Raw genomic sequence first — 72,089 nt, 5'->3', positions numbered from 1 at the left:
CAGGAAATACCAGGCTCCCCAAAATTCTTTTAAATAGCAGAGTCTGGTCCATATGAGTGATAGCAGATGACATACTTCAAAGTTTATATGTGAGAATCTCAATGAAGTAATTTTTAAGTGGAGGTAACAGAACAGCCTAGAGAAGGAGACACATATTTAAGAAGGCAAAAGTTGGGTTGCACACTAAATTTTTCATCTGGGCTAATTAACGACCTACAAATACACTTTTTAATTCACACAGATTTAATAAATCCAGAGAAAGCCTTAGCTTACCTCTCAAAGAATCGCTGCAAAACTACATATTAACAGACAAGACATGCATTTGTACTGCCCTATCTCTTCCAGCACAGTCCTGTATGTTCTCTGCTGTTTGTCCATTTTTGGCTGTTAGATGCACCACCCACTGAAAAATACATTAGAAAATAAATAAATAATCAATCAGTCTTTCCTTTGTCAGGAAAAAAAATGCATTGTTTCTGAAAATAGTACCTGAAAACATACAGTGCCAAGTAACCTAACTCAAGTCTTGTAATCTTCACACTAAAGATATTCCAGTCTGGAATTCATTTGTACAGAAATGTTTTCCTTATCTAGCCTGTTTTAAAGAATTCAGTCTTTTGATAGTTTGTTAAGTACCAATCTGCTGTGTATCTTTTATTCATGCAGCTTGAAATATACTTTTCTACACAATATTCAGATTTATTTCACTTACTTTTTTTTTTTTTAATTCTGAGAAATTATTTAATCTTAAAGTACTTTAAAAATGGACTCAGACAGCAATAAAAGCACTTGAGCCAGTACTGCTTGCTTAGTTGGTTTGGGGCATTTTATGATGTTTCCTTTTAGCAAGAAATCTTAGGCTAACTTCTTATCCATAAAGAAAAGTCTCTAAGATCCATTTTTCTTTGATACATGGTCCAAAACATAAATTAAAATTTCTGGGCTTCTTCAGTATTTCAGTTTTCCATTTTTAGCCTTCAATATTTAGTTAAAATACCACATAACGACCAAAAAACATACACCAGCTTTGCTAAATTGACCTCTGTACATTTATGGAAGCAATTATAAATAAAAAATGTGTTGCATATGGTCAGTCCTTGTAGTTTATGTCAAGCTAAACTTCCTGCTGTCATTTTCTGACAGGATACAACTAATTTAATGGTGTTCTACTAATTTACGACAATAAAAAACAGACCACCAAAAAGATCAATTTGAGAATGACATGAGTTTTACATGAAAATAAAGTTCACTTTACCTTTGCAGATGTCTGTACAAGTAAGGTCTACCGGAAATCCTGCAGATTGTATGGAAAATTGAGCTTGTACATTGGGCCATTTAGCTGAGACTTGAACATTTGAAGCCAAACCTCATTTGCACACCTACAGTCAGTGAGTGCCTGTGATGGAGTAGCTCTTTCCCGAGCTCAGCTATGGTTAAGATTAATCAGTGTCACATGATCCCTCTATTGTCAGTGGTTAACAGGCATAACAGGTGAGTATGAATTGGCACTGATCACGTCTTGGACTCTGCAGCCTGCATTACAGCCTTCATTGTAGCAATCTGGGAACTACCAAAACTGTACATTCTGAAAGGTACCAGAAATAAGGAAGATTGGTGGAAATACTAAACTTGCCTTACCTGAACTGTAGCCAGAATGGAAACGTACTAACTATTGTCTTGTGGTCCTATAAATAGTGTTCCTAAGCAAAGAGCCCCTTGCACTCCCCAGGGGTCACAGTGGGCTATGACCTTTCATTGCCCCCTGAGCTGGAACACTTCTCAGGGCACACTCCTTGAGATTCAAAGATCATCCATCCACTGTACACACAACAGAGAAGGGTGAGTAATTCACCATAAAAGGGGCAAGTTTGTATGTGCATGACTGAGTTTAGAATTCCCCCAATACCCTGTAGTAAGTCTCATGTGTACCTTGCCATTCTTGAATGTTTCAATTGTACTAAATTCTATTGCATAATTATGTTAAATTGGTTGATGACTAAGTATTGTTAAGTATCCCAGAATCTACTCTTGTGATTTACCATAAAAGCATAACATAAATTTTAAATTGCTGTTGAATTGAAGTTGTGTAAAAATCTATACACAACAAAGCCATATTCTGCCATCAAAATTTATGCATATTAATAACCACTTAGGCATTCTTTTGTGTATAGACCTGAAATCTTCAGGCTTCCATGGAAATGCATCATGAAACTGTAAAGTACAGAAATCTGCCTGAAGAACTAAAACAATTGAAGAAAGAAACAATTGATTAAAGAAAAACTTTAATGAAATTACTGTAGTATTTGAGATGGTCACAGTGAAGCCATAATTTATGTTAGGGTCAGAAATTCATTCTCTAGATGGGAAATTAAGAGTTTAAATATTTTCTAAAGAAGATTTTATTTGGTTGTTGTCTGTTTGTTTTTAAATAGAAAGGTTGTACAGGTTTTGAAAATATAACTGTGAAACATTTAGTAGTTTAAGACACCATATCTGTGCTTGTAGTCTTATTCTAGACATCAGTTTGAGGACTGTATATATTTAGACTTTCAGTTTTTCTCCAGCCAACATATTCATTTTGAAGATATGTTTGTGTGAATAAAGGTCACAGAATTAAGCTCTGACTTCTCGAATATACTGACATTGATAATAATAAAGTTATTATCCCTAATATACCACAAAAATACTATGTTACATCTTGTGTTACATCTTGCAACATTATATAAGATATTCACCAATGGGAAAGCTGCCCTTACATTCATTTTCACATTATCTGAAAAAGTTCTGAGCGATCGTTCCCAATTCACAGTCCAAAACTCTGACAGATAATTATTTTTAAAAAGTTTTGAAGTCTTGTGTGTAAACTATAGCATTAACTTGAAATATTTCTTATTTCTAATAGTTCATTAGTGCACTAGACATTAAATACCATTTGCCTAAGTTACCATGCTTAAATGCATTAAAAACCTTTTCTAAAATCCTAGGTTACACAGAAATTCTGGCAGAACTCTAAAGAAAACTATATATGTGTATCCTGGTTTTGGCAAGGATAGAGAGAATTTTCCTCCTAGTAGCTGGCATGGTGCTGTGTTTTGGATTTAAGACGAAAATAATGTTGATAACACACTGATGTTTTAATTGTTGCAGAGCAGTGCTTACACCAAGTCAAGGACTTCAGCTTCTCACTTTGTCCTGCCAGTGAGAAGGCTGGGGATGCAGCAGGAGCTTTGAGGGGACAGAACCAGGACAGCTGACCAAAACTATCCAAAGGGATATTCCATACGGCATCATGCTGAACAATTAATATAGGGTGGCTGGCCAGTGTGGGGGTACCAGCTGCTCGGGGATAGGTTGGACTTCAGTCAGAAGGTGGTGAGCAACTGCATTGTACATCACTGGTTTTGTACACATTATTATTATTATTACTATTATCATTATTATTGTTATTGTTATTTCTCTTTCTTTTCTGTCCTATTAAACTATCTTTATCTCAACCCACAAGCTTTTCTTTTTTTCCCCCAATTCTCTCTCCCATCCCACTGCAAGGGAAAGGTGGGGTGCAAATGGCTATGTGGTGCTTAGCCACAGGTTAAACCAGAGCACTTTTCCATTTTTTTTCTTAATGTAGCCAATCTCTTTAAGAAACAGGAGTACTTGTAAGGCAAATCATGGGTTCCTAGACTCTTACAACTAAGATATATTTAGATTTTTCATTAGGGTATGTGAAACTACAAGTGACATAAATTCAGAAGCAACTAATAGAATTAGTTAGAAAATCCTTGAAAATAAAGCAAACTTCCATCAAAAATAAAATAAAAATAAAAATCAACTGAACCTCTTTCAACACAAATCTATGGTTGGCAATTGGCCAGCAATAATGACTCTTATAAACTTGCTTGGATGTCTGGATTCCCTTGTGCTTTCTCATCACTGGCACAGAATTTTATCATCAACGCACAGCTAGACAATATCTGCTAGACAAGCTACAGGTAAATAAGATAGTTCTAGGCAATAACCAGAAATTCCAGATTTATTGCCCTGGAGCTAGTAGCCTGAAAAATCCTAAGAACTTGGCTATCAGCTCCTCAGAAAAAGACTGGAGTTAAGCCATAAAAAATATCATGGGTGTGCAAAGACCTGGGGCTATAGGGATTTTTAGTCCTAAAAGCAGTGGGAATCACTGACTACAGGGCAGCAACATATGCTGAAACTCAGTGCATGCTTTAGGCACCTGAAAAAACATGTTGCTCAGTAACAATAGAATTTCCATTTCTGTAGAGCTACATGGCATGGTAGCTTAGCCAATGTTTTCCTGACGTTTTGGAAAAGTCATCAGAATAGCATTTTGGTGGTTTTTTGTTGTTGTTGTTTGTTTGTTTGTTTGTTTGTTTTCTTTTGTTTTTTTCTTGTAGTTTTAGCTACTAGTCTTCACAGGTCTCAGCTTCACAGATCATGATATCAGCACCAATGAGAACATTGTCAGGCATCTGAAGGGGTGAAAACAACATAAGAATTGTAAGTAAAATATGGTCCACTGTTTAACTTGGCACCTATTCTGGGCAGTCTGCACACAAGTACAGGTCTTCATCTGCTTGGAAAGAGGTTTCTATTTCTTGTGAAGAAACACCTAATCTATTCAGATTTAAGTTTTTATTTTCTGGGGAACAAAAGGAGCCATACAAGTGATCAAATTCCTGATCATGCAAGTTCTAAATATCTATTTCAGTATGAATTCTTGCCAGTGTATGCATTTCAAAATGTTTCTATCAACTAACATCTTTAAAATTTCTAGTTCATATATCCAATGGTGTAAAAAAGTTAGCCAGAAGATTTAATACAACATTGGTTCCACAAATGGTTAAGATAGTGGCAGTTTTTTTGTAATTTACAGAAGCCTAAAAGAAATTTTATGTGACACCCATCTATTAGAAGGGTTTGAGGAAGACCCAGTGAACTACAGGCCTGTCAGTCTGACTTCGATGCCAGGAAAGGTGATGGAACAGGTCATCTTGAGTGCAATCACACAACGTATGCAAGACAACCAGGGGATCAGGCCCAGTGTGCATGGGTTCATGAAAACCAGGTACTGCCTGACCAACCTCATCTCCTTCTATGACCAGGTAACCTACCTGGTAGATGAGGGAAAGGCTATTGATGTAGTCTACCTAGACTTCAGCAAGGCCTTTGACACAGTTTCCCACAGTATTCTCCTGGAGAAGCTGGCAGCCCATGACTCATACAGGTACATTCTTCAGTGTAGTGAATAGAGTGAAATCCAGTTGGTGACCGGTCGTGAGTGGTGTAAACCAGAGGTCATTGTTAGGGCCCATCCTCTTTAATATTTTTAATTTGATTCGGTGATTTGGATGAGGGAAATGGGTGCACTCTCAGTAAGTTTGCAGACGACACCAATTTGAGGGGGAATTGTTGATCTGCTGGAAGGTAAAAAGGCCTTCTAGGGGGACCTGGACAGGTTGGATCAATGGGCAGAGGCCAATGGGATGAGGTTCAATATATCTAAGTGCCAGGTCCTGAACTTTGGTTAAAAAAAAAAAAAAAAAAAAAAACTACAACAATACAGGCTTGGGGAAGAGTGGCTGGAAAGATGTGCAGAGAAAAGGATCTGGGACTATTAGTCTATGTTCACCTGAAAATGAGACAAAAGAGTGCCCAGGTGACTAAGAAGGCCAACAGCATCCTGGCTAGTATCAGGAATAGTGTAGATAGAAGGACCAGGGAGGTGATCATCCCTCTGTGCTCTGCTCTGGTGTAAATCAAGCTTCACATACTGTGTTCAGTTTTGGGCTCCTCACCACAAGAAAGATATCAAAGCCCTCGAGCATGTCCAGAGAAGAGCTACAAAGCTGGTGAAGGGTCTAGAACACAAGTCCTATGAGGAGTGGCTGAGGGAACTAGGATTGTTTAGTCTGGAGAGGAGGAGGCTCGTGGGAGACCTAATTGCTCTCTACAGCTACCTGAAAGGGAGTTGTGAGGAGGTGGGGGTCAGTCTCTAGGGACAGGACAAGAGGGAATGGCCTCAAGTCATGCCAGGGGAGGTTTAGGGTGGAAATTAGGAGAAATTTCTTCTCAGAAAGAGTAGTCAGGCATTGGAATGTGTTACCCAGAGAGGTGGTTGAATCACCGTCCTTGGGGGTGTTTAGGGAAATGTTGAACATGGTGGTTAGGGACATGGTTTAGTGGGTAATATTGGTTGTAGGGGGATGGTTGGACCAGATGATCTTTGAGGTCTTTTCCAACCTTAATGATTCTGTGATGCTATGGAACTTTTTAAGCCAGGATTGTGTATTCAGACACACAAAAGTAAACAGCAAAACAGACCTATGAGGGTAAAGAAAAGAATTCCCCAAGACTGTAGATACTCGTGTCCTGTTATTTCTACTCAGACAAACAAGCAGCTTCGAACCTGAAACACCTGAACTGAGTGCTTAAAGGAATGCAGAGAATAGAAAGATGCTGCAGTGAGCATCCATGCAAAAAGAACAGTATGAAAACAATTTAAAATAAATAATGTGCAATTCAACTTGGCTCTATTTCAGCAGGATGTTATCAAAGCAGACTCTCAAGTAGCCTAAGAACTGAAAGCAGGCTCTTTTCCAGCAAAGAGCCTTTAGTTGTATTGGTTACACAGGTATCTTTGTCATTAGGTGATATATAAGATTTAGCACACTTTCAAAACTAAATAGTGTCAGCAGTGGAAAATCAATTCTCAAATTTCAGTAAGATATCTAATGATAAGGAACAAGATAATTTTGGCAAATATGCTTAAGTACTACATCACCACTTTAAAATTTGAAAAAAAAAAAAAAAAAAAAGCTGGTGTTAAGATTCTTACCTTTTGTGTGGAAAACTGTCCTCTCCTCAGTCAACAGACAAACTCACTCTTAACTTTATCTTCATGTATGGCATATGCTGCATATTTTTTCTTTCTTTTCTACTGGCTGTCATCCCATTTATGCCCAGTACACCCTCTTCTAGGTGTGTTGGTTCTGCAGGACTTTGGAGAATGCTAGTCAACAGTTCCTGTCAACCAAGGATGCTCATAGCACACAGAACATTCACTGAGGACCACTGTTTTAACAACCCAGAGTAGTCAAGATTTGAGCTCTTGATTCTGAAAGCTTAAAAACATTTTGTTTTCCTTTTCTTAAAATTCCAATTCCATTTGTATCTTTAGAAATTTTGTCAAGACATTGAGTATAATTTGACATGAGGATGTAGAACGACTATTGTGCTTTAGACAAGTCAGTTAAAAAGCATATTCTTTATAATCTAGATTTTATGTCAGCACACAAAGTAACAAGCAAATGAGCAAAATACAGATGTATTTTTAACTACAATAACTGTTTAATTTAGTTCAATAATATGTCCCAATAAAATTAAAATATAATTGTAAAATCATGGTAGAACAGAAGCTTGTCCATACAGATTTAACAGTAACAGAGAACTGCACTAAAACAAATTTCCATGTAGACAATAAAATTCATCACAAAACAGTCATGGAAATATATTCAGTACATTTATTGCACAAATTTGGCAATGTAAAATGATTTTTATTGAGTCTCCATTAAAAATTACCAGAAACTATTTGTGGCCATATAACAATTTCCACCTGACACACATGTATTAGTTATTCAAGGCTCAAAGAACACCCAGTGCTACCTAAAAGATAAAATATATGCACATTATCTTGAGGAAAATAAGTTCTTTTTCAGAAATGACAGTGGATGAACCCCGCTAAAGAAGATGCATATACTGGGGGGGGCTGATTATTGACAACTCTCTTAAACTGTTTCTGTATTGGTACAGCCCTCTTTACTGTGGTCAAATCAGTGCTAAATCAGTTATCATTGCAAAATAAGAATTAGACCTACAAAAACAAAGACACACAGAAAAAAACAAAAAAACAAACAAAAAAAAAAAGTTAAAATATTACTAATTCTCCTTCAATCATTTTGAGATTAAGAAAGAATGATTTTTTGAGAGAATAATAACTACTCTTAACAGCAGGTGGTCTGCCTACTATTAAATCCCTTAAAAGCCAAATATCTTTCTCCATGATTTCATAATAAGAATCAGCTTGGCATCTTCCACCAGAAAGAAATCCTTCTTCCACCACAATTTGCCCTGAAATCTTTGACTTGTGAAGTCTTTGTGAACCTAATATGTAATCTATTCTTCAGCAATATCATCTCTAAATGGCAATTGCCCCCTCCCCATAAGAAATTTCTTTATTCCCATGTAACAAGAGTGGAAAGAGATAAAAGTGTTCTTTGCTTCAATGGATTTCCATTGTAATTCATCACTATACCACCTAATTCATCCAATCAATGCTTTCCTCTTAACTCCGAAGACTCAAAGGTTTGGAAGATGAGGAGAAAGGAGGAGGTCATGGTGAGCTGCTAAGATTAACTGAAACTGCTTTTTTGTCCCTAATTTTTCTTTCTTTCAGTCTCCCAGTATATACATTATTTGAAAGAGTTCAAAACTATTAAAAATAAAGCCTTCCTGTTCTGTTCAGAATACTGAAAAACAGGAAAGCCATCCATAGCATAACCTCTGATTTGTTGCATCTGCTGTTACCTTTGCTCTGTTTTCCAACATCTGTTATTTATTTCCCAAAAGTTACAAGTAATTTTCTTGAAAAGCATTTCACACAATTGGTGAGAATAAAACTTTCTCTCCTTTCCATCTGTCCATAGGATTTGAGAGGCTTCTGTGGGCATATCTAGGAGAGGCAGTTGAAGAAATTACCTTACTCAGCTGCCCAAAGAGAAATATCCCCCAACTTCCATCACTCCAGTTCACATAGAACAGACATCTCCTTGAGCAGTTTAAGCTAAAGCCAGGTTTTGTATATCCTTTAAGGTAGAACTGTGTACAAAAAAAAAAAAAAAAAAAAAAAAAAAAAAAAGTGCTTCCCCTAGCACCTATCATAAACTTGATACCAGTCTGCACAATACTTCTTTTGTATCAGCTGAAGCAATTGCATGACTGTGTGATGAAATGGATCTACGTTAAAACTTGCCACACGGACAGGACTACTTGCTTTTTGCACTGGTCTCATTGTTTGTTTTGAATGAAGTTTCTCTGCTTTCCAGTTAGTCAACTACAAGTACTCTGGGCAGTTTGATAATGTCTTGATTACCTTCTCAAACCATGGTTTCAGATTCCAAACATATAATGGGATTGAAATGCCTTGCACCAATATAGTGGGCAAAAATACGTGTTGTGGGGGAAAATGGAAAAAATTCCTTTAAAGTTAGCTGTGAACAGTGTGATATTTTAACAATTTGTAAAAACAGTATTGCCTCATTATATGACATATTTAAAGTAGGTATATTGTGCTTCCTGAACTTCTCATGTTCTTCACACTGTGACATTAAAACATGCTATGAATATACTGTACACTACTATTGTCCTTAAATGAGGCGGGATGACTTTCATAAATGGGAACAAATTGTTATCTGATTGCAAAGATGATCTCAACTGTGGATGTGATTCCTGCTGTTAGCTCACTTGGAATGTTCTTGGCTGAGAGTCAAGGTCGTTCTGATCTTGGCAAAGCTAAAAAAAAAAAAAAAAAAAAAAAAAAAGTCCATTGTCTTGCCTGCTTTTATAAAGTGAGAACACAATCTTTTTTGAATGCTGTGAGAGATGCTAACTCATAATTAAGTTTCATTGAGTGTAAAACTGCTTATGTACAGTATAATTAAAGGCAGCTTTACTAGGACACTGTACTGGGTTACATGAGTCCTGAGGCTCTGCTAACACTTCTTGATGGCAGGGCTTGACTCAATATAATGCGGTTTATGAATGCTTGCATGCAGTAGAATCTCGATCTCATTGGAGGCCTTTAAGTGTTACTCTAACACAGTAAAGAACAACAGAAATAATGTTTTCCACCATTTTGTGGCATTTGCATTCTGTTTTGAATCAGTATTAATCAAAATAAGTAGTCCACTTATGGGAACATATTAGCTCTGACATCACTGTTATTCAAAAGAAAGGCCAAGATAGAAAACACTTATGCTAGCTCATGGAACATTCTCTATCTTTTTTTTTCAAACTCTATGCAGACAAAAACCAAAATCCTTAAACATTATTTCAAAAGGGATAAGCTATAGAACCTATCCTCCTCAATACCATGCAAGTTTGACAATTATTCCAGTCTTTTTGAAGAACTACTTTTCCTGGGCAAGTTGCTGACTAACCATGGCATATTTGAAGGAAAAATGGAAGCAGCTTACAGGCCCTACCAAGAAGACTAGTCATCATCTTGAATACCATATCACCTTCCTTTAGGGTAATTGAGTGAATAAGCAGGTTTGGACAAAATAAGTATTCCTTTAGTCTCTGTAGATAGCCATCACTAACCCATTTTCAGATACTGAAAAGTAGAACTTTGCAAATCTTTAAGCTGCACCACCAAAAGCTAAAAAAGCCCTAGCTTTATTATTATACTAGTTCAGATTGTATTTTGATCTCATGGCTTAGGAAATCTTGAAGGAAAATAAAGGTTACAACTTACCTATTTCTCCTTTAAAAACACCATTTAACTTGGTAGAAAGGAATTACATATGTTAATTATTTTTTTTACACCTACCATTGAAAGATAAAATTTAGGGTGTTCAGATTACTGTTGTTACAACAAACAGATCTGTAGGTGGTTTATGTGGTTTCTCTACATTTATATAAAAGTTGTAAATTTAGTGCACAGCTAGCTCTTAAATAACTCTCCTTCAGAAATTCTGTCCTGGTAGCTAGATTCAGTTTCAGTTCCTCAGCTTTATTTTTTATTTGTTTGTTTGTTTACTAAAGACAATAAATTACAAAGGGATAAATGAAATCTCTATCAGATCAATTGACATCAGTTCACAATTCATCACTGGAGAATCTAAGGTGTATAGTTTCAGAACTGTCTACATGTAAAGAACTTCAAGATAACTAGAAGAAAAAAATGAAAGCTAAAAAACATGGATCCTTCCTCAAGTTCATGTTACTTGTTGCTGGGATAAAGGCTTGCTTTCTATTTCAACTTTCAGGGTATTTATTTTCTTTAACAAAGACTGGCTTCTAGACACGTGTCCAGGTACTGATGGTTGATTTAGTTTTATTTACCTGAGCACAGCCTTGAGGAAACATCACAGATTGTCACATTTGGAAGTCTAAGTCTGGGCTGTGGTGATACCTTCTCCTTCAGTATTGTTCTATCAAACATATTCCAAAATTAGAACCATTATGACAGTTCTACACTAGAAGAAAAATCCTATGTTTATTTGATTAATTTTAATTTTACTTTACCTCAAAAAAATGTCATATGAAGTATGTTGCTACCTGTCTCTCGCCTTGTGTTTTGTTTTGTTTTTCCAGAAAAATGGCAAAGAAGAAATACACATAAAACCTGTTAACAATGAAACGAAAAAAAATCCAAAGTCCTATTGATGAAAACTACAGCCCAGTTTCCTGAAGTTAGTTTTCATTATTCATATTAAATTATTAGAACTTCATTCTTCTCTTGAAGAAGACATGATTTTTTATTTTTTTTTATAAAACACAAATACACAAAAACACAAATATTGTGTTGCTGGCTTTCCCTCTTAGCCGCAAAAGGTGGAGGCAGCATAGAACAGCACTAGATTTGCCAAAAAAAAATATATATATATATGCAAAAAGAGCTCTTAATAACAGGTAGAAAAACAGTGCATCTCTCTGCGACTCACACTGCAATACGTTCTCTGCAGTTGTAGGGATTTCCAGGTTTAGTATGTTTCAAAATATGAAGCTTAAATCAATTTTGGAAAAATAAAAATTAAAATTAGTATACTTTAATCAGTATCAGTCTTGTAGGGAAAAAAAAAAAAAAAAAAAAAGGGATTCAATGAAATTTAAGGTGAAAAGAGGAAAAAAAAGTATGAATATTCAAGAATGCTTGTCATACACATTTTCTCTATAAAGACAGCAAGTAAGAAAACTTCCATTTCCATACATACAGAAATTCCACAATCTCTTTAATGATGCATAGGCTTCTAAAAAACAACAAAAGGTGTCTACCTTATGATTAGATCATACTTTTTTTCTATTTCATGCAACCTGTATCTAAGCACTTCCAATGATTTTCTTTGAAACCAACTAAGCAGAAAATCAAGTTGTATAAAAATTGTATTTTGTACTCTGAATACCATTCTTTTATACCAGGAAGTATGAATTGTATGACATGATGTAAAATCCCTGACTTCATCACTATTCATGTTTCTGGGAATTTATTTTACTAATAAATATTCATACCATATATTGCATTTTATTGATAGCATATTGACAGCATAACAATGATATTTGATATTAATAATGTAATTGAGTTCGGTATTATTATATTGTGGATGGTTTTTGTTTCTTTTTTTTTTATAGAAAACTCTTCAGCCTACACCATTCTTTTAAAGAAATTTTAGGTGACAGAAAAAGGCTGGAAATTAGCATAAAAAATCTGAGATGATGTGTCAAGTACATACTGAACTGTTGACATTTTTCTTTGAGGCTTGTGAGTATTGAACTTGCATAAAGTAGTCTACAGGCTGCTGTTTGTTAAAAAAAAAAAAAAAAAAAAAAAAAAAAAAAAAAAAAAAAAGACCCTGAGATGTGGAAAACAGTTATTCGTATTTTGAGTCATCAGAGGAAGCATCAAAACCAAGTACACCAAGCAAAAGTAATTCACACAGCTCTTTCTGTGATTTAAGTATTAAAGCAGCAGCTACAGCTACTCTTTGTCAGACTAGTGGGGCCACTGAGGCAGGATTCAAAAGTGTTCCTGGAATGTACAATGTAGATTTCAGATCAGAAGAGGTAGAGTTTGGTGACCTAAGCATGGTGCTGCTCCTGCTTCAACAGCAGTACGGACAGTACAGAAAGGAAAGAATTAAGCTCATTTGGGAAATAGCCTGATATAAAGTAGGCTTTGAGCTTTGATACAGCTATACCTTAACTAGGGGGAAGCAAAGTCATCTGTCACAGGTGCATTGTAGCAAATATCCTGACCATGTTACTTTTTTAGAATACAGACAAAGTACCTTTAAGTACCTATGATCACTTGCTGGTCAGTGAATGGATTAGTAAAATGAAATATAATAAACTAAAAAGCATTATAAAAGAGCAAAGAATGATGAAAGGCTGAGGGCAGATGTCATTGCTCTATATAACTGCCTGAAAGGTGGTTGCAATGAGGAGGATGCTGGTCTTTTTTCTCAGGTGACGAGTGATAAAGCTAATGTAACCTCCCAACCTAATAATATTTCATTAAAATTTGACTGCAAGTACCACAATTATGCCGCCTACTCTTACAAACCTGTCAAAACTACCTTCTACCCTTAATTCTAGTAACTTGCACAAGCCTGACAGAAATCCATACAGCTGAGTTCATTACAAGGGGAGAGAGGGTTATTTCATATTCATCTACCTAACTTAGAGAATTAGAAATAAAATCATTTCAGGCTCCTTATATAGTCTTTAAAGTGGGAAAGGATTGGCAGTTACACCAGTTACACTGGTGAACTAATTGCCTTATCTGTTCACACTAATCATACAGGTTAACTGGACTCAAAAACTCAAGGATCTTAGGGTGAATCACAGTGTATATTTTCAGTTTGTTAAACTGGGAAAATTCTAAATCCCAATAAATCAGATTAAGTGAAATAATAATAATAATAATAAAATCATCTTTGCTAATCAAAATCAACCCCAGATTTGCACACAATGACGATATTCAATTAATTTGATTTATACACATGCACGCATACACACACACTTACAGTATTGTCGTTTATCCAGATTTTAAAAAAATGGATTCTGGGAATATTCAAAGATTAGTAGGTTTCTTCAAATGAGATTGAAATTTTGGATCTGTGTTGAATTCATACAACAGACTTCGGTCTGACTTCAGAAGATTTGCAGTCTTCTGTCATAATTTAATTTTGGCATTAGTGTTGTCAAGTGCTGTAAAATCATGTGGCAACTATCTTTTTTTAATGATTTGTATATGATAAAAGAAATATTCAACCACCTTCAGATGAATGTCTGGTAGCTAAAACTCAGTGGGTCCATACATTCGGATAAATTCTGATATTTATTTCTGGTAATCTCTAGATTTGGGTGGTTGACAATGTTTCTTAAAAGCTGTTTTTCTCCTAGGATTTCCAGTTCTTTGTGGTTTCCCCAGGCCAAAAATAGACTAAAGAATAACATTTCTGCAAATATTTCAGCATTTCCGTTTCCAGGCCTGGTTTAAACCAGGAAGGGCAGAGGCACAAGAAACTGAATGTAAGAAACAAACAAAATAAACCTACAGTGCACTTTTTCAACTGTAAAAAGGTTCAATTTGAGGTTTGTATGAAAGTATAAGTTCATTCTCAGTCTTCAGTTCTAATTTTCATAGGTGTACTTAAATAATATAGTGCATGTACAAGTTTCAAAAAATAAAAAAATGGATGCTTAAGACATAAGATACTAGCTTATAGAAAGCAGAAAGCATCTGCAATCTCATGCTTCACAGAGGTCCTAATTGATTTAGACATGGTTAAATCTCAACTAATATTAGGAAAATTAAAAAAAAAAAAAATCATAGAATGCTTAAGTAGGACCTGTGTAGGAGCAGTGCATAAGATCTGTATAGATAAGACGTTTTTCAGAAGTATTTGAAGTTGACTGAACATTAAACGATAAAGTACATTAAAAAAAAAAATCCCCTAGGCTTTTTTTCTGCATTGTTTTCAATGAACAAAACCAACAAAAATAACCTTAAAAAATAAAAAAGTTGCTTACGTAATGTACAATATAGATATTAACTGTGTATATAGACTGAACAAATATAACAAGGAGAAAGTGTTATAATGATGACATCTAAAACAGATGAAAGGAAATATGTAGTATTAAATATGTTAATTAAAATGAATCAACATCAATAAATTCATTCACATATTGGACACACTAAAAGGACTGCTATTTATTTTAACATTAACCTGTTAATTGATAGCATGAAGTAATAAAGATCTCATTCTGTTCTGGGCTACAAAGAGAGGCTCATTTTCTTCCTGAACTTTTAAACTGAAGGAAATCTATTTCCTGTTTTGTCTTAATGGAATGTAACCAAAAGTGCTGGCAAAAACTAAGTTATGCTAAGAATTTCATGTATTTAACAGGGTTTTATGAAATTGCTGATGCTAAAGTGTTCAGTTACCATATAGCTGGATCTTGGTGGTGATGTCAAAATTAGCAGCTAAATAAAAATATAAGCTGTGTAAAATCTGCATTCCCTTTACTATCAGTCATATTAGAAAGTATCCCATATTTTTCTGTCATGCATTTTTTCCAAAAATTTCACAATATGTTGCAAAATGTTCCTTTTATTCCATACTAATTTATTTTTAAGAAGGAAGACCTGAAAAACAAAAGGTCACTACAGACAGGGTAATATACCAGTAGTCCTTAAAAAAAAAAAAAAAAAAAAAAAAAAGTGATTTTGTATTTAGAACTGTGAAGAGGTGAACTAAACTGTGAAACCCTGAACTATTTTGGGTTGGGTTGGGTTTTTTTAACACTCATCTGGATTAATCCATTTTCAGTTACTTTTAGTACTTTTTAACATATGCTTCTCACATTTCATTTTTTTAAAAGTGGGGTTTGGACAAAATGAGTCCAATTTAAGTTCTAATACTATAAATGTCTGGACATATGCTTAACATTAAATACATGAATATCCAGATAATCTCATTCAAATCACTTGGCTTCTTCTCAAAATTGTGGTGAAACACATAAGTGTTTACAGAAGCAGGGCCTTATACTCTGAACTGTTCTGTGCCCTCTTGTGACATGTTGTAAATACAGTTCTAAAAAGGGTTTTACATATTTGTTATCTGTGCAAGGACATTTTTGAACATATTACCAAAAGAATACTAGAGAAAGACAATACATGGGAAATTACTGTTTTATAACTTCATACAACACAGCATAATAATAGTAATAATATCTTCATAATTTAAGTTCTAATATCTATCATAAGCAACTATTTCTTGTTTTATAAAATATATTTCTAAATGCAAAATAAAGTTATGAATTAGCCTTTGAGATAAAATATATTAATTTTACAGCTAAAATCTGAAATTAGAGACAGAATGTGTGAGGATTTTTTTTTTTTTTCTTAATTCAGTTCTTTGATCAGAAACAATTCATGAAAGGTGATAAAAATAGGCATTACACAATAGTCCTGGTATGAAACCTACTCATCCTGAAGCTGGTAGCCAGGATACTGTTAAGTATATTTTCTGTATGATGTTATATATACTAAAACACAACAGTGTTATAGTATTCTGGGAAATGCTGGCATAATAATTGCAAATATATTTGCCCATTAAAATTACCATGTATATAAAATAATGTACACATGCACAGAAAATATAAACCAATAGAATAAAAAAGGAATGTATTTTTCACCTGCATATATAGATGTAGTTGTCTCCCAGTTAGAAAGAATTATGTACCTCTTCACGTGTTTTGATCCAAACTGGTATACTTACAAGTTTGGGTTCTGTAGAGTTAACTTTAATTTGTGCTATGAAACTCTAAAATACACTTGGTCCAAAAAACATTATAGACATTTTAATTCATTATGAAAGACGGGGTCACAAAACTAGAAGGAAAAACAGTTCTCTGGGAACAGCTATGGGTTGCTCAGCCTGAAGAAGAGAAAGCCCAGGGGTGACCTCACTGCAGTTTTTCAATACATAAAGAGGGCTTATAAAAAAGATGGAGAGCAACTTTTTGCTTAATCAGATAATGACAGGACAGGGGGGAATGGTTTTAAAGTAAAAGAGGGGAGATTTAGATTAGAGGTTAGCAGAAAAATCTTTACTCAGAGGGTAATGACCCACTGGAACAGGTTGCCAAGAAAGGTTGTGGATGTCTCATCCCTGGAGGTGTTCCAGACCAGGATGGTCAAGGCCCTAGCCAACCAGATCAAGTGGGTGGCATCCATGAAATGGCAGAGGAGTAGAACTATTTGACCTTTAAGGTCCCTTCCAACCCTATCCATTCTATGAATCTATGATATGATGCTATGACTGTACTATTCAGCTTAGTGTCATTTGCAAACTTGCTGAGGGTGCACTCAATCCCATTGTCTATGTCGTCAATAAAGACATTAAACAGTACCGGTCCAAGAAGAGACCCCTGAGGAACACTACTCATCACCAGTTTCCACCTGGACATAGAACCATTGACTACCACTCTCTGTATGTGACCTTCAAGCCAATTCCTTACCCACTTAATGGTCCACCTTTAAATCCATATCTCTCCAATTTAGAGGCCAGGATGTAATGTGGTATCATGTCAAAGGCTTTGCAGAAGTCCAGGTAGATGACATTGATTGGTCTTCCTTTGTCAACTGATGCAGTCACTCCATCATAGAAAGCCACTAGATTGGTCAGGCATGATTTACCCTTGATGAAGCCATGCTAGCTGCTTCAGATTACCTCTTTGTCCTGCATGCGTCCTGACATTGCTTCCCAGAAGATCTGATCCATGAGCTTTCTAAGCACAGAGGTGAGAGTCACCAGTCTGTAGTTCCCTGAGTCATCCTTTCTACCCTTTTTAAAAATGGGAATGATGTTTCTCTTTTTCCAGTCACCAGGGCCTTTGCCTGCTTGTCAAGACTTTTCAAATATGATGGAGAGATGCTTGGCAACTACACCAGCCAATTCCCCCAGAATCCTAGAATGCATGCCATCAGGTCCCATAGACTTGTAGTTGTTAAGTTGCTAACACTCTTTGCTCCTTTTTTTGTGGCACTGGTTCTGATGCAGATGGTTGAGTGGCCCAACATTGTACAGTTGCCCTTTCCTGGGTCTTTACTATTACCCACACAGTCTCCTTCTTCTAGCCCTAGAGCACTGTATCTGTTGTGTAGAGGCACTTCAGGGCAAGGGGAAGACTCCTACTCCTACTCCAAGAAGAGATGAAGGTCCAGTCTCCCTTGTCTTGGGAGTCAGTCAAGTTTGTTGGTTCAGAGCTGGAGATAGCTTACTTGCCAGGACTTAAGGCAGGGCTGTTGCTTGGCCCATGTCAGCACATAATAGTATTTATCAATCTGCCGTTCAGATTCCTGGATGCTACATTGCCTGGTGAGCTACTCTTCTAACACAGCAACCTGATTGAAAAGTTCATCCAGCTGGACACACTTGCATCCATGACACCCACCTCTTCCTTCTGGATGTAGGGGGGACTTCAGATTCTGGAGTGCCCTGGAACTGAGGGTCTAGGCAACTCTTTGGTCCTCAGGTCTGTTTGGGTGTAGGCATCTGCCTGGAGGAGCTGTGACCCCTCTGTCTGAGTTTCAGCCTCAGCCCAGCAGGCAAACACCATTTCTGTTTCAGTACAGGGTACCTTCCTCTGTTGCTCCCTGATGAGAGGAGCTTGCTTTCCATACATTGTGTGTGCCCTCCCATGTGAACAGCCTCTCGAACTGCCACACCACACCATGCCACACCACACAGTGTGCTGGCATGAACTGCCACACAAACTGCTGCACCACACCTAGATTGCCCGCTCTTGGTCACTCACACACTCTAGGGGCAGCTTTTATATGTGGGGGTGGCGGCTGCTGCTGCTGCTGCTGGCCCTGCCCAAGCCTTGTCAGCCAGTTTCGTGAAGGCTGCTGGGGGCTGGTGGCTCCATCCTCTCCCTAGGGTTGCCTCAGTGCAGCAACCCCTCTGCAGACCAAGATCCACTGCTCCACTGTAGAATGCACCTGCCCCAGAGCTGATCATCTTGATGATCAGGTTTATCTGCATATTTCATGTGATGTTCCTTATGGGATTGTTTCCATGACCATCTGTGTTTAAGTAAAAGCCCCACGCCCACCCCTCAGAAAGCTTAATAAACCATCCCAAATTCCTATGGAAAATTTTCAGTTGACCATACTATAGAATAGAAGAGTAATGTCTTAAGACCATCCAACATATGAAGAGGGAGGAAAGAAACAGGTAATGTCTTTGGAGACATTACATCCTTCTCCAATTTCTGAGTCCAGGCTACTTCACACATTATAAAATTTATCTTGGGGAAAAGTGAGGAGGCCCCCGCCCCCCCCCCCAAAAAAAGAGCAGTAGAACAAAATAATAATATTAATAATCATTATTATTATAGACAGGAATGTCAAAGAGCAGAGAAAGACCAGTATTCTCCACTGCAGACCACTTCCTGTAATGACAAAATGAAACAGTCTGAGGAATCTCTTGGGAAAACTAAGGGTCCAACTTCCAGCTGAAATTAAAACAGGTAGCTCATTGTAATGAATGGTCCTTTTAACCAGCTGTGTATGTGAGCCATACCCTTGTTATATACTTACTTTATATACTTGCCATGTGTGTAGTTTATAGCACTTTGATATTGCAGGATCATCCATCAACTCCAAACCTGCCAATTACCATTAAATATACCCTGCCAAAACAACAACAGAAACTCAGATTCATACTGATATTCATCAGAGGAGAAATCACCACACAGAATGATATGCAAGTGTCAGTTTTTCTAGAGAATGAACACCTAAATGAAGAACATTTCTGAGGTTCTAGCTGAACCGTATAAAAAGTACCTTATCATGGAAGGCAGAACATTTGCAGCTCCCAAATGCCACCAAATAAAGTCCCAGTCCCAACCTGAGCTTCTTCTGTATGATCTGTCAAAGAACCACCCAAATGTAGCTTTGATTAAAATTTTTCAAAATTTTGCAAAATGATGCATTAAGATGCATCATTTGGATATGATGAGGTCACAAACTGAAGTTCAATGTCTTACCTGGATATTCTCATGCTCTTAAAAGACAGAGTTTCTGTCTCCACCAGAGTCTGATCCTGGCTAGAAACAGGACCACAATTTCTACAGGATTTATGGCCGCTCTGGCACATCATTCATACTTCCTCTTCAATTGAGTATTCCAGTTCTGATGATCAAGCTTAGATCTAACTTCAGTCCAGGGCAGATTTCACACAATTGTTAATCCATGCCTAAAATTAGCTGCTGTATTAACTGTTTAGTCTTAGTCCTTTCAGAGGATGATTTAAGCACATGGAAATCTGGATTGTGGTAAGTTTCTCAGTATATTATTTCCAAAGCAAACAATCTGTATTTTTCAGCAAACTCTACAATACAATAATCATTTCTGCAAATAAAACATTTTGTTTTGAAATTTGTCTTGGGAAGTATTCTGAGTTTTCTGCTTACTGCTTAGTATTGTTATCATCTGTCACTATTACTGCAAACTACAACTTCACACAAAAACATGGTTCTGTACCAGGAAGTTCTGTCATATCACTTCATCATGGGACTGCTCCTATTTCAGCCTTACATTTGTGAGCTTTGAAAAACATGGTATTCATAAAAACTAGATCAAGTACCGCTATTAACTTAAAATCTACTTTTCTGCAGTCATCCAAAGAGACCTGGACAAGCTTGAGGATTAAAATCACATACATTGATAAAATATTCCAAGTTGGAAGGGACCCAGAAGGATCATCAAGTACAACTCCTAGGTCTGCACAGGACCACCCAAAAATCAGACAATATGTCTGAGAGCATTATCCAAATGCTTCTTGAACTTCTGCAGGCTCAGTGTTGTGACCACTTCCCTGGGGGGCATGTTACTGTGCCCAAAAACATTCACAGTGAAGAACCTTTTTGTAATATTCTTGACCAAACAACACAAGTCTTGTTGAGAGCAAACTGGCACATGATAAATGACTTAGTTCTCACCAATAGTAAAATTCTGGTATTCAGAAACCTCTATTTAGATTATTAGAACTCCAGTTATCGGACAGATTGGCAGGCCTCTCCCCTCTCTCCTTCCCAGGCAGGGACACCTCATTGGTAAGGCTCCTTCCCCTATCAGATGTTACGCAGGAAAATATTGATAACTAAAACACTGAACTACTAACTTGAGCTCAATTATTGCATTAAGTGAATTTATCAATGATAATTCCAAATCTATTTGTTGCCTTGACAAATTTCCTATCTTTTCAGCTTTTCAAAATTGTCTCAGTGAAACTGTCTCCTGCATTGGCAGGCCTCTGAGATGGCAAACATTAACTCTAATGAGTGACTATACACATAATCTTTTAGATATGAACTGTTGACAAAGTCTGGGACTATGATTGGATCCAGCCTCACCTATGCTCCTCTCTAAGAAGAAGTTTAGAAAGCAAGGGGTTCCTTTCTGAACCTCATGACTCAATGGGAGCACCTCCCTTGACCATATATCCCTAGAACAATACATGGGAAGGGACAACTTTCCCTAGACCACATTGCTCAAAGCCACATCCAGCCTGGCCATGAACACTTCCAGGGATGAGACATCCACAACTTCTCTGGGCAACTTGTTCCAGTGCCTCACCACCCTCCAAGTAAAGAATGTATTCCTTATATATAATGTAAGTCTACTCTCTTTTATTTTACAACCACTACACTACCCCTTATCACATCACTACACTTCCAGATGAAGAATCACTCCCCATCGTTATTGTAGGCCCCCTGTAGGTGCTGGAAAGCCACTCACTATGAGGTCTCCCCAGAGCCTTCTCTTCTCTAGGCTAAACAACTTAAACTCTCTCTTTCATTATCCATAGGAAAGATGTTCCTGTTCTCTAATCATGATCATGGCCCTCCTCTGGACCCGCTCTAACAGGTCCATGTCTTTCTCATGCTGGGGGCCCCAGAGTTGGAACACAGTAGACCAGTAGTCTCAGGAGAGGAAAACAGGAGAATCACCTCCCTTGACCTGCTAGCTACACTTCTTTTGATGCATCCCAAGATTTGATTGGCTTTCTAGGCTAAAAGCCTAGAAAGGCAGACAATGCTGGCCCACATTCAATTTTTTGTCTACAAAATCCCCCAAGTCCTTCTCTGCAGGACTGCTCTCAATATGCTCATTGACCACCCTGTATTCATGTTTGGGATTGACCCAGCCCAGGTGCAGGACCTTGCACTTGGACTTGGATTACATGAGGTTCACATAGTCCCACCCCTGAAGCCTGTCAAGGTCCCTCTGGTTAACGTCTCTGCCCTCCCACATATCAACTGTACCACTCAGCTTGGTGTTATCTGCAAACTTGCCTAGGGTGCATTCAATCCCGCTGTCCATGTTGCCAAAAAATATGTTAAGTAATACCCATCCCAATACAGACATCTGAGGGACAGCACTCATCACTAGTCTCCACTTAGATATCAAGCTATTGACTGGAACTCTTTGAGTGTGAGCATTCAGCTAATTCTTTATCCACCAAGTAATGCATCCATCCAATATATGTCTCTCTAATTTAGAGATAAGGATGTCATGAGGGACAGTTTCAAATGCTTTGTATAAGACCATGCCAAGCCCTTAATCAGGACATGTTGGCTGTCACCAACCAGCTCTCTGTTTTCCACATGCCTTAGCAGAGTTTCCAGGAGGATCTTGCCAGGTATAGAAGTGAGATTGGCAGGCCTGTCATTTTCCAAGTCTTCCTTTTTTCCCTTTTTTAGAAATGGGGGTTCTGTTTCCCCTTTTCCAATAACTGGGAATTTCCCTGGGCTGCCACAACTTCTCAAATTGATAGAGGCTTAGCAACTTCATCCACCAGTTCCCTCTGGACCTGCGTATGTGTCTGATCAGGTCCCATGGACTTGTGCACATTCCAGTTCCTTAGATGGTCTCATTATACATCCACTTCTGTACTTCTCAGAGTATGCATTGCATAGCACATGCTACCTGTATCAACAGTACATTATACATGCATATATATATAGTGCATTATATATATATATAGTGCATTGACAGAAAACACGTCAATTATTTGAAATTCAAGCAGACAGGAACATCATTTTTCCAAGCAAAATTTACCATCCTTTCTCCTGTTACGTAGAATTACCATGGGACAACTCTCTTAACCCATCTGCCTTTTGTATTCACTCTCACAGAATGGTAAACTCTTTTCTGTAAGTTAACAATTTACAAGAATGGATGATACATACAGGATAATCTCTCCACCCATTTCTCCCTGGGCAGGTTTAGAGTACAGTCTAATTCCCTTTTTAGACCAAATAACATTCCTATGGCTGGACAGCACAATGTCTAAGGCCAAAATGTATTTCAGAAGAGGAAGTAGACTAAGATCCCAAAACTGAACTATTTTAGTTTCAGAAGATAAAAGAAAAGGAGACCACATCAGTGAAATAGCTTCATTGAGAAGCATGTTTCCTGTAACTGTAGCTTGCACAGTTTCAATTCATCTATATTTTTAATTTTATAAGAATCCCATTCTTTCTATTACTTTCCAGTTTTCAATATTCAAATATTCAAATAACTTATCCTCTCAACATATGTCTGCATATAAAAGAATGAGAAAGTCCCAATGCTTGATTTTATACAAACATGCAGAAAATTCAATAATTTAGTATATGACTATCCCAGACCAAATTTTAAGACAGATCCTTTGCTTAAAGGTTTAATAAGAGCACAATATACTGCACTCTAAGCATCAGCTGTGTCAGCAGCTTGTTCCTACCATTATGTAGTTTCAATGCAAAGGTTCTGGATATCACAAGGCAGATTTCTCACCTGTGTTGAAGTTATTTCCTTGCAGGTTTTTTTGAGTTACTGTAACTGAGGTGAACTGCCAATAAAGGAAAGTATAACTTTTAGATGCACTAATATCTCACATGATGTAGAAAATACATGTAAACATAAAATTTATCCTGGATGATGTTAATGTATGGCCAAATGGAATACATATGGACAATTTCTGGTTTCCCACTTTTCTGGTATTTCCATCTTGTAACTATTCTTCACTTCAGTAACTATAGAACCATACAGATAACTAAAAAAGTTTTTTTTCCAGACAAAAGAAATTATACACAAGAAAGGCAGGGCAGGATGGTTTCACGTAGGCTACTTTTATCTTGTGGGTGCTAATTATGGACATTATGGACAGCTAAACAGCAAAGCCTCTGTCAGAAGGCAAGTCAGAGCTTATGTCTCACTTGAGACAGCTAGAAAGCTTGTTTGTTTTGCCAAGGTTCAGCCACAATGATCAGCTCATACAGTTCACTGAAAACTCTAGAGAGGTCTATTTTTTAATATTCAGACTTGAATTTTGAAGTGGCACAACTGAACAGATCTATTGTGAAGGCACAGTTTCATCTCAATATTTATGAGGCTTTAGGTGTATTTCTTTTCTATCCTGCCTCAAGCTACTTAAGAAATAGAAAACTATTTTGTTCTGTATTTCTTTATGCTTTCAGAATAATTCTAAAAGAGAAAATAAAAGATATAAAGGAATGTGTATCGATTATTCAAACTGAGTTTTAAAGTTTCACAGTTCAAGTCATGTTTGGGTGAGAAAATGAGGATGGGAGTTCTTGTACAATGCAAACATCACTAATTCTTCCCCTTAACTTACATTCTGTTTTAATTTATTATTTTCTTTAAAGCAGTTCTCATTCCATGGAGAAAGGCTGACAACTGTAGACCATTTCAAGTCCATCAGAGTTCTTAAAGTAGGATTGGGCTGGTGAAAGTACAATGTCTGTACCTTGTAAGCCTCCAGAATTTTGCTGCATACTATTTATTTTTTATTTTGCTTTCAGTGCTGAGAAACTAGGAAAGCATAAAATACAGAGAAGAAAATGCTAACCAAGCTCTTTTCCCAAACTAAATATACTATGCATTTCTAGGTTGGGTTCGTCTCTCTCCACCATTTTTCCCAATTTCCCTGTATGCCACCATCATCCAGTACCTCTAACCTAAGAGGAATTTGCATTAACTTGCAAGTGCAGGAAAAGAAAGTAAGCAAGTTCTCACTCTAGACTCTCTACAAAAGGGGTTAAGCCAATGTGCATCATGTTTGTTTGTTTGTTTGTCTTCCCCAGGGGAGTGCTCAAATACTGAGAACATACAGCTAAAAATTTCACACATCAGTCAGTCTGCAGTGGATCAACTTCTACAATGTTCAATTCATGCCCAGACAGGTGCTGAGTGGTGGAAGGTTTTTATGCCAGAGAAATGTTTTCCTTGGCACTTACCCACACATTCCCAATTCAATCTAGCATGTTTTCATGTGGGACAGAACAATAATATATTGCAACAAGAAGCCAGCCAGTTAGCCATGAAGGACTGGCATTTACTAGGAAAGCAAAACAGATTTATCACATAACCCTGCTCCTAGATTCAGAACATCAGATGGGGAGGGAAATCTTCTAGCTGCACTTTGTGTTGTCTAATATTTTCTGTCTACAGAGCTGTTGACTCAATTGTTCTTGCAAAATGTATGTGTAGGGAGGATAATCAATGTTATATCCTTCCACCAGAACATGAATTCTGCATTGTCAACTGAAGTAGCAAGATCTCCAAAGAAATATCCACTGTAGTGAGTTTACCAAATAGTAGCCAGAGATTAGGAAAGACCTAGCTAATTAGTAGAGTTTCACATCTGCCATGAAGGAAGAGCACAAATTCAAAACAGTTTATTAACAGAGGTGAGAGAATTATTGGATTCACCAGGATGAAATTTGTCATCTGGCTTAGTCCATGTGAGTTGATCTTATCAGTGATTAAAGTTGTGTTTTCAAAAATTATATAAAAACAGACTGTTTAAACAGTGTCAGACCCATGATTAATCTCAGAATTTCCAGGTCACTGTCTTGTGTTTGGTGGTATGCTTTTTTTTTGTGTTGATTTTTGTGTTGGTTTTTCTATTAAAGTTAAATTGCCATGTAAATACTACATCCCTTCTGCACACATTTTGGGGATGGAGAAGATGGGGATCCTGGGAACAGAAATGAAAATACATAATGTCTTGAAGCTTCATTCTCAATGTGAAGAATTTGCAGCAGTTCAACTTCAGTAAGAGTTACTGAAGCTACCCTTCAAAAACATCTGCCCACTTGAAGAAAAAGACCTCTTTACCTGTGCTCTGCTAACAAGAAACCAACTCCATTATTTTTTTTCAGCTGCCAAAAGTGCAGACCTCACCTACTCCCCCTGAAAGACATATTCATGACAACATTTCAAGAGTCTCGTACAAGGCAGGTATCACATCTGAAATAAAAGAAACGAGTTTGTAGTTGGTGCTGTGGCCAAAGCTGACTGGCGAAAACTCAGTAAGCCTGACTAATTTTATTGTAAGTCAGGGAGATTTTGCAGGAGACAAAACAGCATATTCTAAGTTCTAATAACTGTCCTGGACAGTTTCCAAAAAAAATACCTCAGAATATGAGAATACTCTCTAGTGACACAGAACCAATTAAATTCAAAGCTAATGAAGTTTCTCATTAATCAGGTGCGACAGCATTTTATTTTATAAAAAAAAATTAAAATCAAAAGGCCAAGAAACAAATGGCAATGTAACCTGCTGTCTGTAATCTCCACATAGAAAAGTTCAAAGTAAAAGTTTGGGGTGGGGGAAATGGAAAAAGACTTTTTGTCTAGCATACAGAGATGCTGAATAATTACATAGGTATCTTTTTGTCTTAAATATCTATAAAACTGAAAAATATTAATTTAAACCAATGTGACTTTGTCTCCTAGACTGTTGTTCAGGAGGAAAAACAAGCTCAATTCTGTCTCTCACTGGGCAAGCAATATCAATTCTACATTATCCAGTGAATTATTGCACTGACCCAAAATCTTGCTCTGTTGCCTTTCATTCCCACCACAGCACTGATATTTGCTAAAACCTTTCAAAGCCTGCATATTCCATTCTCTTTGCTGGAACTTGTGCTATCATAACTCCCACTTGCTACTACAAAGTGCTTCTAATTGTCATGCCTTTCTTATGGAGTTAATGTATTGAATTTTTGTCTCATATATACCAAACATATACTACAACAGGATAAAACAATATAATTTAAGTACTGCAAAAACAGTTCTCTGTCAAATGAACATAGTACAGCTACCTTGCAATCAACGTAATAGGCTGAAAATACTTTTTACTCATAGGAATCTTTTCCAACTAAACACGAATCTAAACACCAACTTACCTCCCTTCTAAATTCTGCCCCACCTGAAAAAGAATCTGATCTAAATCAAACTAGAAAATCCCTTAGCCTTACTGAGCTATACTGAGTATACTGAGTATAGCTCAGTATATAGCTATATCCTTATTATATATACTATATATATATATACTTACTATATATACTATACTAGTATATAGCTATATAGCCTTACTGAACTATATCAGGTTTCTGAAGCCAGAGGTACCAATATAGGTACCTCAAAATAAAGGTACCATTTTTTTTTCTGGAAAATCATTAGCTGAACAAGCTAATCTTAAATCAAGGGCAGTTTTGTTGTCTAATACACAACTAGAATTGAGCTTAGTCTTCCCTGCAGCAAATGCTTATCTCCATGGTCATGCTAATACAGGATAAAAAGAGATTGGTGAACAGTCTTGCTGCATTAGGTACACTTTGTTATGGAATACAATACAACTTTCTTGCTCTTAATTTGAAAGACCTTTTAGAAGATTATATACAGAGGAATATAGAGCTTATAAAAAGAAGGAACTAGCAATGTCTTTAAGAGACATTGGGAGTATTGGGAAAAAACTCCATACAGAACTCTGGGTTCTACTATATTATGGTTCAATATGATTCTCCCACAGACTTAATTGATACTACAGCCTAAATCATGATTTCCAACAGCCTAACAAAAAGACTTCCATATGATTTCTTCCAGACTTCTTTTCCAGATAAGAAAATGGGCCATACTATTTGCTAGACGTAGTTTTCATTAAACATTTTTTAAATCCTGGAGGAATGTCAAGACCCTGAGACTAGTTCTTTTGGCCTCTTGCACTTAAGTCAACTTACTTCTCCCTCAGATTTTTCTAAACCAATATTAGGCAAGGAAAAAAAAAAAAAAAAATCTCCTTCTCTGGAAGCTACACTTCTGCAATCAGCTCTCACTACCATAGGATGAAGGGAACCTTTTATATATCTGTACAAAAAGCTCTACTTTCTCTCCATCTATCTGCAATCCTGAACAGGAAACCAATTAATAGGCCAGGAAAAATGACAAGCAGATTGCACAAAAGCAGAAACTGCACAGCTGGCTCTAATATTTTGTAACACCCTTTGAAGTTTTGAGTTGTGCTCTCCAATGAAACAGAAGAATATTGAAACTTCTGAATGCTTTTATAAAATAGAATTACATTGAATGACTGTTTATTTATTTCAATTTACATGAAAGGAAAGGCAGATGGATCATCTGACAAAAGGAAAAGATATGTGAGAACTACCAGATTATTTAGGAAAATACATTACTTCATGACTTAGTAAAATTTAGAGACAAATAAGGAAAAACCAACTCAAGTGTTCTACTCTTTATAAAGTTATTTTGTACTAAATTATACTGGAAAAAAAAAAAAAAAAAAAAAAAAAAAAAGTTATGCCTTCCTGCTAAAAGGTAACAAAGATTTGCAAGTTATTCAACAGATTCCTGAGCAAACTGCATTTTTTCCCCTTAAAGCTATTTAATAACTTGGATAGTAACATATGTTACTGCACGAACTTTACTATTCTTTTGTACCTAATCATTCTCTTTATAAATCAGATTCCCACCCTTCCTATGTAGAAGAAATTTTCAGTCATCATTTTTTCTGTTCATAGCCAGAAAGTACAAGGTATTGTACTGCTTCTGTGGTAGGACATGCATAGTCTACATATAAGCAAGTGGAAAATAAATTAGGAGTTTCTCTTCTGATGATACTTTCAAATAAACTAAATACTAAATAAAGAGTGATAAGTTTAATGCCTAAAGAATATTTCAAGTGTTCTGAACAGAATGAGTTTCACACAGGGGATCTGCTTCCTGGTCTCTTTAGCAGTTACTGCTGCATCTTAATCATGATGCCTTGCCCTCCCCATGCCCCATCCTGGCTGCTGATTGTTTCTCATCTGGGGAGTCTCTACCAACTATGCCTTGGATATGGAACGTCAGGAGAAGTGAAAAGGTATGAATGTTTTCCTGTTGTCCTCAACTTCCTCTTTTCCTGACACAGGAAACTTCATGATTTTGTCTGCATTACACAGAAAGCCTGTCTCTACTACAAGCAAGTATACTCTATGCACAAAAGTTCCATCTGTATACTGCTGTCTTAAACTGGGAGAAAAGATATACAAAGCCCATCATTTCTAAAGAATAATAAAGATTATTCAGGAAACAAAAAGAAAAAAAAAAAAGAGAGAGAGAGAGAGAGAAAGTACTAACAAACAAAGCAAAACTATGAACAGTGATATATGGTTATTTTTGGTTGAAAGAGTAGCTGTGTTTGCAGATGAGTAACATGGTTGTATTAAATCTCTATCCATAAAAAGAAAAGCTTACTTCACAAATTTCTGGCACACTTGCAAAGATTATATCTCTTACTTCACATTAGTTGTTTTTTGTTGTTTTTTTTTTTAGGGTACAAGCTTTTTTACTTTTTTTCTTTTCCTAGAAGAAAACCTTTCAGGCCAACAATATTCTAATGCATGACAGACTCTCAAACAAGTCATAATACTCTCAAACAAGATATACTTTCTATTTTTTTTAATAAATATATGGTTCTGAAAGACATGCAATTAAGGCCAAACATTTCTTTATTATTTTTCCAGTGACATTAAGCACACTTTTGTCACAATAATAGAAATATTTTTGCAATAAATGCTCAATTTTTTTCTCCTCCTAATTCAATCAGCATGTATGTTGGAGGGCAGGGGGATCTCATTTGCTTCTCATTTATGATGGTGTTATCTCAGTGTAACAACATAAATAAGAGATAAGCTAGAGTTGATTAGTTAGAAGCCTTTCAGACAAGGCAGTTATAAATCAGTGCATACTGAAGGAAGAGAGGGGCGGGGGGAGAGGGATGGGGACAGTTTTTCTAGCTGATTTTGGAACTGTAGGAGTGCATAACGATGTCTGAGGTTGTTTTAAACTTGTTCAGAATTCCATTGTAGTTAGTATGAGCTTTATTATCATTATTTAGAAACTACTTATTGAACAATGTGATGAAAGCATCCTATAGAAAGTAGCTTCCCTTCTGGTGATACTCAGGTTTTGTACAATGCTCGATAGCTCGGTTTTCATGCCATTTAGTAAGTACTATTGACAAATTAAGCCAATTAAAAATATGTTATAGCCAGACAGAAAAACAGCAATAGAATCTAGAAGATGGTAGAGTAGAATTTAAATGTTCTGTAGCTGACTTTGGCATCTTATTGGGTAAAAAGGAATATTTGCAGTTTTGATTAATTGTTTTTTTTTAAAGAATGCAAGCTGTAATTCCTCACAAATCCCACAAAAGTATCACATTAAAAAAAAAAAAAAAAAAAAAAAAAAAAAAGTTTTCTTAGTTTAGCAGTTTAAAGTATAGATCAATAGATCAACAGGACTTTCTTAAAATTAAGAATTATACTAATTATACTGGTTCTATAAAAACAAAGGAAGTTTAATTTGGCTAAAAATTTATTTTCCCTGTCTTTTACTTTCTCCAAAATAGTAGTGACATTTCAACAGACCTAGTATTTTCATGAAAGGCAGGATATTAAAAAGCTGTAACAGATGGAAAAAATGAAGCTTTATCTACATACATAGTGCAACACTTGTCAAATGTTGAGTGGTAGCACATTTGAAGCAATCCAGTTCTGCTGTGACCAATTCTTAGCCATTCCACTGAAACACAGATAACACAGTTGCAAGACCAGCATCTCTGTTCCAACATTGTATGGATTTTTTTTCTGTGAAAATTAATTAGACAGAAAACCAAATATACAGAAAATATACAAACTTTGTAATCTCTGTTCCCTGACCACCACCCCACACACTCAATACACAAATAGCTCCATGCTGTTGAGACATTTGCCTTAACTACTCACACTTCATATAGCAATACAAGCAGTCACGTGATGTAACACACTTAATGGCAAGGCCCAGTGCAGCAATTAAGTTGGAAATATGTTCAATTAACACTTTGAACATTGTGTGTGCAGTGTTTTCATTCACGGTAAGAGAGAAACAGAGCACAGTAAAGCTTTGACTAAAAGTTAAAGCTAACTAGAACAACGGGAAACTCACAACTAGCAGAACAGTTCTGTTTTGAAAAGCAGTTATTAAACAATGACACTTTCTTGGCAAGAAACTGGAGCTGCTCCCTCTTTATATGAAAGCATATCTTCTTATTTCTGTAATTAAAAAAAAAAAGTTATGTTCATACAATGTTTGTATTTTACCCCCACTGAATACAGGAGGAAAATTAATGGGTGAACCATGTAATGATCTTCAGATACAAAGTACTTAGGGTAATATTCAATACTGTGGTAAATTCCCTGTTCTACCTCAGCTGCTCACTGTGACATCCAAACAAGTCACATAGAATACTAGAGAATAAAAGCAGAACAAAGCAAGCTATACATTGCATGAAGAGTTCATTTTCTGCCAGTTCTGTTTGTTGTATTTCACTGAAGATATCTTCAGGCATACAGTAGTGTGTCCATACAGTCCTCTGTCCAACCTTTACCACGGTAGTAGATGTGCAAATATAGCCTCTGACTTTGAAAAAGCACTCCTGATCATAGTACATGCCTGTGTGAGAGTAATCAAGATGCCCATCAAAATCAAAATTATTGAGAACAGTCTGTGTGAAAATACCCCTTGGCTCCTAGCCTTTCAGGCCAAGTATAAGTAAAATGTTCCTACATAGGCATGAAAATATATGTTTTTTCTCTTCAGTATTGCTGTATATGGGTTGTTATTCTGCCTTGCCAATGACTGACCAAATTACTTACTAAATTCCTGTTGTGGAATCTACGCTATTTATGACCAAGCACAAGACTGAAAGGTTGCTGCCTAGATCCCAAGGTTTGTTGTACAGGAAAGATCATTAGGTAAAAAAAAATAAATTAATTAAAAATAAGATTCTTTCTTTCTATAGAAAAATCACAGAATTGCATTAACATTTTTCAGGGAGTCACCTCTCATAATTTAACTACTCTTTAAGCAGCTGTGGGAGAGCCCCCCAAAAACAACCTACCATAAAAAAACATTGGGGTGAGAAATGGGAAATAACTTTATGTGGGAAAATACCTATAGGCCTGGATAGAGTAAAAAAAGGAACAAAATATTCTGGAGCAGAAGGAGAATGACTGAGCACTGCTTTTTCTAGATTAAGGCCTATAGCCTCATTTGTCCTGTATGTATGCACATGGTGGGAAGCATACTAGAAGGATCAAATTTCCACTGTTAAGGTTTTTTTGTTAAGTATTTATGTGTTTAATATTGAATAGCAATAACATATGTGTGTAAAGAAATATAAATTATAACAGAACTCAGCATGGTCTAGTGTCAAAAGTGGTTCACACTAAGAAGATGGCTGCAGCCTGTCCTATTTCTGTAGAGATCAGCAATGGTTAAATTTAAGGCATTGCTGCCTGCTGGAACAGGTAGTGTCCAGAGGCATTCTGGATTATCAAACTAAAATGTCCTTAGTGCCTGTATGACATGCAATGTTAGAAACTTTATCTCTTTCTTTACCATGGTAAAGTAGATAGAATGCTAGCATATCTTAGTTTACTATATATTTTTTCTTGCTAATTACTTTTACAAACAAATAGAGATGCTGAAGTTCTTTAACAGAAATTACAAAGAAACTTTTTTTGGACTTAAGTTCAAATAAACTTCAAATAAGCACAGGCTATATCTCTGCCTTCTTGTTGTCTTCTGACACTGGTGACACTGAGGAGGGGAAAAAAAAAAAAAAAAAAAAAAAAAAAAAGAGAAAAAAAAAGAGTTGCATCCTGAATCTACTAAGACACAAGTCTTTGAAAAGACTTAAAGATTTTATAGAAAATTATCACACAATTCTACCAATTTGGTTGATTTTAGCCCAACAAATTCAAAAATCTAAAGTAATTAGTTCCAGTCAAAAGAGGTTTGACCTGACAAACTACAAAAACCCAGACAAAGGATATAATTTTTGCATTTGAACAGTTCAAAGTCTAGCCTGATTTGTTTGGAAATATATTGGGTCAAAAACTTGAAAGTCTTAGTATAGTACTTGACCAGCTAGTTCTGTCTGATGAATCTGTAATTGAAATATTGAAGAAGGCTGCGTACATCTCCAGTTTCACAATGAACATGGGATAAAATAATTCTCAGTGTCTAGAGAATTGCTTACAACAAAGACAAGAATTATAAAAGGAGTAACAGGTAGGCCTTCAGTAAATAGAATTTATTTAAAGATAAGGAATTGGTAGTAATATAAAGACAGACATTCAACACTATTAACATCAATATAATCTAAATCACAGCAGTGTGGAAAACAATGTGTTGCTGCATTTTTTCCCTTCCCTTCCCTTCCCTTCCCTTCCCTTCCCTTCCCTTCCCTTCCTTTTTTCTATGAAGGAAAACTGGAGAAAATACAAGGGTTGCTCATATTACCTCTTATGCATCATTAAACGAAATGCTCTGAAATATGGGCCCATGATAATGTATTGGTACCTAGGTAAGGACTGTATGTTTTGGCTTTGCTAGATTTAAATAAATAAATAAATAAACGTTTTCACATCCAAAATAGAACATACAGCAACTTCTATCAGTCATTAAAATATCCTTGAGCTTGTCTATGAAGTAAGGTCTTGAACGTGATAATCAGAATATTTCTAGCATGAGAACAAAGTAGCATTGGTATTCAGGAATTCAGGTTTTTATTTCCTAGAATTCTTCAAGTCTTGCACATAACCGTTATGCAATGACATGGCACTCTGGGAACTAACACAGAGATAATACGACATATGGTTATACATCTGGGACAAAAGTGAAAGGCTAAGAAAATGTGCATATCCAGATAGTAACAAGCTAAGCAAGCAAAGCAAACAGCATCCACATAAAAAGAAAACTGTGACAAGGATAAAGAAGACTAAGCCAGAATTTTTGGCAAAATCCTGGATAACATCCCTTCAGAATAATTCTTGGTGTGAGAGGCATATTTCTATCAAGGAAACATCTAAAATAGTGAAGCGTGTATATAAGTGAATTCTCAGAATTTTAATTTTTGTAAAAAAAAAAAAGAAATTTCTGCATATTAATGTAATGTTGTTGATAATTAAGCTGAAGTTATTTACCAACTTAAGTTTTAGATGTACAGAATAGATTCCCACACTTCTATGATTCTTAAGGATAGCCAAATGATAATTCAAATTTTCTAATTTTTCAATGTAAAACACAAGTAATAAAAACTGTAAACTGAGGTATAATAAAATTAGTTAGTTTCTGTTGCATACTGCTTCAATGAGATGCTTTGAAACTATTCACAAATATTAATCCCAGGGCTTAACTTTAATAAAGTAAGTAGCTCTCTGCTTTGCTGTATCAGGACTACAGTACAGTAAGGTAGAAAATTTTAAAAATGCACACAAATCCCATTGATTTTGGTAAATGAAGTTTTACATTCTTCAAAGTACAGCATACAGATAGGTTGAGGGAAAGGGAGTAAAGAAAAGGGAAGGAAGGAAGGAAGGAAGGAAGGAAGGAAGGAAGGAAGGAAGGAAGGAATAGAAATTGCCAGCTAAATCTGAAGTGGATTATCAGGACCTTGAAAAGCCCTTCAGAATGAACTGGCTAGATGGAGCACTGAAGTAAATATTGGTGAACATCCAGTTTGGCAAATTTCAAGATACAGAAAGAAAAGGAAAGATGGTGCCATGTCTTTTATGCAGCATAACTATTATTATATAAGTGTAGCTTTTTGCTGTATGTATCTAGAATATATTCAGAACTCCTGCCTCTGCTACAGCACAAACCATTAGAAAGAACTATGGTTAATGAATGAGATTTATCATGCAGCTAATTTTTAAAAAGAACAAAACAACTTCTATTTGCCAAACAGGATGTTGTGGTTTAACCCAGCAAGCAGCTAAGCATCACAAAGGCATTCACTCTGGGAATCAGAGGGGAAAAAAAAAAAAAAAAAAAAAAAGAAAAAAAAAAAAGTTTCTTGGTTCAGATAAAGGCAGTTTAATAGGATGGAAAAGGAAGAGAAAATATAATAATAATAATGAAAATAGTGATAATAATAATATGTACAAAGCAAGTGATGCACAATGCAATTGCTCACCACCCATTGACCGATGCCTAGCCTATATCTGAGCAGTGCCCCCCACCCCCACCCCGGACAGCCATCGTATATTAATTGTTCATCATGACATAACATGGTGTGGAATATCACTTTGGCTAGTTTAGGTTAGCTGTCCTGGTGCTGTCCCCTCCAAGCTCCTCATTCACTCCCAGCCTCCTCACTGGCAGGGCAGCATGAGAAGCTGGAAATTCCTTGACTTAGTGTATGCACTGCTCTGCAACAATTAAAATGTAATCAACATTATTCTCAAAACACAAACCCAAAACACAGCACCATACCAGCTACTAGGAGGAAAATTAACTCTATCCTAGCCAAAACCAGGACACAGGAAAAAGAGAAAAAAGGTGATGAGTTGATTCTTTAGGTATGCTTGCAAATCATGGTAAAAATGAAGTATTTATGTAAGTAAAAACCAATATAGGATACCACTGCAAGTGAAATGGAACTTAAAAACACATACATAAATCTTAAAGTAGCTAAACAGTAGCTAAAGTAGCTAAATATTAATTAGTTAATGGTTTGTGTTGGAAGGAACCTTTAATCATCTAGTCCAATATTGTAGCATGGATAGGAACAAATTCCACTAGGCCAATTTGCTCAGCCTGTTCCAGGAATGTGTACATCCAGGGATGTAAAACATCAGCAACTTCTCTGGACAACCTGTTACAATGTCTCACCATCCTCATAGTAAAAAACTTATTTGTTAAGTCTAAACTATTTCTACCATTTTACAGTTTAAAACAGTTACCTCTTGTCCTATCACTGCAGGCCCTGGTAAAAAGACTCTCTCCATCCTTCTTATAAGCCCCCCTTACATATTGAAAGGTTGCAATAATATTTCCCTGGAGTCTTCTTTTCCCCAGGCTAAGTAACCCCCAATTCTCTAATCCTTTCTTCAAATGAAAGGTGTTCCAATCTTATAATTGTGGGTCTCACCTCTGGACCCACTCTAACAGGTCCATGTCTTTCTTGTGTTAAGCACCCTAGATCTGGATGCAATACTTTAGATGGAGTCTCAAAAAAGTGGAGTAGAGGGGGAGAATCACCTTCTTTGACCTTCCAGCCACTCTTCATTTCACGTACCCCAGGCTTTCACAGCTGCTAGCACCAACTGACAGCTCATATCCAATTTCGTATTAGTATCCCCAAGTCCTCTGAAGAGTTGCTCTCAATCAATTCATAATTCAGCCTGTATTGATATTGGTGATTGCCCCAGCCCAGACTGAACTTCATGATTTTCATATGAGTCCACCCCTAAAGTGTGTCAAGGTCTCTATGGATGACATCCCTTCATGCTGTCTTATCAACTGCACCACTCAGCTTGGTGTCACCTGCTAATTTGCTGAGGGTGCTTTCAGTGCCACTGTCTATATCATTAACAAAGATATTAAACACTACCTGTCCCAATATAGACCCCTGAGGGACAGCACGTGTCATTGGCCTTCATCTGGACACTGAGTTGTTGACTGTAACTCTTCAGATTCAGCCATCCAGACAATTCCTTATCCATCCAATAGTCCATCCATCAAATCCATACTGCTCCAATTTAGAGATAAAGATGTTATGTGCAACCATGTCAAAAGCACTACAGAAATCATGGTCACTCTATTGTAGAAGGCCATATAATTCGAGAGGTGCAAATTGCCCTTGATGAAGCCATGTTTGCTGTATCTAATCAACTCTTTTTCTTCCATATGCCCAACATAGCTTCTAGGAGGATTTGTTCCACGATCTTCCTGGGCACAGAGGTAAGGCAGACTCGTCAGTAGTTTCCAGGGTTCTCCTTATTACCCTTTTTTAAAATGCACCCATTTTTAGGTGAGATGTTTCCCTTTTCTCCAGTCCCTGGAGACTTTACCTGATGGTCATGAATTTTCAGATATGATGGACAGTGGTTTAGTGATCATATTACCCAATTTCCTCAGGACCCTGGATTGCATCTCATCACGTTCCAAGGTCTTGTTTATGCTCATATTCATCAGGTGGTCTTGAACCTGATGTCCTCTTACAATGAGAGGGACTTTGTTCCATAAGTTCCTGCCTTGAGGTTCAGGGGCTTCAGCGATGTGAGAAGATTGATTACCATTGAAAACAGAAGCAAAAATTTGAGTACCTCAGCATTTTCCATGTCAGTTGTAACTTGTTCTCCTATTTTCTTTATCAGGGGTGGGGCAGTACATTTTCTTAATCTACATATCAGTTGTAGTGGTGATGTATCATAGCCACCAGAGCAGATAAGAAGATTAAAAATAAGCAGGCTCAATAAGCAGAAAAAGAAACAAACAAGGACCACAATCAAGTGTATTTTGCTGTACCTCTTAAAGCTGAAATTATCTCTCTCATAGCTACTTAAGTAAACCAAGTCAATTCAACTATGCCTTCAATTTTGTAGGTGGACAAATAGGAGAAAAGTAGCATGTACTTCAAACCATGTGGAAGCAAGGCTTCCAGCAAAACATCAATTGATAATGTCCTCCTGAAAGGATGCCAAGAGCTCTTCCAACGGTGAATTTTGCAGTCATGACTGCATAAAGATTGCTGAACTTCTGCATCAGATATGTGGCATTAACAAATTGCACTAACTGATACACAGTATTTAATATGTTGTGACACTGTTTTTGAAGTGTAACATTTACCTCATAGAGAAATGTGTTACCACTCTTGAATTCATGGGAGTGGAATAAGCACTAGTATTTCTGCACTGTTTTCTTATGTCAGGAGTAACTTATTTCATAAAGTGAATGGTAAAAGCTGGATGCTACCAGTTTGAGTGCAGATGTGCAGTTATAAGAATTCACCCTTCAGGAGGAAATCAGAATACCTCCCCAGTTATCAGATGACACACAGTGAAAAACATTTTAAATTATTTATTTATGCATCATTTGCAGCGCAGCCTAGCAGTCAAAACCATATTATATGAAGTATAATGAAAGGTCACTCTATATATTTCAGGACACAAACTAAAAACAACATTTTTCCATCACCATTTTGACCAATTAAAGTATATTATTCTATGTAGCAATCCAAGTTCTCTCAACATTTTAAAGCATGAAAACCTGAATATTTTCTTCAGTGTTTTTCTTCTAAGTTTTAGTTGTCAAAAGAAAAAAAAAAAAAAAAGTGAAAACTAATGACTGATGAAAAGGCTTTCTCCACAAGAACACAATAAAGAGAGATATTCTCTTAAAATGCAATATTCATTTAAGAATTCATATACATTTAGAAATATAAACATTTATCTGTATGTTTAAAAACACTTATAACACTACTTGATAGTGCAGGAAACTGCTAAGATATGAGAAACATAATCTAGAAAATCATTTCAAATGTAGAGCAGTGAATTTATTTATTTATTTATTTATTTATTTATTTTTGGAACAAGTTCATTTCAGTCTGTTTCCTATACATCTAAATCTACCATTGCAACAACTTAGAAGATGTTGTGTGGTGTCTGAAAGCAAAATAACAATGCAGTATGAAAAGTCTCAGCAGATCCAGCTCAGAACATGTACATGGATCAGTTAGGGGAACTCAAGGACCAAAGCTGAACTAGCAATGTGGTACTCTTAAACTAATAAATATCATCTTTCAGGCATGTACTGTAATAAGTACATTACATACAGTCCTGGAACTATTTATAATGTCTCTAGTTTGCATGTTCCAGGACTACATTGGTTTGCATAAGTATAGGTGTGTTTAAAGAGTTGAAAAAATAAGATGAAGATGCAGATTTGCTAAGTCTCACATGCCTAAATCTCATTTTGATACTTAATTCTCTTGTTTACCTCTCACTGGAAGTTACAAATCCTTTGTAGAATACTAGGCCTAGATGATCATGAGCTACTAACAGTGACCAGTGGTCACTGAGGTATGTTGAAAAAAATTAACAAAAGTTACACCATTTATTTTACTGTGTGGAAGTAGAGACTGATCTTCAGACTTCAGGGCTATAAATCAGCTGTCATGATCATTGATTTCCTTAAATATATATATATATATATATATATATATTTTCTTCTCAAATATTTGAAGCAGAGAACTCCATGTGAAACTAATATACAAACATTAATAACTACCTAACAGAGAGAATAATTGTGAATGAAAAATTCATGCATCCACTCTTTCCACCCTTTCTGTTAGTTATTCTGCAAGAGTGCACAGTCCTAATTCCTACCAGATACTGCACATTTGGATATTCTCACAATAAATGGTTACCCTCAGAAATATACAGTAGACATGGTTTGAGTGAGAGGTCCTCTGGCTGTAATGACATTCAGTGAAATTACAACAAAGAATGATACTTTCCATGTATAGCCTAAGGCATCACTTTTGTGCATTACTTCTTTTGTTCATTTTATGCTATTCATGGATCCTAATTTAATGCATGTTTGCCCATACTAAGTTCTGTAGACTACAATTTGTATTCTAAAAATATTTTGGGTTAAAGCAACATTCTTGTTTTCTGACCAAAAATTTGTGCTCTCTTTCTAGGAAATCTCATACACTCTAAGCTTCTCCCAGCCACATGCAACTTAACAAACCCTACCAACTCACCTAAAACTAGTATAAATTAGATGTCTAAAGTATGCAAAGTGGAAACAGGGACTACTAAAAATATTGAGTAAGTTGTCATTTACTCTAACAGTATCTTCTACAGTTGTTAAAGAAAGCTGTGTACAATAATACATATCTCTTCTTACTTCCTTCCTGCTTGCTGGGTGAGAACTACCACGCTGTTACTGAGGGACAGCATAAAAAGTCAACATTTACCCCTTTCACCCTGCAGACCACCACACAGGCTTTCAAACTTACAGAACTGTAATGTGTGGGGGTGACAAGCTCTTGGCAAGGGAGACTGCAGGGGCAGCATCTGTGGAAAGAGGCCAGGGACTGCCAGTTCAAGCCAGACCCACCAGAGAGGCCAAACCTTAGTCCACCAGCACCAGTTTGTGGTGCCTCTGTGAAAACGTGTATAAGACAGAAAACATCACAAAGAGAAAGGAGAAGAGAATAAATGAATGAATTAATTAATTAATTAATTAATGCAAGTGAAATATAAAGGGAACACCAAGGACAGAGAAGGAAGAGGAGAAGGAAGAGGAAAAAAGTAGTGATGCTCCATGTGCCAGAGCAAAGATTCCATACAGCCCATGGATGACCTGCACCAGTGCAGACATTCACTGCAGCTCCAAGAGAACCCTACACTGGAGCAGATGGATATGCTTGAAGGAACAACAGCCTATATTAGAGCCTGGTATACCATGCAGAGCTTATACCAGAGCAGATTTTCTTGTCAGCAAATGCAGCCCATGAAAAGGACCCAGCTGGAGCAAGGCAAAAGTGAGGATGAAGGAGCAGTAGAGAGGAGCTGTTATGGACTGAGCAGCTTCCATTCCCAATTTGCCTGTGCACCTCGGGAGTCTGGAGTGAAGGATTGAAGCTGTTTGAGAAAAGGGGGAAGAGAAGGTGCTATTTTAATCCTTGTCTTTGTTATCCACTTCACAAATCAGTAATTATATTTTTATTCTAATTGGTAGTCAATTAAATTCATTTTCCCCAAGTCAAGTCTGTTTTGCCTGCAGCAGTAACAGGTAAGCAATCTCCCTGTCTTTATCTCAGCCCACAGGCTTTCTCAGTCATTTTCTTTCTCTTTTCTTCCCTCAGTGGGGGGAACGGAAGAAGAGAGTGAGAGGAGGGTGAATGGGTAGCATGCAGCTAGGTGGAAATTTGGCTGTTACCCAAGATTAACCCACAACATAAAGTCATAAACATGTTTAGTTTCACTGCTATGTTTACAAATCATAATCTTCTCTTACTAGTAAAAGAGTGCCACACTGGGCTAATCTGTACACAAAAAGCTTCCATCCTTAGTCAGCATTATAGTTACACTATTGAAATAAATTAAAAATATCTAAATAATAAAAAAAAAAGAAGGTAGGTCTAGCCAGCCTGAACATGATGCTCCTCTGAATGAACACGATACTACACAGATGTAATCTATAATCAATAGTAATCTGAAATCTATAAACTGAGAAATAAAAAAAAAAAAAAAAAAAAAAAAAAACGGAACAAAAAAACGAGGGGGGGAGAGGGGGACACTTTTACCGCTCTCAGTTCTCATAAGAGAAAGGGGAAAGAAAAGAAGGATTTTATTGTGAAGTAGCTTTAGTCTGTCTGCCTAGACTAAGCAACCACTAGTGGTTAAAGTGCTTTAGGTGTACCTCTGGAGCACCTCATCTGATTTAGCTTTAATTGGAGATGGGACACATACACAGACACACACAAAAAGTAGTTTATACAGTCCAGGATGTTAAACTAAATATTTCAGGATGTGAACCAAAATATTTTAAAGTGAGATAGCAACCGGGAGATAAAGTGCATTCCTGATGCATTCTTAAACACTACTATGGCTCAGTCATTCAAGGAAAATGAAAAGGAATTCCAAGAAAAAAAAAAAAAAAAAAAAAAAAAAACTGCAGCAAAACAGGAATGCCATTTATTTTCCATTTCTTTATATGCAATTCCAGCAAAATTAGCTTCATGAAATATAAGGTACATCAACAAATCCTTTCTCTTTCATCCTGTACCACATATGCTACATTATTCTTGATACTAAAGTCAAAAATTCCAGTGTATTCCATAGTTTTCATTCCTTCTATTTCCTGACATTTCCCAGCTCCTTATTAAAACAGGTAAATAACTACTTAAGTTACATGACGTGTGAAAATAACTATCTTTCTGTGATAGGAAATTAAGGAAAAAAAAAGTAACAAATATTTACATAAGTATAATATATTCTTATACATATATGTATTAAATTTGTCTTAGGGTTCCTTCCTAAATGGTTTATTCCTCCTATAACCTGGTATTACTAATTTCACCAAATATTTTCCAACCACAGTCATTCAGGCAAATTAAAAATAAATACCTGTATTATGCAGCAAACTTGAATAATGGACATCCTGTACTCATGGTACAGGGGACACTTAGGAGCACAGCTGTTTCTTCTTTCATAAAATTTACCACTTTGGTGCTTAAAGAACATTAGTAAAGCCAGTATACACAAAAATACACTATAGTATCCATGATATGCAAATATCAACAATCACGTTACACAACAGGCTGCAAAGTTAATTAGCCTATTTCCCAAAACATCTTATCTCTCAGTCACTGACAGGTCTGGAAACCTTAGCTCTAAACAAATGTGAACTACATTTGTGAAGTTTAAATAACAAATCAATTTATTTTTGGCTTTTGCAACATAGCCACTAAGTAAAATTTAGCATCTGTAAATGGTCTCTGTGTCCTAGTGAATGGACTCAAGTTAAGGAGGGGAGCCTTATGGTTGGCCCTTCTCCAAAGCCTGAGGCTTCAGGCTACATTCCTGGGATCTGCTCTCCATGGACTCTTTTTGGCTACGATTAGGTAGTTCTCTGTTAGAACTGATGGCACCAAATCAATGTCCTTTTCATTTTACTTGCTCTGCTTTCTTAACCTCTTAAAGCTCAAAACTAAGAGATGTCATATTTCATTCCAGCTATATATCATTCTCGTAATTTACCATCGATTAACAAATATGCTACTAATGTTTACTAGTGGTCCTACCCTAATCCTCGAATGTATTTACCACTTCCTGCCTGGCAGAGATGGCAATGTGATCTGCCCAGGGAGTAGAGCAGACATGTGCTCCTGGGTCAGCTAACCTGGCAACTGTAGGACATAAATATGAGTAGACAAAAATAGCATCACGTTGGAAAAAAAAATCTAAGAAAAATTTTCTAGCACACCCTCTTAAGGAACTGGTGGAAAAAGAAAGAAGGGGAGAGTGGAGGAACCTTTTCCCCAGCCCCCACATCACATCTACTCCCCAGTATTTGAGCAGAATTTGAGGTATAGAGTAAGTCACTAAGGCAGTGATACCATACCTACATTTGTTTAGAGGGAAACTGATTCCTTTAAAATAAAACATATGAATATGTGACTGATCCACCTGAACAAATAATAATAATAATAATAATAATAATAATAATAATAATAAATAAACAAAATGTATTGCTGTTGGCAAAGTTGATTGACACTTGGTTAGGAGACTGCAGATTTTCAGTGTTAAAATCTGAGTGAAGTAAGCACATTACAAATGCTAAATGCCTCAGTTGCACAAGGGAATGAGGTAGACACAATTTCTGCTAAAGAGCCTCCACTCACCCCGAAGAAGCTAGTGATATTTCTCTGGAAATCCAATTCCAAGCAGACAAAGGTGGCAGCCATGCACACACATCTCCCTGAGAACCCATGCACTAGTATTAATCATAGGATATAAAGATTTCTGAAGAATAAGGGCTTTATCCCACCTAAGGAATATAAAACATGAAACCACAAAGCAACTTTTAAAACTCGACTAGGGAAACTTGTCTAAAAGCATGAATGAATGGCAGAGCCAAAAAAACAATATGACTTCATTGCCCTCTACAACTTTCTGAGGAGGAGAAATGGAGAGGAAGGTGCCAACTTCTTCCCCCTGGTAATCCATGACAGGATGCACGGGAGTGGCACAAAGCTGCACTTGGGGGCTTCAGACCTGATATCAAGAAAAAATTCTGTGCTGTAAGGGCATTCAAACACTGGAACAGGCTTCCTAGCAAGGTGGTTCATGACCCACAATTGTCAGTGTAAAAGAGAGATTTGGATAATGCCATTGGCATGCTTTAACTTTTGATTGATTAGCCCTGAAGTAGTCAGCCAGTTGAACTTGATATTTGTTGGTACTTTCCAACTGAACTATTCTAACTTTAATTCTAACACAGGCCATGATACAGAAAGGCTTCCAAAAATTATGAGGACATCTTGTCATTCTTTATTAGTCATTCAAAATCAAGACCATGGCTCAGATCATGTATGTGACAAATTATTTCACTTTAGGAGGCAATTTGAAAAAAATATAGAAGGGCCAATTATAAAAAAATCCAGGTTCATGTAGCTGCTAACATAAGAACTCCAAATTTCTCCTGGCTGATAGTGAGGAAAAAAAGGTCAAAATTTGCATTTACATGGAAGTAATAGGACTAGCTCCTTATATAGAATAAATTACAAAATATTGATAAAATGTGGTTATGTGTGAAAATTTAAGGGCTAGACAAATTCAAGAAAAGCTCTGTTTTTTGTGTGTTTTTTTTTGTTTGTTTGTTTTTTTCTTCTTTATACCTAGAGACCAAATTTGGAAAGGCTCATAGAAAAGCAATATTCATACTCTCTGTTGAGGAGACTTAGGAATTGTTTTTGCTCTTACTTGCCCAAATTTTCAAAGAGCAAGACTTGAAAAAAAGAAAACCATGGAGAATACATGAACTTCTTCCAGTATTTTATGATGCAATTCAAATACATACATATATACCTCCCTGAAGCATTGCATTCAAACATATAGAATTGGAAGTGAACCAAAATATTACTTTGAATAGGGTGATTGGCTGAAGTGATCAGTCAGAGCCTTCTTGCTGCTTGTAAAAGCCACATAAGGAAATAAAATTCATGCACACCTTTCAGTCTCTCTTCTATGGGGTAGCATGGACAGTCACACAAAGGCAAAGGAAATCACTCTCACTAAGTTAAGTAACACAAGGTGGAAGAACAAGGACAAGAAGACTGCAGGTAGGAGGCCTGTGCTTCCCAGAGCCTCACTAGACACTATAATTTGCAATTAATTCCTATGCTTTTCTCATCACAATGCCAGTTCCAGAGTAAGAACTGCCTTTCCTTACTACAATGTTTTCCATTGTTTTTGTTCAGAGTAAACTAGCACTAATGGGACCTGCTTCTTTTGAAGTTTCTTTAATTTCTCATTTCACTAATATATGGTTTAATAATTTGTACATTCTCTTATATAAGGGAATATACTTGACAAGAGAGGCAGTTGTTTCAGAAGGCTTTGTAGTCACTTGAGATTTGGCACTGGTAAAACCATGTAAGATTCTCAATGAATGGGTGACACCTACTGGAAAAAAAAAAAAAAAAAAAAAAATAGGCTTTAAGAGTATATATCCCCTGGAATTCCACACTGTTACTACTCAAGAAAACTTAATTAAGAAAAAAAGAAAAAAAGAAAAAAAAAAGAAAAAAAAAAAAGAGGAAAAGGAGGAAAGAGAATAAGGAGTAATGAAGGGGGGGAGCAGAAGAGAGAGGAAGAGGGGAGAGGGAAAGAAACAAAGTGGGAAAATGAAAGAAAGAAAGCAGGAAATAAGAAAGATTGAATGAAAGGGAGGAGAAATGGGGGGAAGGGGATGGGGGAAAAGGGGGAAAGGAGAAAGACAGGAAAGACAGGTGTGGGGAGGAAAGGGGATGGGAGGGGCGGGGGGGGAGAAGGAAAGGGAAAGTGAGAAAGCAAAAGCAAAAAGCAACAGAAACTGAGAATGCAAAAGCAGGCAAGAGCACAAGAGCAAGGGGGAGAGAATACCAAAGCAAGAAAAGAAGAGAAAGACAAGGAGAAGAAGGGGGGATGAGGGAAGAGAGAGAGAGAGAGAGAGAGAGAGAGAGAGAAACAGAGAGAGAGAGAGAAAGAAAGAGAGAAAGAAAGAAAAAGAACAAGTGCTGTGTCTTTCTTCAAATTCCTCACTCAAATCAAATGAAGTTTGTACTGAAAACAATTGAGCTGTCAATACATTAATCTCCCAGTGTTTCTGTCTTGTAAGAGTATTCTACAGAGAAGTAAGCAAAGACAGGAGTTACGTTTCATGAAGGAGTTTAAACTTTTCAAATATAGATTAATTTCATTTTAAAATTGATTTTGAATTTCTCTTGGAAAGAGAAAGTATCTTCATTTCCAGAGTAGGTTGCCTGGTGGCGTGCCATGGAAGAAAGGAACATAAAAATCTCTGCAGTCTTCACTAAAGACTTTTACCCTCAGTCTGCACATTTAAATCTGCTTTAAATATACAGATCCAACTAGAAAAAATATATATATTAATATCCCTCAAAGCAAAAAGAGGAAGAAAGAAGAATGTAGCAGTCCAATTCTGCAAAGAAACTGCCAGACAGGTATGGCACCTAAGTGCCAGAGGTGGTATGAAATCAGGAAGGTCATCCCAAACTCCCAAACTCTGCCAGGTTCCTTTGGAACACCCCCTCAAATCAGTCTAAACAGAGCTCTAGATGTAGCTTACAGAATTAAGGTGTTCCAATGGCTGTAAAACACTCAAAAGCACTACTCAAAGCAGTAAATATAGCCTTTTCACAGCTCACATTAGTAGGCACTAGTAGTGACACAATAATTGGTAATTAACAAAGTTGTTCTCCAAAAAAAAAATCTTAGGTAAAGTCTTAAAAAAAACACTTCCTTCCTCTTTATCTTCCTCTTTATTTCCCCTTAGTTGCCTAATAACTCAGAAGAAACAGTTGGCCTCAAATGGCTAATGCCAAGAATTAGGACCATAATGTTGAACCATCCTCAGGGAGCAGCTAGATTGCCAGCTATATAAAGGTGAAGTCTTTAGCTGGTATAGATTGATTAGAACATGTTGAAGAATGTTGTGATAAAATGCAGTCTCCCAGAAAGATATGTAGCATACTGATACCATGCCTAAGGATAATTCATGGAAATGTAAATGACCTTACCTAGGATCTACCTGCTCGATATTTTTTTAGGCAAGCAACACATATACTTGCCTATATCTTTCTCCATATGAATCCTCCAAGAGCTCCAATGGGAATAAACCAAAAGACTAATGGCTATTTTATACACAGACTCTTAATGTTCCTTTGAGTGCATCATGACTTTGTACCGCTTATACATTTCTTCCTAAGAAAGTCACAAGTAAATCATAGGTTTCAAGTATTTTATTCCCAGAAAGACATGAAAATTTTTGTAAGAAAACAGTATTGGACTAGGAATAACAATAATAAAACAAGTTAGCCTAATCATTAAGCGTATAGAGTTGATTTTATTTTGTCTAAAGCCCTTTGAATGAAGCTCAGAAAATTCATGTATATCATATAGTTTATGATTACTGTTCTTTAGGCATTGTAAAAACAAGCGTTCTTGTGTAGCAAAGCAAATCTGACAATCTGTTATGAATGTATTCTGTTATGCACATTAGATGTTATTTTATCAGCATTGCTTTTTATTAGTATAAAAATCACAGAATCACAGAATCACAGAATTTCTAGGTTGGAAGAGACCTCACGATCATCGAGTCCAACCTCTAACCTAACACTAACAGTCCCCACTAAACCATATCCCTAAGCTCTACATCTAAACGTCTTTTGAAGACTTCCAGGGATGGTGACTCCACCACCTCCCTGGGCAGCCTGTTCCAATGCCTCACAGCCCTTTCAGTAAAGAAGCTCTTCCTAACATCCAACCTAAAACTCCCCTGGCGCAACTTTAGCCCATTCCCCCTCGTCCTGTCACCAGGCACATGGGAGAACAGGCCAACCCCCACCTCTCTACAGCCTCCTTTAAGGTATCTGTAGAGAGCGATAAGGTCGCCCCTGAGCCTCCTCTTCTCCAGGCTGAATAAGCCCAGCTCCTTCAGCCACTCCTCGTAGGACTTGTTCTCCAGGCCCCTCACCAGCTTCGTCGCCCTTCTTTGGACCCGCTCAAGCACCTCGATGTCCTTCTTGTAGCGAGGGGCCCAAAACTGAACACAGTACTCGAGGTGCGTCCTCACCAGAGCCGAGTACAGGGGGACGATCACCTCCCTAGCCCTGCTGGTCACACTATTTCTGATACAAGCCAGGATGCCGTTGGCCTTCTTGGCCACCTGAGCACACTGCTGGCTCATATTCAGCCGACTGTCCACTATCACTCCCAGGTCCTTCTCCGCCTGGCAGCTCTCCAACCACTCATCTCCCAGCCTGTAGCTCTGCTTGGGGTTATTACGCCCCAGGTGCAGGACCCGGCACTTGGCCTTGTTAAACTTCATGCAGTTGACCCCAGCCCATCGGTGCAGCCTATCCAGATCCTCCTGCAGAGCCTTCCTACCCTCGAGCAGATCGACACACGCACCTAACTTGGTGTCATCTGCAAACTTACTGAGGGTGCACTCAATGCCCTCGTCCAGATCATTGATGAAGATGTTAAAGAGGACCGGCCCCAGCACCGAGCCCTGGGGGACTCCACTAGTGACTGGCCTCCAACTGGATTTGACTCCATTTACCACAACTCTCTGGGCCCGGCTATCCAGCCAGTTTCTAACCCAACGAAGCGTGCGCCAGTCCAAGCCAAGAGCAGCCAGTTTCTTGAGGAGAATGCTGTGGGAGACGGTGTCAAAAGCCTTGCTGAAGTCAAGGTAGACCACATCCACAGCCTTTCCCTCGTCCACTCAGCGTGACACTTTGTCATAGAAGGAGATCAGGTTCGTCAAGCAGGACCTGCCTTCCATAAACCCATGCTGACTGGGCCTGATCGCCTGCTTGCCCTTCAAGTGCCGCATGATGACTCCCAAGAGGATCTGCTCCATGAGCTTCCCTGGTACTGAGGTCAAACTGACAGGCCTGTAGTTCCCTGGGTCAGCCCTCCGGCCCTTCTTGTAGATGGGCGTCACATTCACTAGCCGCCAGTCAGCTGGGACCTCCCCCGATAGCCAGGACTGCTGATAAATGATGGATAGTGGCTTGGCCAGCTCCTCTGCCAGTTCTCTCAGTACCCTTGGGTGGATCCCATCCGGCCCCATCGACTTGTGCACATCCAAGTGCCGTAGCAGGTCACCAACCAGTTCTTCGTGGATGGTGAGGGCCACATCCTGCTCCCCATCCCCTTCCACCAGCTCAGGGTACTGGGAATCCAGAGAACAACCGGTATTGCCACTAAAGACTGAGGCAAAGAAGGCATTGAGCACCTCCGCCTTTTCCTCATCTCTTGGCACTAAGTTTCCCCCTGCATCCAGTAAAGGATGGAGATTCTCCTTTGTCCTCCTTTTTGTGTTGAAGGTTGCAATTAGGAGGGTGTTGTTCTCTTTTCTCATGTGACAAATGATAGGACAGGAGTAAATGGTCTCAAATTGCATCACAGGAGGATTAAACTGGATATAAGGAAGAGTTTATTCAAGGAAGAAGTGGGTAGGCATTGGAATAGGCTGCCCAGGTAAGTTCTGAGACAAAAAATCAAGGCTAAATTACCCCAGGAGTGCCCATGGCAAAATTTAGAGTCATACAAAACAGTTGTAAAAAATAAATAGATAAATAAATAAATAAATAAATGAAACAAAGAAAAAATAAAAAATAGAATATTTTTTCCTCACAAAGTTAAAAAAAATCTGTCTTTTTCAAGACATTATTCTTTGCATGCTTCTATGGCAAGGATTCCTACATTTTCTTTTCTCCTATTGTTTCAGAAACAACAGGCATAGTATTACAAGCACCATGCATTACAGTTCATGCCTGCCTAGGCCTCCACTGTGCTTTACTGACCAACCATGACCTCTCAGACACCGTTTCACAAAAAACAGCTGTACTCTGAAAAGCACAATGAGAACATCTGCTCTGCTGTTGATAATTTCACAAATAGTACTAGGGAGAAGATAGTTATTGCACATCACATGGCAGGGAAGGAAAACTATTTGTTTGTTCTTCTAAGCGGTTCACTTTCAACATAGTAAGAGTGAGATTCCTCTAGCCAGGTTGTGTTGCATGACTGAGATTTTACCTCTGGATCAAGCAACTCAAGTTTAAAACATAATGTCCAAGAAAATATCTTTACCAACTTCTATTAAAAAAAAAAAAAAAAAAAAAAAAAAAAAAAAGTGAAATGGTGTTGTATGGAGGAGGAAAAAAAGAGAGAGAAAAGGACAGAAGAGAGGAAGGGAGGAAAAACACTATTTTTCAGGTTTGGAACTAGAATGGTTTAACTAGGTCTCAATAGAAATTTTCCGTAGGTGATAGCTGTTGTATCTCAATTTCTATAAATACAATAAATGGCTCTACTCTTAGATTAAACACATATTTGTAGTATCATCATTGAAAAGAGTTTTGGAATAACAGCTACTCACATTTGATTTTTGGTTTTGTTTTTCCTTTGTTTTTTTTTTGTTTGTTTGTTTGTTTGTTTTTGATGTTGTTGTTTAAGAAGTAAAGACATATCTTGTCTTAATCTTAGATAGTAACATCATGTCCAGCTCTTAGTAGCAGATATTTTATTCATATTGAATTAGTTTTTCTTGGAAAAGAGAAGAAAAGGCCATATTCTTAGAGAATAACTATGATGAACTCTATACAGGCACACCCAAAAAACAAACACTGCTTTTGGGAGTAAACAGGCTGGCGAGGGTTCTGTCAAATACAGCAAGGGACATATATCTCTGCTAGCAGAGATTAGTGGAGGCAGAAGAATACACCTAACCTCCTTCTAGAGATTAAGTACATGCAAGTGTAGTAAGTAACCAGGTTTTCAGAGAGGCTGGGGAGTGTGGGCTTGTTTCCTTTTCAAGATACGCTTGTGTCACCAGAAGTGTCAGGGAGTAGCAAGAGGGGCTGGGCACTCAGGTGGCTACCCTTGCCAACAGGGGACCACCTTGCAGCCATGAGCTGGGCAAATGAAGCTACAGGCAGGTAACAGGCTCTGTCAACAGCCCCAGCATGGCAGAGGTTGACCCAGGTCCGGACTCCTGCCAGGAGAGGCAGAAGACAGTGCCATCTGTAGGGCCAGGCAAAGCTCAACTACAGCACAGCTAAGGGCACCCAGGCTTGAGCCAAAATGGGGACCCCATGCAGGCAATACACAGGGGCCCTAGACCAGGCTGGTCAGGGCCATGGAGGCTTCTTTGTACTCTCAGAGAACTAATGTGAAGCAACTAATAATACTCAATAATCATTCCTCCAACAGCCCAGGAGAAATATATATATATATTTGAAAAAAAGTTTCCAAATCACAATGTATGTGCTACAATGTCTGGACATATGTATCAGACGACAAGTCAGGTATTTTATCATACAGAATCTAATCTTTACAGGATTACCTTCTCCCAGAATGTCCAAAGAAAAGAGATTGAGCTTGTGTGGAACAATACCCTGATATTTTATGACTGCATTTGTATTCTTACCTGGGCACATACTGTCAGCAAACTGGGGAATAAAGGTCTGAAGAAAAAACATTTAATTATCTACCTGTGATTACTCAACATTTTTCTGTTAAAATCCATTAAAGTCTTACATGTAAATAAGATAATTATACTTTTTTACTGTCTGATCTGATATATATATCCAGTCATTTTGGCTCATACAGTGTGATTTGAAAACTAGAATGATATCAGACGTTATACAATACAGTGTACAATTTGGTCAGTCTGGGTCAGCTGTGCCAGCTATGTCCCCTCCCAAACTCTTGCCCACCTTACTACCCCAACTTGCTGGTCTTTGCGGTTGGGTGTTTGGAGAGACAGCCTTGATGCCAGGCAAGCACTACACAGCAATAGTCAAAACATTTGTGTGTTATCAACAGCACTGTAGCCTCAAGTGCTAAGAATGGTACTTACATGGGTTGTTGTGAGAAAAATTAACTCCATCCCTGCTAGACTCAGTACAATGGAACAAGCTGAAATCTGCTGAAGTCCAGCACTGGAACTCCACTATTTGTCTTGCTCACTTCTCCCAGGATTAAGTTCCACATTCTTATAGTCATAGAATCATTAAGATTGGAATAGATCTCCAAGATCATCTGGTCCAACTGTCCCTGTACCACCAGTATTACCCACTAAACCATATCCTAAAGTATCACATCCAACCTTTTCTTAAACACTCCCCAAGGACGGTGTCTTGGTTTAAGCTAGGATAGAGTTAATTTTCCTCCTAGTAGCTGGTGTGGTGCTGTGTTTTGGATTTAAGATGAGAATAACGTTGATAACACACTGATGCTTTAACTGTTGCAGAGCAGTGTTTACATTAAGCCAAGGACTTTTCAGCTTCTCACTCTGTCCTGCCAGTGAGCAGGCTGCAGGTTGCACAAGGAGCTTGGAGGGGACAGAACCAGGACAGCTGACTCGAACTGGCCAAAGTAATATTCTATACCATATGGCGTCATGCTGAAAAATTAATATTGGGTGGCTAGATGGGTTGGGGTACTTTTGTTGGGGGATAGGCTGGTCATCAATCAGTGAGTGGTGAGCAACTGCATTGTGCATCTCTTGTATTGTACACATTGTTATTAGGAAAATAATAATAATAATAATAATAATGCTTTCTTTTTTGTCCTAATAAATTCTCTTTATCTCAACCCACAAACTTTCACTTTTTTTTTCTGATTCTCTCCCCCATCACACTGGGTGGAGGGGGTGGGGAGAATGCAAGCGAATGGCTGTGTGGTGCTTAGCTGCTGGCCAGGTTAAACCATAACAGGTGGTGACTCCACCACCTTCCTGGGCAACCAGTTTCAATGCCTAACTACTTTTTCTGAGAAGAAATTTCTACTAATTTCCAATATGAATGTGACTGACACAACTTGACGCCATTCGCTCTTGCTTGTCCTATTGCTAGCTAACTCAGATCTCTGGGATCTTCACACTCTCAGCCAGTTCTCTGTGAGAAATAAACCCAACAGATCATCTCCTCTAGTTGGTTTGTTCACCTGAATTAAGAAATTATCTGCAGCACACTCCAGAGATTTATTGGGATGTCCAGTTCTATTGCTCTGCCAGCAGATGCCAGTATGGTTGAAGTCCCCTGAGGTCAGTTGTCCTGACTTTCTTCAATGAATTCTTCTCCCTGATCAAGCAGTATGTAGCAGATACTTGTGCTTTGTCCTCTGACTCACTGCCTGATCCAAGGCAAAGCTCTGAGCATTCAAGCCTTTCCTTTGCGTAACATGTAACAACTTTTCCTCCCCTTATCATCCTGGCTTTTCCAAAGGGTTGTTATCTATTCTCTACATCATGCCAGTTGAGTAAACTATCCCACCACTCCTCCAAAATCTCAGATAAGCCATTCATGTGCAACAGGGCCTAGTCATCTAAATCTTTCTGGTTTTGTTGTTGCTGTTGTTGTTTTTTGCTTGTTTGTTTTTCCATATTGCAGACTTTTTTGCACAGGCATTTGAGATGGGTCGCTTGCCATTCTAATATCAGAGAGGGAGTGCAAAAGCCTCCCCCAGTTTGCTGGCCTGAGACACTTCCTCACTTGCCCCATGCACTCACTTCTCTTTAGGTCAGGACAACCCTTTTCCAACATACCTAATTTAAAGCCCTCTTCACAAAGTTAGCAAGTGTGTTTGCAGAGGCATTCTTGCTCCATATTGTTATGGAAATCCTGTCCCTGTTCAGCAGCCCTCATTCCTAAAAGAAGATCCTTTAGTCCTAGATGCTACAGCTAGGCCTACAACACCAGCCAGCAGTTAACCCATTTGATGCATGCATCCGCATTGAGCCTCCATCCATTACCAGCAGGACTCAGAAGAATACCATTTGGGCCCCTTTGCTCCCACTCGCAGAGCCCTGTGTTCGCTTTTAATACACATAGGATTTTCTTCCTTGGCATTCACATGACAAGAACAACAAAAACAACCAACCAACCAACCAAAATAAAATAAATAAATAAATAAATAAATAAATTGGAGTATGTGGGCTGGGCAAGTCTCAGTTGTAACTCTACATTTTCCCAAATCTGGGCCCCCCAAGTAAGCGAAATTTTTTTCCAATCAGGTCAGCAGATTGTTGCCTCCAATGTTTGCAGGATGGAGTCTGTAATCTATCACCTGACATTTTTTCTTTTTTTTTGCACACTTGGTTCAGTTTCGTCTGGCTCTGAATCCTCCCTGATGGGCCTTGTTTCTTCTCACTTATTCCCAGGACAACATGCCTATCCATTCTGAAGATGCAGATCTAAAGCCAAGCAAGGACCCATCTTCTTGTCACCAAAGCTCACGAGCTTCAAGCCAGTCAAATTTTAAAAAAAAAAAAAAAAAAAAAAAAAAAAAAAAAAACTGTTCTTATAAATCCTGCTTTGCTATCCAAAGTTATTTAATGAACATTGGGATGGGAATTTTAATGAGGAGAAAAATACCTGTATATTCCCTCTTCAGGAAGAGCCTTTAATATTTGGTCATTATATGGAATGGTAAAATACATGAATAGATAGGAGAGGCCACTTTTTTTTCTATTATACCATGTCAATATTACAGCTAAAAGCCATAAGACCAGCCATAGAACTGTTGTTTATATAAGGAGACAGCAACCCCTTTCCTAGGTTCACTGGTCTACAACCCTGAGATTTTACTACTGAGTATTAGCCACACACACAAAAACAAGAGAAACTTGCAACAACACTACTGCACAACTACCACATACACCATGTAGAAGGCAAGAGCTTGAAGAGCTTGTCAGGCATAAATCAAACTGAGCTCTCAAGACAAGTTCTACTTTGAGAACGTATTTGCCATACAGTGCAGAGAGAGAAAGAAACAAATTTCCAGTACTTTTCATCCCCCTCTAAACTAAATATGCAAGATCCAAAAGGGGAACATCTGGAAAAATAAAACCTCTAACATGTGTTATGTATTCTGCTTAATCTATCTCCCATATGTGATGCAGTCAAGAAGTCAGCTAGTACACAGTATGGGACCTGGCAGTAATCTAACTACTAGATTTAACTCTGGTGCTGGGAATACATCTACCAAAGTATTAAACAGGACTATACTCTCCTTAAGTGGCAAACTGGAATTTATTTTGAGGGTTGTAATTTGTATTGATTGTAACTATACTGTAAAAATTCTTGAATTAATTGGAAATAAACCTTTAAAGAGCCTTCTCACTTTACTTTTCATTACTCTGTAGAAAGACATGCTGGAACTAAATCAGTTGCAGTCATTGAACAACTGTTCATGAGAACAAGCCACAAAAAACATCATCTTTTTCAGAAAACTTCCTTCCTGTATGAGCCAGTACACTTTTCATGTCCTCCCTTCTCCCTCCCCAACTACACATACAAAATTCAGGCTGATATCAGCACTTTGGTGCTCCATTTTCTGGCCATCCACAATGACATTTCCTATCCCTTCCTCGTATCATCTAATGCCAGTGAAGAAACCAAAAGTCTCTTAAAAATCTAAGTCTGACATAATTTCCAGTAGCTGCCCTAAATATAAAGGTATAATAGTCAAAAACTTATTTAGAGCATTTCCTTTTACACAGGATCCATTCAGTCTTACTCCCAAATTGAGTTAACTGAAACAAACATTAGGAAATGCTGTAATGTTATAATGTTTATTGCTTCTTATTGTTGTGGAAAATAGTGGTTTAGAGTTTTAAATGATGATAATGATGCTGCAGCAAGTAGAAGGATAGTTACTAAACAACAGTTAAATCCAAACCTCAATCAAGACTTAAATAAATAAATAAAAGCATTTTTCTAGTCTTTCCAAGTATACTAAAAGAAGTATTCACAGCAGGACATTGAGTTACCATGATCTCACATATCTTACATAAGCGGTTTTTTTTTTCCAAAACAGAACAAAAACAAAAAATGGCCTTTCTACTGACCATAAAAATCAGATGAGATCCCAGGTTTTAACATCTCACTGAACATTCAGGCTTCTTAAATCACAGTCCAATGCTTCAACATCTACCCCAACTTTGCCTTTAAAACCACAAGGACACAGAACCTCAAATAGTAGCCAGGTTATCTCTGTTAAGTACTGCAAGCAGAATGAAAGTTAGTCATAGTTCTGCATTCAGGTTTCAGGAACCAGAAAAGATGAAAGTCAGAACTATTCCAACCCAGCTTAGGCTGTTCTTAGGCTTCACCAGCTGAACAGCATACAAGCTAAGAAAGTTTCCCTCCTTTGTCTTCCCAATATCAGAATTTAGAAGAGCAGGGGAGGAAAAAAAAATACACAGAAAGTTGCTCTTTTGACTCAACAAACAAGACTGTGGGGTGGAAGCTCAGGTAGCACTCAGACAGCAGCTGGGTACCCAGCATCTCCAAACTATCATTTATTGACAGGACAGGTTCTAGGGATCTGTAGGGTAAATGTGTAGCCAAAAGCAGTAATTAGGCATTGCAAAAGCAAGAGAGCAGTAGAAGAGAAGGAGGAAAAAAATAATAATAAAGAAAAATAAATAAATTAAACTAAATTAAGAGAGCCTATGTTTTCCTTACTGCTATAACTAATGAAATGCAAAGGCATCTCTTATCTTTTAGCTTTTGCTTCCCATGAACCATTTCAAGTAAAAACACATATAGATGAAGAAATGGAGAACCATTCTTCACCACAAATCTGGATCAAGCTTTTTGGGTTCAAATATTCTACTATTCTAAACAATGCCATTATAGTGGATCCATCCCTTTAAATACTCATTTTTCCTGTCTATGAACTTCTTAACTCCAGATGGAATTAAAGAAAGAGTATAGTACCGGATCTTTCAAGAAAAATCCTGTTTTCATAAGATTTCCAGTATCTATATTCACTTGCAAAGTAGAAATTGTATAAAAAGTATTGGAAGATTCACACAAAGCATGTCAGATTTTGCAGAGGGATCAAGGAATCACAGAATCACAAAATTTTCTAGGTTGGAAGAGATCTCCAAGATCACCGAGTCCAACCTCTGACCTAACACTAACAAGTCCTCCACTAAACCATATCCCTAAGCTCTACATCTAAACATCTTTTAAAGACCTCCAGGGATGGTGACTCAACCACTTCCCTGGGCAGCCTATTCCAGTGACTAACAACCCGTTCAGTAAAGAAGTTCTTCCTAATATCCAACCTAAACCTCCCCTGGCACAATTTTAACCCATTCCCCCTCGTCCTGTCACCAGGCACATGGGAGAATAGATCAATCCCCACCTCGCTACAGCCTCCTCTAAGGTACCTGTAGAGTGCAATAAGGTCACCCCTGAGCCTCCTTTTCTCCAGGCTAAACAGTCCCAGCTCCCTCAGCCGCTCCTTGTAAGACTTGTTCTCCAGACCCTTCACCAGCTTCATAGCCCTTCTCTGGACTCGCTCGAGCACCTCCATGTCCTTCTTGTAGCGAGGGGCCCAAAACTGAATGCAGTACTTCAGGTGCGGCCTCACCAGAGCCGAGTACAGGGGGACAATCACTTCCCTGGACCTGCTGGCCACGCTGTTTCTTATGCAAGCCAGGATGCTGCTGGCCTTCTTGGCCACCTGAGCACACTGCTGGCTCATCATATTCAGCCGACTGTCAACCAATACTCCCAGGTCCTTCTCTGCCAGGCAGCTTTCTAACCACACATCTCCCAGCCTGTAGCTCTGTTTGGGGTTGTTGGGCCCCAGGTGCAGGACCCGGCACTTGGCCTTGTTGAACTTCATACCGTTGGCCTTGGCCCATCGGTCCAGCCTATCCAGATCCTCCTGCAGAGCCTTCCTACCCTCGAGCAGATCAACACACACACCTAACTTGGTGTCATCTGCAAACTTGCTGAGGGCGCACTCGATCCCCTCATCCAGATCATCGATGAAGATGTTAAAGAGGACTGGTCCCAGTACTGAGCCCTGGGGGACTCCACTAGTGACCAGCCTCCAACTGGATTTGACTCCATTCACCACAACTCTCTGGGCCCGGCCATCCAGCCAGCTCTTAACCCAACGAAGTGTACGCCAGTCCAAGCCATGAGCAGCCAGTTTCCTGAGGAGAATGCTGTGGGGAACGGTGTCAGATGCCTTACTAAAGTTAAGGTAGACCATGTCCACAGCCTTTCCCTCATCCACTTATCGTGTCACCTTGTCATAGAAGGAGATCAGGTTTGTCAAGCAGCACCTGCCCTTCGTAAACCCATGCTGACTAGGCCTGATCGCCTGGTGGCCCTGCAACTGCCACATGATGACACCCAATATAATCTGCTCCATGAGCTTCCCTGGCACTGATGTTAAACTAACAGGCCTATAGTTCCCCGGGTCTACCCTCCGGCCCTTCTTGTATATGGGCGTCACATTTGCTAGCCACCAGTCAAGTGGGACCTCCCCCGATAGCCAGGACTGCCAATAAATGATGGAAAGCGGCTTGGCCAGCTCCTCCGCCAGTTCCCTCAGTAGCCTCGGGTGAATCCCATCCGGCCCCATCGACTTGCATGCATCCAAATGCTGTAGCAGGTCACCAACCATTTCCTCATGGATTGTGGGGGCGACATTCTGCTCCTCATCCCCTTCCACCAGCTCAAGGTACTGGGCGTCCAGAGAACAACTGGTTTTGCTGTTAAAGACTGAGGCAAAGAAGGCGTTAAGCACCTCAGCTTTTTCCTCATCTCTTGGCACTAAGTTTCCCCCCACATCCAGTAGAGGGTGGAGATTCTCCTTAGTCCTCCTTTTGGTATTGATGTATTTATAAAAACATTTTTTGTTGTCCTTAACAGCAGTGGCCAGATTGAGCTCCAGATGAGCTTTGGCCTTTCTGATTTTGTCCCTGCACCGCCTCACAGCATCCTTGTAGTCCCCCTGAGTGGCCCGCCCTCTTTTCCAAAGATTATAAACCCTCTTTTTTTTCCTAAGCTCGAGCCACAGTTCTCTGCTCAGCCAGGCTGGTCTTCTTCCACGCCAGCTCGTCTTTGGGCACGTGGGGACAGACCACTCCTGAGCCATTAAGATTTCTTTCTTGAAGAGCGCCCAGCCCTCCTGGGCTCCTCTGTCTTTCCGTACCGCCTCCCAAGGGACTCTGCCAACCAGTGTCTTGAACAGCCCAAAGTCAGCCCTCCGGAAGTCCAAGACAGCAGTTTTACTGATCCCCTTCCTGACTTGGCCGAGTATCGAGAACTCTACCATTTTGTGGTCACTCTGCCCAAGACAGCCCCTGACCAGCACGTCTCCCACCAGTCCTTCTCTGTTAGTGAACAGAAGGTCTAGCGGGGCACCTCCCCTGGTAGGCTCGCCAACCAGCTGCATCAGGAAGTTACCTTCCACGCTCTCCAGAAACCTCCTGGACTGCTTTCTCTGGGCTGTGTTGTGTTTCCAGGAGATGTCTGGGAAGTTAAAGTCCCCCACAAGAACAAGCGCTGACGATTTCGCAACTTCTGCCAGCTGCCTGTAGAACTCCTCATCCGTCCCCTCATCCTGGTTTGGCGGTCTATAACAGGCCCCCATCAGGATGCTTCCCTTGTTGGCCTTTCTGCTGATCCTAACCCATAGCGACTCCACCTTGTCATTCCCAGCCTCAAGTTCGACAACATCGAAACACTCTCTAATATAGAGAGCCACTCCACCACCCCTTCCATGCTGCCTGTCCCTTCTGAAGAGCCTATAGCCAGACATTGCAGCACTCCAGTCATGAGAGTGGTCCCACCACGTTTCTGTGATGGCAACCAAGTCATAGCCTGCCTGCTGCACAATGGTTTCCAGCTCCTCCTGCTTGTTGCCCATGCTGCGTGCATTAGTGTAGATGCACTTCAGCTGAGCCTTAGCCTTCTCCCCCAGCCTTGCCACTGTTCCCACCAGCACACCTCCAACAGGCTTTGTTTCATCCCCGCCCCCCTTCTCACCTAGTTTAAAGCCCTCTCAATGAGCCCTGCAAGCTCCTGGGCCAGGATCCGTTTTCCCCTTGGGGCCAGTTGGGACCCATGTGCAGCCATCAGGCCAGGTGCCGAGTAGTGCGCCCTGTGGTCAAAGAACCCAAAATTCCTGTGTTGGCACCAGCCTCTGAGCCACGTGTTTTATCAGGTGGGCTTTTCAATATACAATCCCTGATTAGACATTAACAAATCAGGTATTAAAAATAAAGATTTTCTTAAATTTACTCTCTATAAATTACTAGTAAGGTCTTCCGAATCATATGACTGAAGATACCTATTTTTAAGACTAAGTACTATTTGTTTCTCCTGTGTTTAAAGTTGGATGCATTTTATCAGTCTTGCTAAATCCATGCTTATTTATTTGGCTTTCAGTTTACTTAAAAAGTAAACTATGCATTTCCTTGAAACAAAGCCCTTCAAAAATCAGTTCTAAGTGAAATAAACAAAACCTTTCTCTGGTGGAATGCTAAGGAAAAATATTGAATTTCTAAAGCCCACATTTATGCATACAGCTGTTTCAGAGGGAATTACTACAGAAGTTATTTCCTCTGTGCACAGGTTATTGAAGATACTGTTAATGCATGACTTACGGTATTGGGTTTATGTGGCAAGATTTTGGTAGCAGAGGGCTTCAGGGAGGGATCCTCTGTGAGAAGAATCCAGAAGCTGTCCCATATAAAAATAATAATAATAATAATAATATAAAAAAGAGACACATTTAATTAGATTATCAAAATATTATTTTGGCTTAAATGAAAAAAGAAGAAGAAAAACTCAGCAGTTAAAATAAAAAATATACAAAAGTCTTAAGCATAGTTCTCTTTCTATAGTTGCAGCAAATAAAACACTGTACTCTCTTGCCCCCAGAATATATTTCTCCTACCTACAAGGTCTTCAATGTTCATTCTGTTCTCTTTACATCAGACTGTCAGTTTTTTTCCACAGAACTAACAAGAGATCCCTCCTGTAAAGCCTCCTATACCCTGCAGGCTTTCCCCCAGCAGAGCTTCCCATGCCAGAAGAACAAGCTCTCTTTCCTGCAGAAATATCTGCCTAACTTCCTTCTTCTGTGCCCAAAGAGAACCAAGCAAACCAAGAATACAGTCTATTGCAATATAACTTACTGCTCTTGGTAGTTCAAGTGACTACAGAACTGAAGATTCTGAATGTCATCATTCGTCTTCTGGGCCTTATTCCATATGAGAGAACATTTTATAATCATTTTAACAAAGTGAATAAAAGTTTTCTGACTCCATGCAATTACTGTCTAAAATCCACATCAGAGATTCCAAACCATGTTTGTTTCACAAATGATTAATTGTGGGTTCCACCTTTCTTTCAGACCATTTCTGCTGCAAGAAAGTGTATGCAACAGTATTCTTATACTCAAGATAACCACTGTAATGAAATGCTGTTCTTCACACCAGTGTAACCTTTCTGATCTTAATATCAGTCACATTTACTCAGACTCATAGACAAATTGAATTTTGCTTTATTTGTCAAATTATAAAAACTATACTTGAATGGAAAAGAAACAAATTCATGATGTACAAATATTCATACAAAAAAAAAAAAAAGAGTATTTTAAGAAAGACACACATTTAGAAACTAAACAAAAAGAAAAGGTCTTTTCATCTGTCTTGACATTTTCTATGATGCATGGACAGTCTTACAGTCAATAAAAAAGATAGAATAATATAGAAATACCCTACCTGTACTGAGGAAAATTAAAAGAAGTCCAAGAAAAGATACAGAGGAAAAAAACTGCAGCTATATACACAGCATAGACAAGTAAATTTAGTCTAAGAGTCTACGGTCTAAAAATAGTCTGTAGTATGCGAATAGATCTCTTCTCAATTATATTTATCATTTCCTGACAGAAGCATTGTGACTGTATTTTTATAGTGATAATATGTCACTGCTATTGTGTAGTTTTGCAGATAGTAGCAATGTTTACTATTCTCCAAAATATGCTTGCAGATCAATGTTCTCACATTTCAATAAGATGATGATTTTACAATTACATGTGAAACCATTTAGCTGTGGACATGGTCATAGATGTGGACAATCCCATCCTATGTCCCTGGATTCAACCCAAGCATTAGGTCCTGTATGCGTCACAACAATTTGATTCTGAGACTTCAGTAACTACTTCTACTTCCATTAACTAATCGGTGAGCCAGAGCAGATTTGGGGAAAACATGTTTCAATCCTGCATTCAACTGGTGTTTATTTTCTTTTGCAGATAGTAAATCTTGGAAATATGTTGCCCGTTTTGCTATAAAATAGCAAAAATATATTGTTTGAGGTATCAAAAAATCTCAGCCACTTTTTCCTCTGAAAAAAAGGCCTGAATTTAACACTCTTAAATATGGTTCTACTCAATGAAATTGTTCCATGTCATATGGAGACGAAGTAATGTCTTTATAAGAAAAGATGATCTGCAAAATAATACCAGTTATGAGAAAGTATTTTTAAGTGAAACAAAATATTCCAATCACTGCTGTAGAAGCTGAAAAAAAAAAAAAAAAAAAAAAAAAAGACTCAAATCAAAAGATATATCTGTATCACAGAATATGATACCATGCTGAGATGTCCAAGTTAATGCCAGTTAAGCCAGCCACCAAAAACAGAGCTGGTGAGGCCAACAGTAGGACCATGCTGACATATATATTCAGCTATAGACATTCAAGCAGGTATCACTGCTTTGTACAGCACTATGTTTTACAGACATACCAGGTTTTTCTGGCACTTTCTCTAACATTTCTTTGTACTGCAACACATAGATGAGGGTAAAGGTGATACAGGACAAAACACATAGAACAGCATATGGAGTAGTTCAGTTGAAAGGTATCTACAAAGATCATGAAGTCCTAGTGCCTGACCACTTCAGGGTTGACCAATTATCTAAATGCCTCTTGAACACTGACGGGTATCAACTGCCTCATTAGGGAGCCTGTACCAGAGTTTAAGATGGAAAAGATTTCCAGAGGCAGCAGAAGGAAAGATAAAACTAAAACTGCCATGGACACAGGCAGAGCAAGGTCTTGTGAATATATAATAAATGTCTTTATTTCATCTTTTCCCAAACCTAGGCATCTGCTAGTGCACATATCTGAGCTAAAGTCCACAGATTTACTCTGCCTTTAGACCTGGGATCAGGTTGCTCCTGCCAGATGGCAGCAGAAGCACATGTACTGTAGAAGACAAGGCTAGAGGGAATTTGGTGAAGAGGAAAAGAGGTGTAATTCTTTTGGGTCTGGAGAAAGAGAAATGATACAGGTGTCTGGAGCTGGGCAGAGCAAAGTGTTGGGAAAAAAATGCTACTTGCTTCATGGCTGACAAAAAGTTAAAGGGACTGAATAGGCAGCACTTGCAAGGGAAAATTCACTAAAGCAATAACATGCATATTTAATTCCTAGCTCTGGAATACAGTAAATCTAGATACTCTGGTGTTTGAAAATTTTGCATTTGTAGGGGGATTTGATTTAACTACATGTCAGAAATTATTTTCATGATTTTATGAGTATTCCCACAGCAGAACAGATATAGCATAGAGGAGAGCAGAGATGTCTTCATTTGTAGGTACTTTTTCTTTGATTTCTTGGGAATGAAATAAAAAACTAAAAATAGAAAGGAATCCAGAGGACAGAGAAAAGTAACTAACAACTGCACCTTAGTAGCAGCGGAAAGGCATATATTAAGAATACTTTTAGAACATAAAATTCCCACATATTTTGAGAAAAGTATTGTGTAATTTTATGTCAGATTGTAAACTCCTCAGTTCAGTCTACTGGTTTACTGTCATTCCCATTTGAAAGTTTTCCCAAATACCTGACATTAACCTTTCCTGCTGCAGTTTAATTCTACTAGACATAGTCCAATTTACCATGATCTTGGATTTCCTTTCACTTTACACAAGGTCTTTGCATATGTTAAGACTATTTTTCACTTCTGTGAAGGCTTTGATAAATCTCTGGTCATCCTTGTTGCTCTTCTCAGAACTGTTGCCAGCAGAGCTGCATCCTTCTTGAAGCATGGTAAATAAAAAACAAAAACTAAGATATAGGAAAGATGGGGGGAGGGCAGGACAGAATTAATTTGTAGTAGTCCTGAGTGTTAGGGCTTTTTTTTTTTTTTTTTTTCAGGTTTTTATCTCCAAACTTAAACAGATTGGTCTTTATTCCGACACAGTAAAATCATGGAGACTCATAATTTTAGCACTATAATCAGAAAAATGGTATGTGTTGACTGAGGGGAAAAAGTACTTTCCTGTTTTACTTTTTTGATGGTTCTGTACAAGTCCATTACATCTAAGCATTGTTTGCTAATCCAGTGCCATTTTCAGCAATTTATAGAGCAGAACTTTCCAGCTCTAGACTTCAAATCATAACATGCAGAAAGGTAACAATAACAAATCAGCTGTCCTAGTATTAAAAATTTGTTCAAATTCTTTCAGTTCAGCCTGCAAATACATATATATAAACACAGATGACAAGGAGGTTGGAAACTTATAAATCAATTAGTTAATGATCATGAGAAAATTGTTCCCAACATACGGTGAATTTTGAGCTGCTTCATCTTAACTCTCAAGTTGCCAAGTAGAAATGCCAAGACAAAGACCTTGGCACAGCTTTCTCACAGTTGTTGTTCCTAGTTTTGGTGTTACAGCCAGTAAGGATCACTTAAAGTCTCTTTTTTCAACACTTTTTTCACTGCCCCCACTCAGGAAACTTATCATATTTCCTGGAATTACTGTGCAGGAAATGAGAATTGGTAGTTCTTGTTTCTTACTAAATACTTATTTTTATGTCTGTTCTTTATGAATTATACAAACTATGAAATATCTTCTCATATTTGTTAAGTGTTTGTAATAATTATCAAATAAAAAAATGTAGTTTTTCATTTCTTCAACACATTTCAATTGCTCAATCATGTTGAAATTTACCTAATGTCAGAGTCTAACTGTGTATGTATTATAAACTGCCAGCTGGGAAGCATTTATCTAGCCCTGTCTTTGCAAAAGATTAATCTAGTATCTCATCAGTGAAAAAAAAAAACGTTCATATCATGTTTCAAAAGGAAGCTTTGCTAAAAGGCTTTAAATAATTTTGCTAATTAAGCAATTCACACCCAAGTAACATCATCATTGGTATCATTACAAACGTGATAATCAACACATATTATTGAAAATATGTGATTAAATTGTAATTTTCACATAAGGCAGTACTGTACTTATTCAGACCAAAAATGTATTCTCCTCAGGGGCAATCTGAAGTACCAAAGTAGAAATTTTTCTTAAGATTTTTCCTGTCTTCATCTATTGTAAAAGCATCTGTTTCCTGAAGTTTACAAACTGTTATCATAAGGTAGTGCTTGAATTACATGTTTTTTTTTTTCTTAGTAGAAATAACAAATAAATAAAACCAGCTATTTCTCCATTTTCACACACACACACACACACACACACACACAGGTTTATCTTTTAAAGGAGTAGCAAGTCCTCTATTTCATAGCATTCTACCACCATGTGAACTTCTGTCAGTAAAGGCCCATTTCTCCAAGGTCAATTGGTCCCAGAATTTAACTGTAATAAAACTCTATTCACTAAAAATAATCCTCTGAAAATTTAACTGAAATTAGGTATGACCTTTTGGCAATGGTTTTAGATATTATACTCCTGGAAAACAGAGTTGTGTATAAAATCAGCAGAGTACTTTTAACAACCAATATACTTTGGATAGAGAAGAAAATAAGATCTTATGAGGATACCCAGGATATCTTCCTGGAACGTACCTTTTAAAATAAATATATTTTTTAAATGCTTGCTAGTTTGTCCAAGGTCATTCCAAAGGGAACAAGAAGAAATATTCCTAAGTATTTTATGAACCCTTAGGAATCAACTGTATCTGGCACAGGGAGTTTAGCTCTATCCAGAGAGGAGAACTCCAGAACACAGGGCAATCATTTCTAATCTCTCTCCTCAACTAGATAAAAGAATTTTAATGAGAGAGCTCAATAGCTGTGTCCAGTTCATCTCCTCACTCTATCTTGCAGGAGCATGCTACGATCAACTGCAACAGCAATATACACTCTTCTTTCTCAAACTTGCTGAAACAAGAATAAAAATCTCCTTTCATTCAAAAAGTTTCTGCCAAAAATATGAGACTGTCAAGAGTCCAACTGAGGTGTCCCTATACCAGTGCATGTTCCATGGGTAACAAACAGGAGAAGCTGGTAGCCACTGTCCATCTGGAAAGCTGTGATATGTTTGCTGCCACTGACACTTGGTGGGATGGATCACATGACTGGAGCACTTCAATTTATGGCTGTAAACTGTTCAGAAGGGACAAGAAAGGAAAGGTCTGGGATCACTCTTCATGTTTTTTTTTTTTTTTAAAAAAAAAAAAAAAAGGAAGAAAAAAAGGAGATTGATTGAAAACATCAATGAACAGCTCAAGATATTATAGATGAAAGTTAGAGAACAATTCAAAAAAAGGAAAACATTGTTTATGTTTACTACAGGCCAGATGAAGAAACCTAGGAGGGAAAGTGACAAAAAAAAAAAAAAAAAAAAGGACATGGAGCTGAATTATGTTAATAGAATTTCCTAAGTGTCTAGTCAAAGATGACTGTAAGTGAATTGGGAGAGCAAGATAAGATTAAAACAAGATCTCAGCATAAAATCATCTATATTTGTACTAGATATCTTCAGTGAGGGAGATGTGAAGCACCAACAATAAACAAACTGTTCATTTTGGAGAGGCCCAGTGTACTTCAGGTCACAGAGGTGGAAGGCAGAGTCTCACTGTACATCTCAACTGAAAAAAATCATTTGTTGAAAAATTGGAAAGGAAGAATAAAAACGCAACAACTGAAATGCTTTCATTTGTTCATGTTTGGGTAGTAAACAATAGACATCCCCTTGGATTAAATTTATAGAAAAACACTCTATACAGTATTAAAAAATATATATAATGTTCATTCTATACTGGCAACAGAGTAGATTGGAAGTCACATAGCAGCTTATTACACTTTATTGTGTATTTTCAATTTTTTAGAGTGGAAATCATATTTACGGTCTTCCACTCTTGGTGTTTGGTTTACCCTTTTTACCAGAGATACTATAAATTAAAGATGGAAAACACATTAGTCTATATACAGTCTAATAAGTTTTCATCATTCTTTTCAAAAGAGCAGAAATTTTTTTAATTAGTTAGTTAAGTCACTCTAGATGATTTGGCCATGACTTCTAGAGATTGCTGACAGTTGGTGTTTTAATCACTGTAAGTGAAGTTTATACAGTCCTATCCCAGAGAACCTTAGCCTTTATATATGTACCTACTGACCCTTCAAAGTGATGTTGTGTCTCAGACTCGTGTATCAAAACCAAGCCACTGTTGACCTAGTATCACCCTTATTTTTGCTATAAGAGATCACTGACTTCTGACTCATTTATCAGCTGCTGAAGATTTGTTTGTTTTTCTCTTTGCTTCCCAAATGCTTCTTGGATGTCTGCAAACTTTGCCTTCATGTTGTTTATGTTTTTCTGGAAATCTGTTTTCCTACAGAGGCTTCTGAAGCAGTCATCTGTTCTTTCCCAGATCATTGTGTTTTGGGACAGAAAATTCAAGTAGTGACCTGTCTACTGCCAGATGTAGGATATCACATTATGTGTAGGACAGGGAAAAAATAATGCCCAGAACCACAGATTTCTAAGAATTTCAGTCACTTATTCCAGGAATAATATTTGTGGTGTACACCACACTGAATCTGTGACTGCTGAGTGCTACATTTGTTGACATGTGCTCACAGCATGGACAGCAGTTCCACAAATTGTACATTATTAGATCCAATCAGTTTGTCCACTTACTAAGTGATTTTCTATGGTTTGTGTCTGGCATAACCACACCTTGAAAGGCCATTGTCCCACATTTGTTTCAGGCCCCAAACCAGTCAGACCTGAAGACAGTTCTGTGTCCGTAACACTCCATTATGCCAACCAGAACTCACTAAAAAACTTTTAAGATATTTCTCTGAGTTTCTACAGGGAAAAAAGAATGGCAGTACAGTGATGACAACAGCATAACAATAACAAAAGACACACGTAGATAAACAAATTGGATTTGTTTAATGTTATAAAAACAGTAGTAGAAATTTTTTTGTTAAGGAGTCAACAGTATCAGCATGCAAGACACGTTTGTGTGATGAATTAGAACTGAATCTGATCCCAGAGACAGGGAAAGCTAGAATCTACTTATTCATTGTTCTCCTTTCTTCCCAACTACATAATATACTCCGGGAATATCTGTGCAATATAACTGTGTTTTCAGAAATGGTAGTTTGCTGTCAGTTTTATCTCCCTTATGTTGATCCCTGAGGTTAACCATTTCAAACCTATGAAGTCTGGCTACTGTATCTGATGGGGGACTCATCCTGATGGGGGACTTCAACCATCTGAATGCTAGAAAAGCTACACAGCAGGCAGTAAGCAATTCCAGGAGACTCATAGAGTGCATTGAAAACAACTTCTTGCTTGAAGTATTAGACAAACCAATCAGAGGAGAAGCATTACTGGACCTAGTGCTTACCAATGCAGATGAACTCATTAAAGAGGTTAAGATTGGAGGCAGTCTGGGCTGCAAGACCTGGTTGAGGTTGTGATCTCAAAGAATATGGGCTTGGCAAAGAGCAAAGTCAGGACCCTGAACTTCCAAAGTGTAAACTTGCAGCTATTTAAAGACCTAGTGGACAAAATCCCCTGGAACACTATCCTTACAGACAAAGGAGCTGAACAGAGCAGGAAACTCTTTAAGGATGTTTTTCTTAGAGCCCTTTGTGTAAGAAAGTGACCTGAGAGGGCAGAAAACCAGGATGGCTGTGCAAGGATCTGCTAGTCAAACTGAGGCACAAGAAGGAAATGCACAGGCAGTGGAAACAGGGATATGTAGACTGGGAAAAGTTCAGAGATGTTGTCTGGATGTGGAGGGATGGAACTGAGCTTGGTAAGGGATGCAAAATATAACAAGGGATTCTATAGGTATATTGGCCAGAAAAGAAAGGCCAAGGAGAGCGTGCCTCCTCTGATAAACAAGAAGGGAAAATTCATAATAATAGACATGGAGAAGGCTGAGGTTGAGGCAACAACTTCTTTGCATCAATTTTCACTGCCAGTCAGGCTTCCCTCTCCATGAGTCCCTGAACATGAGGGCTGGGGGAGTTAAGTCCCATCCATTGTAAACAGGTTTGAGACCACCTGATGAAACTGAATATTAGAATATCCCAAGTTGGAAGGAACCCACAAGGATCTGTCAAGTCCAGCTCCTGGGTCCCCAAAGGACCACCCAAAAAATCAGACCATGTGTCTGAAAGCATTGTCCAAACACTTCTTGAACTCTGGCAGGCTCGGTGCCTTGACCACTTCCCTGGGGAGTATGTGCCTGACCATCCTCTCCATGAAGAAACTTTTCCTGATACCCAACCTGAACCACGCCTGTTGGAGCTACAAGCTGTTTCAAGTACAAGTATTTGGGCCTTGATGACAGCCCAGGGTTCTGAGGGAACTGGACAAGCCTTTCTCCATATTTGAAAAGTCCTGGCAGTCATATGAAGTCCCTTATGACTGGAGAAAAAGAGAAATAACACTCCCATTTTTAAAGAAGTTCAGAAGTAGGACCTGGGGAACTACAGACTGGTGAGCCTCACCTCTCCGCCTGGCAAGCTCATGGAACAGTTCCTCTTGGAACTAGTGTCAAGGCACATGCAAGACAACAAGGTGATCTGAGATAGCCAGCATGGCTTCTCCAAGGGCAAATTGTGCCTGACCAATCTGGTGGCCTTCTGTAATAGAGTGACTACATCAGTTGACAAGGGTAGACCAACCTAGGTCATCTATCTGAACTTCTGTAAGGCCTTTGACACGATCCCACATGACATCCTGATCTCCAAATTGGAGAGAGAGATTTGAAGGGTGGACCATTCAGTGGATTAGGAATTAGCTTGAAGGCTGCACCCAGAGAGTTGTGGTCAATGGGTCTACGTCCAGGTGGAGGCTGGTGACAAGTGGTGTCCCTCAGGGGTCGGTCTTGGGTCTGGTGCTGTTTAACATCTTTATCAACAGCATAGACAACAGGATCAAGTGTACTCTCAGCAAATTTGCAGATGACACCAAAATGAGTAGTGCAGTTGATAGGGGAAGTTGATAGTGCAGAAGGAAGGGATGTCATCCAAAGAGACCTGGACATGCTTGAGAAGTGGGCCCATGTGTACCTATTGAGGTTCAACAAGTCCAAGTACAAGGTTTTGTATCTGGGTCAGTGCAATCCTGGACATGAGTATAGACTGGGTGAAGAACTCATTGAGAGCAGCCCTTAAGAGAAGGACTTGGGGGTTCTGGTGGACAAAAAACTTGACATGAGCCAGCAGTGTGCTATTGCAGCCCAGAAGGCTAACTGCATCCTGGGATGTGTCAACAGAGGAGTGACCAACAGGTTGAGCAAAGTGATTGTGCCCCTCTACTCTGCCCTTGTGAGGCCCACTTGGAGTGCTGCATCTGGGTTTGGGGCCCACAGCACAACAATGATGTGGAGCTATTAGAATGGGTCCAGAGGAGGGCCACGAAGTTGATCAGAGGGCTGGAGAACCTCTGCTATGAAGAAAGACTGAGAGAGCTGGAGATGTTCACCCTGAAGAAGAGAAGGCTCCAGGAGAATTTATTGCAGTTTTTCAGTACATAGAGAGGGATTATAAAAAAGATGGAGAGCAATATTTTGCTCAGGCAGACAATGACAAGACAACGAAGATTGGTTTTAAACCTGTACTCGGCTCTGGTGAGGCCGTACCTCAAGTACTGTGTTCAGTTTTGGGCCCCTCGCTACAAGAAGGACATGGAGGTGCTCAAGAGAGTCCAGAGAAGGGCAACAATGCTGGTGAGAGGTCTGGAGAGCAAGTCTTATGAGGAGCGGCTGAGGGAGCTGGATTGTTCAGCCTGGTGAAAAGGAGGCTCAGGGGTGACCTTATCGCACTCTACAGGTACATTAAAGGAGGCTGTAGTGAGGTGGGGATTGGTCTATTCTCCCACGTGCCTGGTGACAGGACGAGGGGGAATGGGCTAAAGTTGTGCCAGGGGAGGTTTAGGTTGGATATTAGGAAGAACTTCTTTACTGAACGGGTTGTTAGGCATTGGAATGGGCTGCCCAGGGAAGTGGTTGAGTCACCATCCCTGGAGGTCTTTAAAAGACATTTAGATGTAGAGCTTAGGGATATGGTTTAGTGGAGGACTTGTTAGTTAGAGGTTGGACTCGGTGATCTTGGAGGTCTCTTCCAACCTAGACTATTCTGTGATTCTGTGATTCTGTGATTCTGTGTAAAGTGAATGAGGGGAGATTCAGATTATATGTTACGAGGAAATTCTTCACTCAGAGGATGATGAGGTGCTGGAACAGGTTGTCCAGGGAAGTTGTTGGTGCCCCATCCCTGGAAGTGTTCAAGACCAGGTTGGACATGGCCCTGGGCAACCTGATCTAGTGGGTGGCAACCCTGCCCATGACAGGGGAGTTGGAACTACATGATCTTTGGGGTCCCTTCCAACCTAAGATGTTCTATGATTCTATGATATCAATGGCAAACAGATTAATTTGAATAATTCAATGCTCTTATTTTCATAATCCTCTGTCCAAATAAATTTGATTACTTCTTAAGTATGCAAGCAGGGAAAAGAAACCCAAAGAGATCACTGTTTTACACATGATGTTTGTGACAGAACTTAAAGCTGGCTTTCTGCCAAGCCACTGTTATGAACCTGAATTTCATAGGCATCCTTTCAGCTTCCCATTTATAATTAACAGTATAGTCTATTTACACTGTTAGCTTTTATAATGTTTGAGGTTGATCACAGCCACAGTTCTTCCCACCCCCACCCTTTGCTGCCATGACTGCACAAACAGGGAAAAAATATTTCCATTAGATGAAGCCAAATTAAGGAACACACTTACAGGCATAAATGACTGTGCTTTTGACTTGCTCAAATAGACTGTCTCTGGATGGAAAGGTGAAACAACATCCACCCTAATTTGCTTTGGCATATGTACATCTCACCTACCCTCATCTATTTTGAAGAAGGAAAATACGACGTATGCCTATCTGATGTTCATTTGCTCTAATGCCTTGTTGTGGAATTCAAATTTTCTAGAAAAGAGGCCACCATTCTTTTCCTGTCCTACTAATTTATGCACACAGAAATGTAGATGACTCCAATTGTATTTCATATGTTATATAATAATTTACACCTGTTCTGTTTAGCTACCTGAATTTGAGTAAGAAAAAAGATGGAAAGTTTTTATTGAAGAAAACAAGGCAAAAAAGACAAGTGTGTCAGGACTTGAATTTACACAACCAAAGGAAGGTACTGTAGTAATCCCAGCATACTGTGTAGTAATCTGGAAGTAT

This window comes from Oxyura jamaicensis, chromosome 2, assembly GCF_011077185.1.
Source record: "Oxyura jamaicensis isolate SHBP4307 breed ruddy duck chromosome 2, BPBGC_Ojam_1.0, whole genome shotgun sequence".
NCBI classification, from domain to species: Eukaryota; Metazoa; Chordata; class Aves; order Anseriformes; family Anatidae; genus Oxyura; species Oxyura jamaicensis.
The sequence above is the reverse complement of the archived record's forward strand: the minus strand, read 5'-3'. Positions refer to the sequence as shown.